This window comes from Phaseolus vulgaris, chromosome 10 (genome assembly GCF_051622355.1).
Source record: "Phaseolus vulgaris cultivar YP4 chromosome 10, ASM5162235v1, whole genome shotgun sequence".
In the NCBI taxonomy this organism is placed as follows: Eukaryota; Viridiplantae; Streptophyta; class Magnoliopsida; order Fabales; family Fabaceae; genus Phaseolus; species Phaseolus vulgaris.
The window spans coordinates 12,849,905-12,921,993 of NC_143507.1; the positions used below are offsets into that span (position 1 = coordinate 12,849,905).

General features: G+C 36.0%; 1 protein-coding gene across 14 annotated transcripts; it reads left to right on the forward strand.

Annotated features, from left to right (window-relative positions):
• Positions 1 to 1,258: 1,258 nt before the first annotated feature.
• LOC137819375 (solute carrier family 40 member 2) lies at positions 1,259 to 8,597 on the forward strand. 14 transcript variants are annotated; one of them, XM_068623201.2, is made up of 10 exons: positions 1,259 to 1,337; positions 3,740 to 3,951; positions 4,215 to 4,365; positions 4,949 to 5,145; positions 5,347 to 5,826; positions 6,600 to 6,771; positions 6,985 to 7,122; positions 7,258 to 7,368; positions 7,752 to 7,829; positions 8,218 to 8,597. In XM_068623201.2, the coding sequence occupies exons 2-10, from the start codon at positions 3,839 to 3,841 to the stop codon at positions 8,269 to 8,271; spliced, it is 1,494 nt and encodes a 497-aa protein (XP_068479302.1). In that variant the 5' UTR covers positions 1,259 to 1,337; positions 3,740 to 3,838; the 3' UTR covers positions 8,272 to 8,597. The 14 variants fall into 14 exon arrangements, 13 of the variants coding, with proteins under 13 accessions (XP_068479302.1, XP_068479307.1, XP_068479303.1 ...); XM_068623206.2 differs by having other exon boundaries at positions 3,740 to 3,944; XM_068623202.2 differs by having other exon boundaries at positions 3,749 to 3,951.
• Positions 8,598 to 72,089: the final 63,492 nt, after the last annotated feature.

Consider the following 72,089-nt stretch of genomic DNA (forward strand, 5'->3'; position numbering starts at 1 on the left):
AGTCACTATCGAGCATATATCCCGACAAGACAGCGAACGGGCAATGCGGTGTCTCGCCTTGCATCCACTTAGAAGCAAAGCCACTACCGAGCGTAGGAGAGGCCGAATGCCTGACCATCATCACTCGGACCAACTAACCACCTAACCATGACGAAAAGGTCACATGAGACACGTGACCGACCAACCCTTGGCAACGAGCCAAGGGTTGACTAAGTAAACAGGGTTAATCCATAGTTAAGAGTTGTTTAGTGCAACCCTAAACATGAACCAACTTCCTAATCTGGCCCACCAATGAAGGCCCATCAAGGTAATATAAATAGCACGCATTTCAAGGAGAAAGGTACGTCATTATCTACAGTACTTTGACACCCGAATGCTAACATCCCAACTGACTTGAGCGTTGGAGTGCCTTCTGCAGGTACCACCCCCGTCTGTGGAGTCAGACGATCGAAAGAAGGTAGGTGAAGCATTAGTGACTAATCGAAAGTAGAAGCAGGAACAATCTTTCTCTAGGCCCCAAACTCGTTCGAGAACAAAAACTAATTCCATTTATAACACAATAAGTATTAATGACTTTAATGAATTTTTATATATAATAAAAATTAAAAAAATGTATGTTAATCACATTGAATTGTCATTTATCTCCAAATAACTATAATATAAATAAGACAAACATTTGAAACAAAAGAACAAACTATTCACATATAATTTGTCACAATCGATTCGAAAGATAATCACACTGAAGTCGGCAAATTAATTTTTTTAATTGAAAAGTTTGGAGAGGCAACATATTATTCTCTACTAAATTAAAACTGTCCAAATATAAACACATGTCAGCATTGTACAAAATTTATCGTCCTTGCACATTATTTTTGCATTCTACTACATATTTATCTTTCTTTCTATTAAATTTGGCTTTCTTTTTCACTTGTCTACTCTTATCTTGCATTATGCAAAACAGGACCATTCTGGTTGTATTAAGAAGTAGAATGACGTGGTTGGATACCTTAGAAGAATATGCATTATAACAATAATTAATGACATATTAATCTAAAGTGACATCGAAACATTTTGGTTCTCTGTATATATTTTATTTCCAAACCTGGGACCATGAAATAGTTTATGTCTACATCTCTATTGCACCACCATCATCAAGAGCAACTCTGACAAGCTAACAAAAACTACTCTTCTGTTCACTTCATCAGCCAATTTACTACACAAATTGGGCTATAAATACTACACAAAAAAACAGATTCATAACCTGGAAATCATAAGAGAAGCATAAAAAATTCTAAAGGTTGGAGAGAGTTCGTGCATTTCACATCTGAAAAGAGATTGTAAGTTCCAATTTTATTCATTCTCAAATGAAGACCATTTGTTGATATATATCTACATATCTTTTTTTTTCCAAAGTAAATGTAACTTTTCCTTTAAATATTCTTTTTTTATTTTTATATATCACATGTATATTTTGTTGGAGGCAAGCATGCTCAAAAAATTTTTCATGAGTATTAAACACAATTGAATGTTCATGAATTTAAGAAATCCTTCATCTATTAATCTATAAAGTTAAAAGCATTTTCAAATATATTTTTTTATCAAGAGATTCTCTTACTTGCCAAAAAAAGATGTGGCATGAAAAGAAAAATAGAAAGAACAAATCAAAGAATAAAATAAAGGAGCATTCGGGTGAAAAGTAGTGCTATATTATATGAATGAGTGGAAATAAATAAGTGAGGTTGCTCGATAAAAGTGTATGAACTAGTTTATATCAAGTCAAACATTTTTGTTAATAAAATTTGGCAAAAAAGTCTTTTATATTAAATAGGTTGATCTGTTTACCTTAAAAATCCTCGTTGGACCTCTTTTAAAAAATATATATAATAGGTTAATCTGTTTAAATAAATTATAATTTCTCGAGTGTTGTCATACTAAATTTTATAATTTATTAAAATCATACATTTATTTATTTTTCAATATTGAATTGCATTTAGATTCAAGTTAAATAGGTTGATCTATTTAAATAAATTATAATTTCTTAAGAGTTATATTTTAAATTTTATAATTTATTAAAATCATAATTTATTTTTCAATATTGAAACAAATTGACCTGCATATAGATTCAAGTTAAAAAAATTTATTGAAATATAAATTTATCTCTTATTTTTAAGTCTTTCTATCATATAGAAATTTAAATAAATTACCAGTATATCTTAAAAATATGTTAATATCATATGAATAAATAAAGTACATTTGCTCCTGCATAATTTTATCCCTTCAATAATAATTACTTTAAATTTTATTATTTTCAATGTGTTTAATATAACTTTTTATTTCTTTATTTGCAAATAGGTTAAGTCTATTTTTAAACCTAAATATGGACCAAACTAAATTTTAGAAAGGTAAAGTTAGCCTAAAAATTAAATTAAGGTTATGAAAAAATACTGATTCTGAATATTTTAGGCAGATCAAGCAATTCTTCTCATCCCATTTTCATCCATGAATATTAATTTATTAATGCTTTTGCTATTAATTAGTTGGATAGAAAGTAGTTACATTGATACGTCCTCAAAAATTAAAAGATTTGATTAAACTTTTTACTAATAATAAAATAAATAAATAATAAGAATTAAAAGATAATGAAACCTAATTTACATCTATACTCTTAACAAAAAGATATACAATTTTGGTATACATGATTTTTTCTACGATTTTATCCTTCCACTAATTCTAAAACCTATGTCACAGTCACAACCTGTCATTATAAAAAAATTAAGCAATTTTTCAAACAGTCATTTATAATTAAATTTAACTCTAATTTTTAAATACATAAATAAGGGACTGAGTGCCCTTTTTCAAATATTTATTATAATGAAAATATTTCATTTTTGTGTAAATCCTCCCATACTTTAACTCAGTCCATTATATATATATATATGTGTGTGTGAAGAAGTAACAATAGATTCACAAGCAACATGTAGAGGTATGTGTGGAAAGAATATTACAAAAGCTTGAGAAGAATTTAAGAATTATTCAAAAAATTACTTAATTATATATAAAAAAAAGTAATTAGATTTCAAAACATTTTTTTAACTAAGCTTTTGAAGTTGTATTTGTTGTATAATTAAACATATCAAGACATTAACTTTTCTTAATGAGGGTTAGACGAAGAAAATCAGCTAAAAAACAAATACATTTAAAAGTCTATTGAAAAATAATAATTTATTAAGCTAATTAAAAATTGTCATATTGGTATAATTTAAAATGTGGAGACATTCATGCTGCTACTGTATAGACACGTGGACTTCTAGCTTGCCTAATCCTAGCTGAGATTCTAGCCGCAATTCAGTGAAACTGTTACTACATATAGATTTGACTTTGAATTTGTTTCATAATTTTCATTATTCTTAAAATATCTCTTTTAAAAGTTGAAAATGAACTAAAAATGGATACATCTTTAGGATTAATTTCTATAGACTGTAATCCAATAAAAAATCTTAATAAGTGGTTATTATCTATACATATGCAAGAGAGATGAAGTTATTTTTAAAGTAGTTTTAGTAAAGATATTTTTCATCTTCTCCATTCATTTTTAAAAATATCTTATGGTTAATATTAATTACTCTTATGGAAAGAAATATTATAAATAGACATTTATTGAATTTAATTGGGTTTTAAACAGTAAAGAATAACTTGGGGTAATTCGTGTAACCTCATTTAATACACAAGACTTTTGAAGTTGCAACAGAGGGATTGATATCTGCATGCAACTTACTTGATCAAGATAACAATTGTGATGGATGGTAATGGTCAAACGGAGTGAGGGTAAGAATCTGAAATGGAAGAAAGTGTGAAACTGAGGGTGCCTCCACTCACTGGACAACAAGAAAACCCATTAGCTCTCATCACTTATCTTTACATTGGCCACTTCTTAGCAAGATGGGGTACCAGGTTCTCCTTTTACTTCTCAACAATGACTTAACTTTTGGTTTCATTGTCACAAAAATTGGATAATGGGTTTAAACATTGTTATCATTTTAAAGGACTATGATATAAAAACTTTATCAGTGTGATGTGAACTATAGACTACCTAAGATACGATTTGTTTGGCTTGTGATATTCCAAATCGATGGTGCATCAGTAAATGTGTTGCACTATTTTGTTGTTTTGTTTTTTCTATAACAATCAAATTGACTGAGGATCTATGTTTGCAGAATGTGGGAATTCTCTGTTGCTTTATACATGATCAATATTTGGCCAGAGTCCTTGCTGTATGCAGCAATATATGGTGCCTCTGATTCTGCCTCCATTGCAGTGTTTGGTCCCATAATTGGAAGATGGGTTGATAAGTTGTCATGCCTTAAGGTGACAACAAGTATTGCTTATCCAAACTTAGTCAATTTTGTAATTTTGTGTCTGATGAAGCCATGTTCTCCTTTTGCAATTAGTGACCATATTCTACTATCTGGTAGAATACAAAGTAAATTTTGTAAAAGTTATAAAAGAGTATATAAATATCTTTAGACTACATGTGAAGGTTGTTGCTTCTTTCAAGGAAATTCACCGGAAAGATCTGACACCAGTATATAAGTCATAAGAAAACTCGTAAGAGATTACAAAATCACCACCAACCTAAAATATTAAGATAATGAGTTTGAGTTTTTCTTTTTTTTTGTATTGATTAACTTTTCAATTTTACTCAATATATGATTCAGCGCTTGGATTTTTAACATAGAATTTTTACTCAATATACTTTAATTAATTGTATGGAGTTTAAATCTTAAGACTGTAACTTTGTTAAATACTTAAAGAAAAGTTGTATCGTCCACAGTGGTTCTACCTTTTGTTAGAAAATATTGCTTTTAGTTGATGACGCCTATAGTATATACCAAAAAAAATGTGAAGATGCCTTTTGAGAAATAACTCTATCTGCTTTTTTTATTGGCAGGTTTTACAATTATGGTTGGTGACACAAAATCTCTCTTTTGTTATTGCTGGGGCCTCTGTAGTTACCTTACTCATCCACTCATCTTTAAAGTTTACACATTTCTCCATTTTCATGTTGCTCATGTTGCTAATCAATGTCTGTGGTGGCATTGGTGTGCTTTCAACTCTTGCCGGTACAATCATGATTGAAAGAGAATGGTAATATCTTTTAGTCTTTGCTGAGAAAATATAGATATATGATCAAGTATATAAAGTAAATTGTCAATTGCTTGAAACAAATATTAATGCTAAGGATTAAAGATTTAGCTCTCAGTTTTTCACCATAGTATCTTAGCAATTTCTCAAGCTTTCGGAAGTCAGATAAATTGTGTAAAAAATGCTTTAGTTTCCATTGTTCAGGTTGTTAGTTATATCTGAAGGTCAACCCCAAGAATTTCTTACAAGGATGAATTCAGTTACAAGACGAATTGATCTATGTTGCAAACTTCTTGCTCCTGTCGTAACAGGGTTCATAGTAAGCTTTGTATCACTAAAAGCATCTGCTATAACTTTGGCACTGTGGAATACTGTCTCTGTTTGGGTTGAGTATTGGCTTTTCACATCTGTATATCATGGGATTCCAGCTTTGGACCAAAGTAGCCAGAGAAGGATGGCAAGACTTTTACAGTGTGATCAGGAAATGAACACCTTAACTTCAGAGGAAGATAGCTTGCTTCCTGTTACTGGATGTAGCTCAGAATTGGCAGATAGAAAATGGAATAAAAAAATTTCTGAGAAGATTTCAGAGATTCCTTACATTGCTGCATGGAGAGTTTACTTACAGCAAGAAGTTGCTCTTCCAGGACTAGCTCTGGCTTCGCTATTTTTCACAGTACTAAGGTGAAAGCTTACAAACAACCATAGCATAGTACTTTGCACAAACTTTGTTTTTGAGGTCAGTGTACGGCTTGTACTGGCTGACTCTCATAATAATATTTCATTACTTTTCAAAAAAGAGTAACAAAAAACCACAGAAATTTAATATTACATGAAGAAAGAATCTGGTCTGAATGATCCTTTTTCCTCAAAATGTTTAAAATGTCCAATTTATATATGAATAAAGAAAGTGAGTCATGACACATTAATTTATGAGGGATTTTCCCTGATATTAACATTTTTAACTCTTCATAAGCTGTTTAGTACTATTCTATAAGATATAAGAATTGTTCAAATTAAAGAAAGGAATTAAAAACACTTCAAAATTGTAGATGTATCTTTGTCAAACACTTCTTAGTCCTATCTACTCTTATCATTTTTTACTTCTTTTAACTTTTAACCTTGATATTAATGCTGTATTCTTTTTATATGTTGTTTTATAATAATACCATCTCTTATATAACTGTTTTACTTCTATTATACTTGTGCTCCTTATTGTATTCATACTTTCTTAGTTTCAGCAACCTGAGCATTTGTTGCTGTTGTGCATCCATGTTTAGTGAAATTACTGTTTTATTCTTGATAAAAAAAAATATTCCTAGCTACCAATAGTTGCTGATTATATACTATAGTCATTAAGAAAATTCCATTCTAAGCACAGCTTAAGAAAGCTGTCTCAAATATCTTCTCAGTTGAGTATGAAAAGTCATTGATGGAACTCCAATTACTTGCCTCAGTTTTGGAACTTTGATGACAGCTACCTTAGAATGGAAAGGAATACCTACATATGTTATTGGACTAGGAAGAGGAATAAGTGCTGTGATTGGAATAGCTGCAACAGTTGCATACCCTGTGCTACAGTCTCGTATATCAACAATTAGAACTGGACTTTGGTCTATATGGTCTCAGGTATAAACATAGTAATAGACCTAAAATCTAAAGTGTTCTGTGTGAATAACATGTATGAATGGTAGTCAAATCTTCAATTTCCTTCCTTTCTAAACCAATATGCAAAGATGTGCTGCTGATAATATTCAGCATAAAGTTTGTTTTCTTTAAGGGTTACTTACTGTTATTCCTATTGATCATTGTTGCCCTTGTTTATGTATCTTGTGCATGCAGTGGACTTGCCTCCTTCCATGTATAGCTTCAATATGGATCCAAAGTGGCTTTCTATCATCGTATATTCTGATGGGAAGTGTAGCCATTTCTCGGCTTGGATTGTGGATGTTTGATTTGTCAGTACTTCAACACATGCAGGCAATAAATAGCCCTTATTGTCTGAAATTGTTTAATCTTTTCTGTGTCTAGCTTTTAGTGTCTTTGATGAATCTTTGGAGTTATTTTCTTTTCCAACTATCTTGGCTTGATTTCTCTTTACAACTTTTTAAATAGGATCTTGTCACTGAATCCGATCGTTTGATTGTTGGAGGTGTTCAAAATTCACTTCAGTCTTTGATGGAATTATTGGTCTATGTTATGGGAATCATAATATCTGATCCAAGGGTTAGTTTTAAAACTAATGCATTCATTTTTCACATTTTGAGTGCCCCTTACAGCATTCAAATCTTATTGAACTATTTAATGCATGTCTAGGTTTGGCAAGGCCAAAACAACCTATATCTACTAGTTCATTTGCAGCAACAATTTTGGTTACAAATGTACACCATAGAAATTTCCATTAGTCCTTACCTTTCAAACAAAAACCATCTACAAACAACAGTGCAACATCAACTTTATTCTACAGTTTATTTCATAACAGTACCTTCATAATTTGTGCTTACGAAAAATTTTCATCTGCTATCAAAAGAAGACTATTGCATTGAGTTGATGCTTAACAAAATGAAAATTGTGTTAAACCTGTTGTTTACTGTTATCTTTTTGTTCAGGATTTCTGGAAGTTGGCTGTAATATCTTTTGAAGCAGTCACATTAGCTGCGTTCCTCTTCTGTATCCATGCATACCATGTAAGAAAGCACCTCTTCCACTTTGACAGGGTGTTATGGGGTAAATTTTTTGTAAGAGCATCTTAAGTTGTGAAGATATCTGGGAACAAGTTTTGTATTCTCTTTTCATACCATTAGAAAGATTTTTTATAATCAGAAAATATTCAGGCTTTTATTTGAAAAGTAATTAATTGTCTTTCTAATTAGGTGAACCAACTTTTGAGACAAAAGTGATACTTTTAGACTTCACATGAGGAACGAAACAATCTTAGTTAACAACAAAACATGTTACGCATGTGTAACTTTATTCTCAGGGTTATTTCTTTTATTTGTATTTAATTAACATATATACTATAACCAATATAAATGTTTCATCTATTTTAATTATCTTTTTCGAGTTGACCACCAGCGTCTGGGCCGAGCTCACGACCCGTCTTTTGGGCTCATACTCGTGCAAAACTGAGCTGACCATATGTAACACTTGGATAGAGTTCCCAAGCACTCCTGGCCAATACATACATATATATATATATATGTAGATTTTTTTTCCGATTTAAAGTCTGTTGATATAGTATTACTAGGGTCAATCATCGCATCCGAATTATTGTCTACTTTGGAGGTGTATATAAAATGTCCTTAGTCCTCAATGGGAGGCTTAGGAGTCGAGGTCAAAGACAATTTATATACATTTTTCTATCTTAACCCACCAAGATGTCTTTTGAGGAAAAAATTGTGAAAGAGCTTCAAATTCCAAAATGGACAATACAAAATAAGGTGATTGATCCTCATGATGCATCTCAACATACTTGACTTGAAGTCAAAACTTTTTTCTTATAAATTTTATGTCTTGAATCCCATTACTATTATTTTTACTAGCGGGAACACAAACGCTCTCACTTGTGTATCTGGATTTATCATTTTTATCATTTTTATCATTTTTATCATTTATATATATATATATATATATATATTTATTTTTAATATTAAAATTTGAATAAAGAATATTATTATTTGCACACTTATATTAACCATATAAATTTATAATACATTTTAATAAATATAAATATACATGAGAAGACACACAAATTATCTAAGTGTACCTACTGATATATTGTGAAGGAAACATAGCCAACATAATAGTTATGTATGGTAAATTTACAAATATCTTTAATTTTAAAAATAGAAAAGAAAATTAATTTAAAACAGAAAAGTAGTTTCCATAACAAACGGGTCAAAACTCAAAATCAAATTGTTTCGTGATTAATTTGAACCAAATTGAAAAACGTAAAGCCAATAACAAATTTCATAAATTCAGACCAACATAGTAATTGAAAAAGATGAGTCTAAAACAGTAGCGTACCAATTTCTCCACTCTTTCAAAATAAAGTGGTCCACATGTAGTAACCTTTAAATGACAATAAATAAAATAATTTTTAAAACTAAAAAACTGATTTGTTAACTACTGAAATTACAAAATGACAAAATAACCAAAATAAATTAATAAAATAAAATATTAATAAAGATAAAATATGAAGAAAAAAAATTGTGTACACCAAAAACAGTTATAATAGGTAATCTCCTTTATATATAGGTATAGATTATAACCATAATTATACACTATTTTATTTGAAATTTTTTCTTTCCTATTTAAATCTCATTGTACATCCACATAGGAACTACCATAATTACATTTTTTTTTCAAAAGTTTTGTTTGTTCCGTTAGTTATTGTCAAAATCATGTAGTACGAAGAAACTTCTAAAAAATTTCTCAAGTAGAAGACAAACTTACAATTGTTTTATATTTGTTACTTATAATAAAACCATTTTGATTAAATTTTAAATAAGAATTTGTTCCTTCCGGTTGACTCCCTTCGTCGATTGACTGAAACAACAGCTTTGGCCCTTCAATCTTGCCTGAGAATCGTACCTTCTCGATCAAGAAACCTCTCTTTCTTCAAAGACAAAGGGGCACCCTAGCGGCCGTTTGCACTCCGACGCTCAAGTCAGTATTAGGGCAAAGAAACACCAAGAGTGTGTACTAGCTTCAGTCTTAGAAACTGCGTACCTTACTAGGGCTTTGGCACCCTTTATATAGGCTGAAACTAGGGTTTCCCTTTGCGTTGTTACCCTCGACTAGGGTTCCTTGGAGAATGTCCTTGTGCCGCTATTCATAGAATCTTAGCGTATCTGGAACATGAACTTCCTTTAACTGGAGTGCAACGAATGACAGAGTGGCCGCTTGGGTACCAACTAGTGCACCTAATCTCTAATGGCATTTGCTTCGTGGGTGCCCTAAGTATTCACGTGTTATGCATGTAGCTATCCCTGGAGACCCTAACCCTAATGGGCCTTAACGCCTCCTAGGAATATCCACACGTGTTGCGCCTTCATGCGTCATACACACCACATGCATGGATCCCTCGTGACTTAGGCTTCCCACATATCTCTTGTCTTTAACTGTTATTTTAACCAAACTATAGGGCCCACCTTACGTGGCCCTTTACAACATTCTGACGACCGATGTTCGATCTTCTCCCTCTACTGGTGAGGTTCGATATCGATCTCCATCATCGGGCTTAGAATACCAATGTCCAAAGACTAACCAATCTCTGGTGGGTGCGTCTGAGGTCCACCTCATGGCCCCCCTTCCATCACCAAGCATCGGTGCGCGATGTCTGAGGTCAGTCTCTGGGTCGATGATCGAGGACTGGTCGGGACACAAGCCCCAGTCTCGAACTGTAACTTGTTCTAGTGAAGAGGCTAAGTGATCGTGCTGGGTGACCTACGTGGCACTGGGTAACGGGTGTGAACAGTACACCGACGCGACATCTCATCATTTTTCGTTAATCAACGTACGCGTGTCAAGATCGATGGCTGGGACTTGTTGGCGCTCAAACTTCTTCGTGCACTGTTCAAACACTTTAACCCTTACGCTCCCACCACTGTTTCATTACTTTCACTTACGCGAACCTTCACTTAGCATTCTGCGAAAAAAAACGCTCTCTTCTCTTTCTTCCAAAACTCAAACCCTCGAACCTCAATACTCAAAAGGTATGATTTTTATTCACCGACGACTTTGCAATTCATGATTTCGTTGCTCATAACATGCTTTTAACTGCCTGGGACTGCTTATAATTTTTGCATTTCCCTACACATTCATTTCTACTGTTCATGCTTCGAGTCTCTGTTTTCTGGGCTTCTCTGGTTCTGTCGAGTTAAGCCACTTTCCACCTCTAAAGTTTCTATTTTTCTTCTCCTTTTTAGCTTTCTCCTTCAGACTCCAATTCCACTTCGACTTCATCCCCTGTTCCAACCTCTTCACCGGTTCCCCCTCCTCTAGCCTCATTCTACAAGTCCCTGTATCGCTGGGCACCGGTAGAAGAAACGTCCACCTTCACATCCCTTAAAAGCATAGCGACCTATAGGAAAAAGCAAAACTGCCATCCTTCGCGCGTTTTTGGCAAAGACCATGATAAGTTCGTGCGGATCATGGCTTATCGTGAGGGCGAACCGGTATGTTTTGATGAAGCTTCTGATCCGGAGGGCCCCTTCTGCTTCATTTATTCCACTATTTTCGAAGACTGGGGCTTCGTTTACCCTTTACTCCCTTCGAATGTACACTTCTGACCGAGGTGAACGTAGCCCCTGCCCAACTACATCCCAACAGTTGGGCATTCGTAAGAGCTTTCGCCATCCTCTGCTACCGCCTCGACCTTACGCTGTCTATAGACACCTTTCTTTTCTTCTTCGAAGTTAAGGACCCTGGGAAGAAATTGTGGGTCAGCTTCAATGGGGTGGCTGGGAGAGTTCTCTTAACGCTCTTCCAACAATCATATAAGGGGTTCAAGAAGAACTTCTTCAAAATTAGGAGCAATCGGAGGGACCCTTCTCTCCTCGATGGGTTTCCCTTGTATTGGACGGAGAAACCCATCCTTCAAAGACCCCGAAGTCTTGAGGACCTAGCCCCTTAAGAGCGGGGGGTATGCGAGTTCCTCTCTGGATTCCCTGCTCCCTTCAGCACTTTGGAGCTGCTCAAACATGAGTTTAGCCCAAAAAGTCTTAAGACATATATTGGTATTTCCTGGTTCCCATACTCCTTCTTTCATCTTACTTTCACTTGCAGTCTCTCCTCGTTGTTTATTCCCTATGTTAACTTGTTGTCTATGTGTAGATATGGGCTTTAACAATGACAAGAAAAAGAAACTGGCTAATTTGCTGACCAAGCGAAGGACAGTTGCGGCCAGTGAGGGCACGCCAACTCCCGTAGCCCCCTCGACCTCGGCCACGTCTGCTCCCCAACCCATCAATCCAGTCCCTGCCGTTGTTGAGCTAAGAGGGGTGGTGGCTGTTGAGTTTGATGACGAAGACACATGCACCGATATCGTCTTCAAACGACCAAGGGTGGGCGAGACCGCGACGCCTTCTGTTTCTGTCTCCGGGGGGACCCCGGCCTTCGTAGACCATCCCTCGAGCGCCTTCTCCCCACTCCAAGTTGTTTCTCATGAGGGTGGAGGAGAGAGTGCCCCCGAAGGCCAAGAGACGCCCTCCACCTCCCAGCTTCCCCTGCTGCTCCAACAGCTTTTCAACCATTTCCAAGACAAGAAGGTGGTGGAAAGCTTAAGCGGCAACTTCACTTAGGATCGTGTGTTTGACGGTCTAGGGGACCTCTTGGTCACATCCAACCTTGTGCTTAATAGGGCCCAAGAGGCCGAAGATCTCAAGGCTGGGATGGCGAAGATTGAGGAAGAGAACCAATGAGGAACTGTGCAGAACCAATGAGGAACTACGCAGAAGTTTGCAGAATGTAGGAGAACGCACAGTGGATGAGCGAGCCCCACCTATGCCGGTTAGGGCTCGCCCCATGTCGTTCTCTCAAGCGATCATGGACACTGTGATACCAGCCACCTTCATGGGTCCAAAGATCACCTTCACGGGTGTGGAGGAACGAAAGGCTCATATCACCGCGTTCTATACCTAAATGATGCATTCGGGAGGCACTGACGCCATGCACTGTAAGTTGTTCATGAGTACACTTTTAGGCACATCATTGGATTGGTTCGTCAGTCTTCCTCCAGTCTCTTACGATCTCTTTGACGTAAGGCAATACCAGGAAGAGTCGTTGAAAGATTTCCTAAACCGGTTAGGGGCACAGGTGGTGAAGTTGCACACCAAGGATGAAGACATGACGGTGCATTCCTTCAGGAAGGGGATGCTGCCAGGACCCTTCAGTGATTCTGATCAGATGCCGCCCCAAGACCTTCTGCGAGATCAGACGTCGAGTTTTGGCCCACATCATCGCGAAAGGAGAGGTCACCAAAAAGCGTGGTAGCGTCGGCCCTATCCGACCTCGGGGAACTGGTCGTCCTTAGCCTATGAGGGTACGAGGTACCCATTCATGTAGAAATCAACACCATCGCCGGAGGATTCTCGGAAGGAGGGTGCACCGCCTCCCAGCGTAAGAAGTACGCCAAAGGAGTGATGACAATAGAAGTATAGAAGTTGAACCAGACACCCAAGCTCGACCTTGTCTTCACCAAGACCGACTTGCAGGATGTGGTCTCACACGACAATGACCCAGTAGTGATCTCAGTGATCACAGTGGGTAGAAAGGTACATCGCGTCCTTGTCGATCAGGGAAGCTCGTCCGACGTGATGTTCTGGTCGACCTTCAACAAACTACAATTGTCTCCTGACCAGCTAAGGCCTTACACTGGTTGTTTGTATGGTTTCGCGGGAGACCAAGTAGAAGTGCAGGGGCACATAGAGTTGAGGACAACCGGCAAGAACAGTGATGACAAAAAAAATCAGAAAACCAGATTGGAAGTAACTTTTCCATAAAACATGAGGAGATGATAATATATTTTAGTCATTGTTATGTATGATTTTATTTAAATCCATAAAATTGTTCCCAACAAACGCTAATGATCAAGGACTTTCATCATGTAACATTTGCCTCTTCTTGTCGAGTCCTTATTATTCCTTTAGTCACATGTTTCAATCACAATTTCATAAGAAAAATGTCAAATTAGTGTTTCACAAATTGAAATGCACATAAAGAGAATTATCGATTTTTGTGATGGTGCCCACAACTTCTATTTTTAAGTCTTTTCCCTCTATCTAGTCACAAACTTCAATTACAATTTTATAGGACAAAGGTCAAATTAAGGTTTCACAAAGATTAATCAAAACATAGAAAGAGAAAGAGAAGTGAGAATCAAAGTATGCTTTTACATGAAAGATGAAAGGAAAGAGAATGGGAAATAGGGTTCAAAAACGAAAGTGGGGAGTAGGGTCACCCATTTTTCAAGTATGACTTTTAAGAAAGATAAAAATATGGGAAAACAAAATGTTTCATGTCGTACAAAACGTTTAATAAACTGCTCCACATTCAAAATTTAAAATTGGTAACTGCTTTTTATAAAATGATAGAACATTAGTTTTAAAAAGAATAAAGAAAAACACTTTCTAATTAATTATAAGAATATTTAGTTATTTATTAAATACTTAAAAAATAATGAAATGACTGAAATGTCCAAAATAAAACAATAAAATAAATATTAATATAAAAATAAAATTGATAAACACCAAAAAAGCAGTTAGGGAATCTTATTTATATATAGGTATTGATATTTCATTCAAAAACTACTCAACAAATAATATTAGAGTCATTCCTTCATCTTAAAACTATGACAATATGAGTGTGGGTTGTGGGTTACAAATCTGTGATCCATGACTCAAAAGTGAACATGCAAAATATTGCGAATTAAATTAAATTGAATTATTCTTTTATTAGATTAAACAAGTTTGATTAAAAAATAATTATTTTGTTTTATACTCTGAAAGTTGTAAGGATCGAGAAAAATAGTCTTAGAGTAGAAGTGGTACAATTAAAATGACACCTGAATATTTTATTATTAAATTTTAAAGAGCATATAAATAGAAATTCAGTTATTTAGGTTTCATTTTACAAAGAACCACCATCTCTCTAGAAGTTTCCTTTTCCTTTCCTATCTCTTCTCTCTAAGATTCTAACCTCCTCTCTCATCAGTTCGACGATCGCAGTCCGTCATCAGACTCTTGGCAGTGAATACTACAAAACTGCACGATCAGAATCTCTGATAGAGTAAGTTCATTTTTTCTCTTCTCTATGAGTCAAATTTTGAACTTGTTAGGTTGTTTCTGTCTCTTCTTTGCATGTGACCCTTTTAGCTTCAGGGTTAATCTTTATTAGCTCAAGGTCCTAGTGATATAGTTAGATTTTTAATTAGGACTCTATGGTGAAGGTTAAGGACACCTTCGCCTACTTGAGAAGAATGCTCATCTGAAATGAGAGTCGTTGCAGTGGAGCGATTTGAGCATCATTGCTCGGTGTCACGGATTCCCCATGGTTGGCTTCCGGCTTTGAGCTCTTGGTGAATATATGTTAAATTTTAGGTAAGGGAAGCTAGCTTTAATTTCCAATAGAACACTAGGCTAGAAGATCTGGATGTGGGGGTGACGTGGTCACCAGTCTCAAACTTTCTTGCGAGATTGTCTGTTTTAACTATATTAGAAGTTGATTGAGATTTGAATGTGAAATTATGTAAAATTATATTGTTTTTTTAATAAATAAATGAATGTATTTAAATAGTTTGATGAATCACTTAAAGGATAATATTGTTGAGTATTGATTGTTTGATGTTGATTTAGAGTAATTATTCAACTATAGTAGGGACATTGTTATTTTGGTGCACACTGGTGTATTTTAGTTTACACTAAATTTTTTTGTTCAAGCCAAAAGTTTTGGATGCACTCTGGTTTATTTTAGCTCACTAATTTTTTTTTAGCTCAAGCCAATTAATATATATATATATATATATATATAGTTTACTATTATTATTTTAGCATAGTTTATTTTGGATTATTATTGTTAATTGACTTTTTGGATATATTTGGATTGTTTAGAAAGTTTAAAATATATTTGGTGATTGAATGATGTATTGATGTGTTAAATTAAGTGTGCAATGATATGAAAGTGTGATCAAAACATAGTATTTTCAGGAAAGGAAATACCTTGTTGAGATTGTTGTTAGGGTGTATTGATCTATCAGGTCTTGATCCAGTGAGACGATTCTGACTCTACTTATATAATGGAATCACATAGATGAAGTTATTCAGTTGGTGAGAGACGATGGAGGTTCATATGACTTTGTCTGCGGTTTGAAATATAATCTAGTCTTTCAGATTATATGAATTTACCCTATCATAGAGATGATGAAATAATAAGATATTGAGATGTTTATGCGCATGACTGTGTGGATTCACAAAGAGTAGTATGACATGTGCAGGTCTTAGGATCTAATTTCAATACACGAGTCTTTCGGAAGTAAAGTCAAGTGTCTAGGTGTTGTCAATCAGTAGAATTCTGACATGAGAAATATGAATATAGAATTTCTATAGACACTTGATGGTTATGTGAAATGCATGAGAATTGATGGCTTTATGTGGATGTTTAAAGTTATGTTTATATTATCAATTTTACAAGTACCTAGCTTACTCCTTTTATTTATTTTGTGGTTGTTTTCTTTGTGATGATCGTGTATTTACACGAGAGCAAATAATGTTACAGGTGATATAGCTCCGTAGTGAGAAGCTGGATGATGAAAATATTTTATTTCCTTTTGAATATTTGTTTTAATTTTATGTAAATATTTAAAGTATTATGAAGAAAGATATGTTTTGAAATATTTTAAGAAAGAGTCGTAGACATATTTGTATTATGTTTATATTTTTATTTTAATATTTTATATAGATTATAGTTATTAGATGTGGGAAAATATAGGAATGATACAAAAGTTAAATTAATAAATCTTTTTTAAAAATTAAGATTATATTTTACTAAAACATATATTATAATTTATATATAATTGTTATGTATAAAATTTAAATTTAATTTTATTAATAGTACTGAAATTTTAAAATATATTTTAGTAAGCATACGGTAGAATGCAATAAATAGATATAAACTTTATATTCATTTTTATTAACTTATTCTAGCTAATATAGTTCATACTACTCCCTAATTCTAACTACTAGTTAATTTGGTTTTTCTTTAAAAAAAAACTATATAAAAAAGTAAATTTTAGTTCTAGAGTTTGATAACTATTTAGATTCTGAAATTAGCACGACCAGTCAATTCGATTCCTAATGCTACAAATCAACTATTATCAATTTAATTCTTGTATTTGACAGTCGTCAATTCATTCAGTTGGATTAGAGGTTGTGGGTGAGTGAAAAGTTGAGGTTGTGGGTGAGTGGAAAGTTGAAGGTGTGGGTGAGTGGAAGTGTGAAGAAAGTGCGGAGAAAGTTGAGGGTATTTGGATTGAGAGATGTTAGAGTGGATGTGTGAAGAAAGTTTATTGAAAAGTGTGAATGATGTGATAGTTGTGAGAAGTTGAGGGTGTGGGTGAGTGGAAGTGTGAAAAAAGTGTGGAGAAAATTGAGGGTGTTTGGATTGGGAGATGTTAGAGTGGATGTGTGAAGAAAGTTTATTGAAAAGTGTGAATGATATGATAGTTGTGAGAGTATTTTAATATATTTTGAATAGTGTAAATTGTAAGATTACAAATTTACCCTTGTATATAAATAAATAGGAAAATGAAATCTTAATTAGTTTAAAGATATTTCAGTTAATTAAAATAATTAGTATTATATTATTTAATTTCTATTACATTATATATAATAATAAAGTATACTTTTGTCCATGTGTTAAAAAATAATAAAGAAATGATTATTATTTTCGTGCATAATTTTCATAATTAAAATAATTGTAAGTTTGAATTATAACTTAAAAAATAATATAAAATTGAAATGAATTAAAAAAATAGAATATAGAAATGAAATATGAATTCTTCGTTTATAATTTTATTAATTAAAAATATTTGTATTAGTAAAAATTTTGTTTGTAGATAATTATAATATTATTAATGATTATTTAATAAATGTTATGTTATATAAATGTATAAATATAAAATTATTATTAATTATGATTTTGATTACTATTAATAATAACATGAATATAATTTAAGAAAAGATGTCATGAACATTAATTAGTTGCAAAAAATATAAAGTCATTACATTTGATGTAGAGAGAGATAAATACATGTTAATTTGAAATTATAGAAAACTTAAAAACATAATAATGTTAAGTATAAAAATAAATGACATCCCAGTAATAACATTTTAACCCTTCTTGTGGAAACCTTCAAACGTGTTTCTAGAAGACATATCTTATTTCGTTGTCTGATAATGATTGCATCTTTGTCATCGGCAACGTCTTCATTGTACCATTTAAAAAAATTACAGCCTAGAACAATGCCACTTGTAATCTGTTTTGAGAAAAGAATAAAATTCAACAATGAAAAAATTTAAATCACCAAAGTTAAGTTTGCATGAAACTGAATTGAATTAAATTTACCTTGTACTTGGGACAACCCCAAAATCGTTTTTCGGCATTTTTTTTTCAGTTGTTGTTCTCAAAACAACAAAGTGTCCACAATCACAAATGGGAGCAACGAACGCACTTGTGCTCCCAGCAGCATGGGTAAAAGTACCACGTGATTTTGCACCACAACCAGTGCAACTAGAGGATGATGTCATGCGCAGACATTGAAGGCTACGTAATGAATGTTATTAATTTTCCAATTTAGATAATGGACCCGAAAGATTTACTTTAATCATAATAGAATTCAAATCTTAAAGAACTTGCATTTAAAATAAAATGAAGCTTAATGTTAAATATGAATTTCTCAATGTTCAAGGTGAAAACTAACAAAAACAACAAAAATAGCAATAATAATGTTCAACCCGAAAAATAGAAATAAAATAAAAGACAATAACATAATGCAAATAGACAAGCAATGGCCTTGTTGACGATGAATCTGATTCAGAGTATCCTCCAATCTGTCCATCCTTTGATCATTCCGCTCCATCCTTTCATCAAGCCTGTCAAAACGAATGTTAACGTTCCTCATGCTTTCTCTCATGTCTTGCATCCCCGTCCAAATTTGGGTTAACATTTCAGTTTGACTGGGATTGTTGGTTGAGATTGACCACCTTCAACATCTTGTGCTGGCAATTCATCCTCTTCATCATCTTCTTCGTGTGCATGGTGAGGTCTACCAAGTTGCCATACGCCATTAACCTGGAATATATTTAATTTTGTCATACTTTTTTTGCCAAAGTAATGATTCTAGCCTAGCATTATTGGTTGCTCATTCGACAAGTCGAAGCCATACACCTGCAAGATCCTCGTGATCAAATTTGCATATGGGAGAGGCATCTTGTTATCCCGACATTTGATGATGTGTTGCATGATGTAATGAGGCCAATTAATGCGTACATTATTTTTGATTAACCACAATATGAAAATATCTTCATTCAGCAGTTGTGCAAAGTTGCTTTCACGAGGGCACAAGATATGCACCCATGTGTAATGCAACAATCGGTCATTCAATTTCAGACTACCGACATTTTTGAGATTTTCACCTTCAACATCTTCACGAATCATGGACGATAATGCTAGTGCTCGATCAAAATTTAGATCCTCAGGGATCGTCCCAGGGATTAACTTAAGACCGTCATACTGTAGATGAGCAATGGTCATCCAATCCATTTCTTTAATGTGTATCATTCTTCCGCAAATCTCAATGGCAAGGTGACCAACAGGTGTGATATTTACATTTGTATAAAATACTCTTACCAAATCCTCATAATACGAAAGATTAATTCCAAGGAAAGGTTGTAAACCTTGCCAATTCAGAAGATTTTGGAATTCAAATAATGGAGCAGCAAACAATGGAGTATGCATCACTTTTGGTGGTAATACTGGTCTTAAGTGAAACTTTTCAAACACCACCATTTGATGCCTAGTACTAAAGTATCTTGAATAATAAAAAACTTGTTGAATCCTCGTTGCTGGAGGAGGAACGACAACATCTTCTGCTGGAGATTTACCCTTATGGGTTCTGTTACGTTTCTGGGATGATGATGTCATGTATAATGCAATTACTACAATAAATAACTAAACAGAAGTTAACATAATATCATAAACATAATGGTAGGTCTTTTCAAACACAATAGTGCAAGTTCACAAAGCAAAATATTACATGGCTAATGAAAGTAAAAGTTCACAAAGCAAAATATTACATGGCCAATGAAAGTAGAAGTTTACAAAGCAAAATATTACATGTCCACTTGGTGAACTCTCGATAAGAACCTGATGAATTTGAAGCAACATTTTTCCCACGATCCATCTAATTAACTTAAATAAAGTTAGGATGACAAACATTGAAAAATAGGACAAAATATATTAGTTCATGAAATTAATTGTTTACATAATCTTGCCACATTTCGTTTGCTATAGTGTCCCTAATATGACACCCTAGCCTATAGTCATGTTCATGAGCATGGGTGGTGCTTGGTTGGACATCTTCTTGTAACAATTCATTATCTACTTCTTCAAGCAGAGACTCATCATTGTCGACCCCGCGTAGAAAGTTATGCAGAATACAACAAGCTAAAACAATTTTTGTCATAGTATCCACATCATAATGTGGCTCAATCCCACTGGCTATAATTGGAAAACGTTTTTTAAGCACCCCAAAAGTTCTCTCAATTACATTTCTAAGTGATGAATGTTGATGATTAAACAACTCTTTTGCATTTTGTGGCCCTCTTTGCGAATATTCTTTCAAATGGTATCTCACCCCACGATAAGGTGTTATTATATTTCATTTTAACATAAAACCTGCATCACCAAGATAGTATTTTCCTACAAAGATTGTGGAAAGCTGGGTTAGTATATACTACTTTAACCTTTTAATTCTTCTGCACACCCAATACTCTATAACTAACCTTCTGGAATAACCAAAGGATCGTCTCGTACCAAAGCATCTTTCAATATCCTTGAATCGGAGGCAGTTCCTTCCCAACCGGCTAGGACATATGTGAACTTCATGTCAAAGTCACAAGCTGCAAATATGTTTTGGGTTGGCCAATCCTTTCTCCCTCGAAAACGAGGTGCATCAGCACATGCAACCTTAACACGTACATGACTCCCATCTATGGCCCCTAAACAATCCTAATGTAAACAAAATTTCATAACTTTAATTGAACACAAAATAAAAAATACATTATACATAAATTTAAGTAATGTTATCACCAACAAACCTTAAAGAACGGGAAAAATCGACTGTTGTTAAGGATGTGTGGTTCTACAACCGTTCCATTGGTTGAATTAAGAATCCCCCCTCTAACCTTAAAATTGCAGTCAAAACATTATGAAAGTGACGAGAAAGTGTTTCTCCAAACTGATGGAAAAAGAATGACACACTTTGATTCTTCACATTATGCCCAATAATGTGCAGAAATTTCGCTACTTGTTCTTCCACGGTTGTTCGATATGTATCTTTAACAATTCCAGTTGCCCGTATTCGTTCACATAATTTAATAAAAAGCTTCCGGTCCCATGTGAATAATATCACGAGATTGTTCAGTGTGAACCAAGTACTCCATCAATTCTTGTCTGCGACGCTCTTTTTGTGGTTGGGACTCACTCATACAGTTACTTCTAGTAGGCACCGTGCGTATAAAATTCAATCCAAAAGCAATCATACAAAGGATCATGACTGATGCACCTTCATTATTATTTTTTATTTGTTCTTCGATTTGTGAAATTAAATTCATGTTCGCCGCAACAAGATCGTCATAAATTGCAACTGTTTCATCAAAGTGTACCATCTCTGCCTCGTCATAATGTCTTTCCAAATTCATACCGAATGCGGTTACCGTTTCGGTGTAAAAGTACACCAATACAATGACTCTAAAACATATTTTTAATTAATTTTAATGAATATTTTATTATAAATTACTATATCATTTAATTTCTCTAATATAACAAAAATTTTATAAATATATACATAAAGTAAATTTTTCAATCACATAATTTAATCAAACAAAATATAAACAAACAAAATAAACAATAACATAAAATTAATGAACTATCATAAGAAATAAAACTATACAAATATTCAAATTTCAGATATTAATCTCAAATGTATAAAAAACAACCTAATTTTTTTTAAATTCTATTTCATTTATGTCTAAATTTTTACTATTTATTTTAATTACCATATCATTTTGTATAATGTTTTTAATTATAACATTAAAAATTTATGTCAAATAAAATTAAAAAACCCTAAACATTAGAAATTATTTTTTCCATTCTGTCATAATTTTATTTATAAATAAAAAATTCATTTTTTTAAAACAATTCAAATTTAAATCAATAAAAGTAAAAATCATATTTCTACTCTAATAACTGCTTTTTTTAATTACTACAACATTTTTATAATGTTTTTATTGAAAACCCTAAACATTATAAATTTTGAATTTCAATCTGTCAAAAAGTTTCTACATTTATTATTAAAATATCAGATTTCTTCTCAAAAGTTTTACTGTTTTTTTTAATTAATACAAAATTTTTTATAAAGTTTTAAATTATAACATTAACAATTTATGTCATATAAAAAAAACCTACAAATTACAAATTTTTATTTTCACTTCTAAAAATATTCATTTTAAAAAAATATTTTTTTTCCTTATAAACAATTAAATCTTATAACAAAAATTACTAAAACATTTTTTTTTTAATGTTTTTAATGATAACATTAATAATTTATGTCAAATCTAAAAAAATATCCTTATCAAATTTTATTTCCATTCTGTAAAAATATTATTTACAAATAAATAACTATTTCTTATAAACAATTTAATTTTTAAAAACTAATAACTATCTACATTTATTATTAAAAATTCAAATTTATTCTCAATTCTGTAAAAAATGTTTCTGCCTTTTTCAATTCTAACATCAATAATTTATGTAAAATAAAAAATAGCCCTACAGAATACAAATATTCATTTTAAATAAATAAATCTATTCTCTTATAAACAATTAAATGTAAAAAAAAAACTATGTACATTTATTATTAAAAATATAAACAATATTTATCTAAACTTTTTCAGTTTTCTTTTAATTACTACAACATTTTTTTAATTGTTTTAATTATAACATTAATAATTTATGTTAAATATAAAAAAATCCTAAACTTTACAAATTTCTATTTCCATTATGTAAATCATTAATTTTATACAAATAAATATTTTTCTTAAATGTTAAAAAAATAATAACTATCAACAATAATTAAAATAAACAAATCAAATAAAGGAATTATAAACAACATTAATTTACTAACTAATTAACTAAACTAAACCCTAAACAAATTATATTACAAAACAATAATCATCCAAACATAAATATAAAACAAAAATGAAAAACAAAAACTTAACATCAAAAAATAAAAAACCTAAAGAACAGTAGTGAAGAATAGCACACTAGGAAGCACAATGTGGATGAAGAACACACTAGGAGAGTACCTGAAAATTAAGAAAATTAAAAGCAACCCAGAAAAAGAAGCATAATCGATTACCAAAAAGCCATAATCGATTATCACCATTTATTAACGCTTGGGATAATCGATTATGTCTTGCATTCTTAACACATAATCAATTATGTGGCCAGTGCATTTTCACCCATAATCAATTATGCACCATTGCAGCAAAGCTGATGAGAATCAAATAAATGAGGCTTTTATTAATGGAGGAAGAGTGATGGCATTTCATGAAGGTCTTCTTGAATCATGTAAGAAAAAGTGGTGCGGAAGCTATGAAGGTGTGTGAGCAAGATCCTCCTAAGAGTGGTGTTGATCTTGAAGGTGCATGATATGTATGAAGCTAGGGAGGTTCGGCCAACCCAAGGAGAGGTGAAGGAGATGAAGTTTAGAGCCTAGAATTCTAGGGATAAGCAAAGCTTGGCACAAAATGGCAGCATAACTTTACTCACAATAAACTTGAAAATACAAGGTGTAGGCTCCTCCTTTTATAGGCTAATGAGGACCATAATGCAACCATAATGCTAGCCAAATGAAATGTAAATGTGAAGCACATGGGTGCACATGGCACATGGGTGCACAAATGAGCACATGGGGAGGGGTGTGTCTAGTTTTTATGCTCACCCCCTCCATGGGCTTTCTAGATCGGCCTTGGTAAATTTAGAGGTTTTTTTAGAAACTCTAAGTTTACCTAGGTTGGTGTTTTAGGTGCCAAAATTAATTCTAAGAAAATTACAAATAAAGTTCCTATGCTAATTTTGACAAGAAATTAAAGTCTACTCTACACTAGAGTTTATGGCATTTGAACATGTAAAAGAACGTCTTCTTGGATCCTCTTGGCCATAACTCTATGGTTGGCCCAAATCTACCCTTTGGTGGGCTTGCATGTGGGCTTGTGCTTGGGCCTCTTCCATCATCCCCTCCCTCTTGAAAAGGATTTGTCCTCAAATCCATTGCTTCTTCTTCTTCATGGCTAGGGGAATGGATGTGGCTGGATGGTGTCCATCATCTCCTTCTCCTTGAGAAGATCTATCCTTAGATCTAGAGATTTGATCTCGGATAGCAGCCTCTTGCTTCTTCAACTATGCTTGCCCTCCCGGATCAAACGTCCACCTAGGGGAATTATCAAATAAAGCAAATGAGTTAGTTGAAGGAGTTATATACAAATCAATTTTATGAAGTTGCCATTTTTGTTTTTCTTTTGTTTTTGGCAACTTTTTACAATATTTCTCTTTTGATGGTTGCATGTGTTCTCTAATCCCCTCATGCTTTGTAAAATTTTCAATAGTGGTTACTTGTTCCTTAGGCATAATTCCTTTAGGAAGTGGTAACAACGCAAAAAGAGAAAGAGGACTATGTTCACATACAACTTCAAATGTAGAAATATTAGTAGTCTTGTGGACTACTCTATTGTATGCATGCTCAATAGAAAAGGATACTCATCCCAAGAATTGTGGTTGTCTTTCATGATTTCTCTAGGCATAGTAACAAGAGCTATGTTTTCAATTTTATTTTGACCATTCTTTTGAGGATGATAAGAATTTGAAAAGGACAACTTAGTTGCAAGTTTTTCCAAGAGAATCCTCAAATGATGGTTTTCAAATTTTGGAGCTCTATCCAACACTAAGTTTGAAGAGAAATCATGAAGACTTGTCACTTCTTTAAGGAAGAGTTTATCCATGTCCATGAAAATGGAATCAAAACCTTTTGTTGTCCTAGGAAGATCTAATATGAAATTTAGGCTTATGTCTTCCCAAGGATCATTTGCAAAAGGTGAAGGAGTATAGAGTTCATGAGACATCGCCTTAGATGTATTTTTAAAACACGGAATGTATCTAGGGTAATGTCTTTGAACATCTTTTCTCATGGGTGACAATAATTTTCCTTTTAAAAGCTCTAGAGTTTTATCAACTCTAATTTGACCCATGAGTTCTCCTTCATGAAGAATTTCTCTTTTATGTGTGAAGGTAGTCTCGTTGATACAACCTTTGTTCATGGAAATTTCAGTTCTTTGCAAAGGTTGTCTCAATAAGACATGACAAGTTTCTTTAGGCACTACTTCACATAAAAAATTGTCTTTGTAGATGCCTACAGATGACTTGACCTTCACTTGGTGATATCTTGGCATGTATGTAAAATAATCTACTATATTTTTATCTATGCAAGCCTTTTTTTAAGGATTCTTCTTTTTTTTCTAGGCTTGCAAGTGTTCCTTTACAAAAGGTAAGGCTAGGTTGTTCAACAAGAGGTATATTTTCAAATGTATTTTCAACTTTTCCTTCTTGTTGAATGACCTTGTGGGAAGGAACACTCTTCTCCCACGCCTTTTGTTTCCCAAGGGTTTTCTCTTGCTTTTCTATTTTTACATTTTCTTCACTCTCACTAGCTTCTTTTTCTTGGCTACTATTCTCATCTTTGTCCCTTAAGATCATAGATCTTTCATTGAAACATTGAGATGCTAATTGATCATTGCCAAGGTATTCCAAACATGGAATTTCTCTAGCTTGAGTGTGAGAGATATGCTTGGTTAGGTTTTCTTGTCTCTCTTTCCTAGCTCTCCTAGGGAGTTGTTGATGATATTCATTTTTCCTAAGACTTTCTTCCCCAAGATAATCATGATGTTTAGAGCTAGATGCATGAGAATGTAATTTTTTTGAAAATTGAGACTTCTCATTCTTTGCTTTAGTCAATTCATTAGTTTTGATCTCATTCTCCAATTGTTTAGATGAAATTGATTGAATATCCTTAGTAAGTTGTTTCAAAAGAGATTTCAAGGATTTCACCTCACTTTTAAGAGATTTAGAGGAGTGAGAAGACATGACTAAAGCTTTGTGTGTAGAAGTATTTTACCTTGAGAAAAATTTAGGGAAGTCAAAGAAGGTAGTCTTCCAGGTAAGGGAGGTGAGTCACAATGGACTACTTAAATACCAAGCCTTTGCCTTAGCCAAAAACTATCCCTCAATGTCTTCACACAAAGCTTTCTCTTAGTAAACCACTTGAAACACAATTGAGTTGAGAAATCAAAACTTTTTTTTTTCAATGCAAGAAAAACAATGTATGCTAACTAATTAACAAAGCTAGACGGTTTTAACAAAGCTTAAAAACAACCACACATACAAAGCGTTACTAATTAAGCAATAGAGAAACAACTAAAAACAATTAACAATTGCTAATTAAGAATTCTATACTAGTCGGCCCTAGGTGAGGCTTCTTGGACACTTTGAGCCCTTGAAGACACACTCACCGTCTAAATCGTAATTAAGAGGTAATTAACACAAATTAAGTTGCAAGGAAATTAAGAAAACTCCCTTTGTTGATCCTCTTTTTGCTAAATGCACTTCCTTGTTGTCTTTGCTTGTTGGCCCTCCAAGTGTTTGTAGTGTTTTTCAAGAAAGCTTGTTTCGGCCTTGGCTTTGTTTCCCCTTAGAATGAAGGTTTTAATTCTCCAATTCCAGCACCTATCAAAAGACTAGACCTTACCCAAGTCAAGTTTCCATTCAATTAAGCACCAAAGGAGAAATAAATTCCAGCACCAAATTAGAGGTCAAAGAACAAAAGCAAGAAACAATTTAATTGAATAAAACAGTACCACCAAAAGGAGTTAGATTATGACAACTAGAAAGAGGTCCAAAAAATATTAAGCAAGCAAATAAAAGGTACCAAAATAAAGGTAGGCACACAAAAGAATCCTAAGAATAGCACTAGAATTAGATGACCAAATAAAAAAACAGCACCACTGGAAAATGTTGTGAGCCAGAAACGTGTTTTTCCCCAATTTATGCTGAGCTGTGTTTTTAAGATATGATTCTGAAATTTGATATGCAAGATATTCAAGATCTTAGATAAAATCTGGCTTTGGAATCACTCAAAACGCATGCACCAATTTGTTTTAATAAATTTTGCAATTTTGGTGTTCAGTTACGCCAGCTGTAGCGCCTCAGATTTGCACACTGATTTTAAAAGATTTATCATTTTTTTTCTGTTGATTCTTTTGGACTAATTCTTTTTTTGTCCTTTCTATAACACTTCAAAATTGCATATTCCAGAAAATCAAAATTTTCCTATCAGTAAAAATATTTTTCTGGAACAAAACAGCCAACACAGAAAATCTGAAACAGGGGATTCTGGAAACTGGAAACAAAAACAGCAAGATACCAAAATTTAAACACAATGGAAATTTGTGAAATAGAATTGTGTAGGATCTAAACACAATATGAACTCAAACTAAAATTAAAAAGGCACCAAAGATCAAAGAACAGCAGATTCAAGCAATTAAAGAGACCCAAAATCAAGAAACAATCAAGCCAAATAAAAGGACTACTATGAATTGTTGACAATATGGATGAACATGACTTGACAAAACATATAAGATTCAGAAAATTAAAGACTCAAAGCATAATATGAACCAAATAATGAAAGCAATAAAGACTCAAAAGCCTAAAAGAAAATAGCAACTCAAAGGTGTATGGAATCCTATCACAAATTGCACAAGAACTTGTTCAAGATCAATTGAACAAGAGTGCTTCGGTTGGATCTTCCACAAAGCACACCAAACAAATTAAAATGTAAAAAACAGCAAGACAATTATGGAAAATAAGATGAACAACATGAAAGTAAAGAAGAAATAAAAATGAAAGACCAAAAGCAACTCATCTTGAAGAACCATAGCTCTGATACCAAATGATGGCATTTCATGAAGGTCTTCTTGAATCATGTAAGAAAAAGTGGTGCGGAAGCTATGAAGGTGTGTGAGAAAGATCCTCCTAAGAGTGGTGTTGATCTTGAAGGTGCATGATATGTATGAAGCTAGGGAGGTTCGGCCAACCCAAGGAGAGGTGAAGGAGATGAAGTTTAGAGCCTAGAATTCTAGGGATAAGCAAAGCTTGGCACAAAATGGCAGCATAACTTTACTCACAATAAACTTGAAAATACAAGGTGTAGGCTCCTCCTTTTATAGGCTAAGGAGGACCATAATGCAACCCTAATGCTAGCCAAATGAAATGTAAATGTGAAGCACATGGGTGCACATGGCACATGGGTGCACAAATGAGCACATGGGGAGGGGTGTGTCTAGTTTTTATGCTCACCCCCTCCATGGGCTTTCTAGACCGGCCTTGGTAAATTTAGAGGTTTTTTTAGAAACTCTAAGTTTACCTAGGTTGGTGTTTTAGGTGCCAAAATTAATTCTAAGAAAATTACAAATAAAGTTCCTATGCTAATTTTGACAAGAAATTAAAGTCTACTCTACACTAGAGTTTATGGCATTTGAACATGTAAAAGAACGTCTTCTTGGATCCTCTTGGCCATAACTCTATGGTTGGCCCAAATCTATCCTTTGGTGGGCTTGCATGTGGGCTTGTGCTTGGGCCTCTTCCATCAAAGAGGACATCCACCCTCACATTTGAAGTTCTTCCTTCTAGTCTTCTCAAAATTAAAAGAAGACATAAAATAAAGATGAGGCCCAAGCCCAAAGCCCAAGCCCAAGAAGGCCAAAGCCCAAAGAGCCCAAGTCCATCCCATGAGGGGCAAGGCCAAGCTTTGAAATACTCTTGTATAGTTTTAGGAGGTGTGGTTATTAAATAAAGGAGTGTGAAAATGTAAAATAAAGTCACATTGTCCATGTGACTTAGGAGAGTGGTGTAGGTGTAGTTTTTAGGAGGTGTCATAGTAGAAAAAGGTCACACCTCCCATATGACTTGTTTTTTGTGGGAATTTCAAATGAGTTTATTTGAATTTTCCCACCTATTTTTCAGCACCTCTAGGCTATAAATAAAGGTGCTTAGCTTGTACAATTCATATTTGAATTTAGACTAAAGAAACTATACTCAATTTTTGAGAGAGCATTGGAGAGCTTTGAGCATTCTTCTCTAGTCTCATCTTGATGGTTCCATGGTTACCTCAAGTGGCGGCTTGCACACTCATCTAGGAGCATCCATCCTTCTAGTGGCGTGATCATCCAACCATACATCCATCTTCATGAGCTTTCTCCTCTCCTTCCTTTCTTCTATTTTGTTGTTCATGTTTTGAGTTTGTGTTCTTGAGTTTTTGGTTCGGCTTTTAGCTTTTCCAGCAGTTGTTCTTCTCCTTCTTTGTGTTTGGTTCAGTGCATTTTATTTTCTAGCACTCTTATTCAGTTTTCTTGCCTTTTAATTCATTTATGTTCGGTTCATTGTTGTTCTTTTTCAATTCTATACGGTGCAATTGCTTCTTCTTCCAATTTAATCGGTTCAATTTGACTATAATTGGAACTTCCATAAGAGTTTGGATTTGGTGCTAGTTTTGGTGAGTTCTTGACTTAGAACATTGATCCAATTCTAAGAAAAAGTGCCTAACTATTGTCCAACTCAAGTTGATTCCTAAGAAGGTCAAGAATCATTCTCTTCTTTGCTATTGGAATCACATCAAAAGCCATACGCTCACCTGAGATCAACCAAGCACCTGAGATGAACCAAACACAATGTTAGTGAACCCCTACCACACACTTTGATGCCTTACTAATCTCTCCAACCCCACTACAACTCAATACTTATCAGGACAAGCTTCGGTTTCAGTTTCTTTGGTTTCTTTGATTTCTAAAAGTGCCATGCATGGTTTTATATACTCAACAACCAACTTAATGCACACTTACTCCACCCACTGCATTCACAGCCTTCACAGAGGCCTTCAATGGTCAAACGATTCCTGACTTGGCTCAGGAATCTCACTGTTTCATGTGGCATGCATGCGGGGCAATGGTTTGTCCTGGAATGGACAACAGAAAAGCAAGGGCACAGAGGTAACTTCCAAGGTTTGACGTGGCACTCCCTCTCATGACCCCTACTTTCTCTCAATCTTGGAGAAGAGCCCAAATTCACTCAACTTTCTCCGCCATTCCCTCCTCACCCGCATTGAAAGCTGGAAGCAAACGGGGTGGTATTGAGACTTCCTTCGTCGACAACAGTACCACCCCCAGAAGCAAACAGGGCCTAAGGGATTAAATTGACTAATAAATAATAAAATTAGGGACTAAATTTACTGGCTCGCACTAGCTTTTTCCATAGCAAAATAAATTATAATTAATTAAATCAAGGATCAAATTAAAAAATCTTTTGCAGAGACTAGAATAATCAACAGTCAATAATTAATTTCAGGAATTATTTTTTTTAATAATTTTAAAGACTAATTAAAATAAATGATTATTTTAATTTATAAACTCTTAGGAAAATGTCATAGAGAATCTTTATCTATGGTAGTATAAACAACGTTGATGAATTTGTTCAATCAGTGGAGAGTAGTAACATCATTTAATTGCCTCAAATTTTTAACTACCTTACTTTCTATTATTTTCGGTTGACTTACTCGCCTCGTCGATTGACTTTGATGACAAGCTCTAACTTCGTCTGTTTCTTCACGAGTCTGCCTATCTCTTTTCGCTTTGGAATGTTGCTCCGTTAAAACAGAGGAGGCCCTACTTGTTGACTGCACTCCGACGATCAAGTCAATACAAGGCTTATAAGAATTTAAGAAGTAGTAAGTTTCAGTCTTAGAAACAACGTACGTTAACCTGGGGTCTCAAGCCCCTTTTATAGCTTACCTCTTGCAACAACTTTCTATCACTAGAATCTAATCTCAAATGAAAGCATACTCAACTGCAAAATATTTTGTTCAAAGATACACTTTCACGATGCTACAACAGAATGAAATCTTTCCTCTAGGTGAATGCATAAAATAATAACAGAATAACCACCAGGGTACCAAATCATGTACCAGCATCAGGGGTCCAGTCTGTTTATGTAGGCAACATCAACGTGGCGTTACGCTCCTTCTCATCATACATACAACCTAACCCTTACACGCCCTAACATACATGGGCTTAGGTATAAAAGAAAGTATTTACTAAAGCTAGACCCCATGCGCACTAAGCGCACCCCTAGGCCCATAATTACCCCTCGCCAGCCGCCTAGGCCTTATGCATGAAGGATTACCTTAATTATACAAAAAATAGACTTATACATAAATATGGGGCCCAATTACATGGCCCGCTATTCTGGCCCAAAAGTTGATCTGACCTGTCTGTGATAGGTGTAGAGGTCCGACCATCGAGTGCTGAGCTGTGAGCTCTCTGGTCCAGCACACAAGCCTCAGCAAAAGGACTACTTGCACGCCCTTGGCGGCTTACGTGTCCTTCTCGTAGTGGCAAGTGTGGTGTGACGCATGAAACGTCTCTTAGATGACGTCTCACCATACTCCATCGTGAGCGTACATGTGGCTTTTTATCAACGGTTAAATGGAAATGTCGCTTGCCCTTCTCACCATCACTTTAATTAACGTTCGATAAACCTTAGCGCTTCTCACTGTTTCATTTCTCCTTTATGAACCTTTTGCTCCTCTCTCATACTCTCTACACCTCCTTCCTCAACCTGGGAAACCTCCTCGTCTCAACTCGCTCTCTGAAAACAGGTACCTCCTTCCAGTCAACTCATGACTGTTGAGTCTATTAATGTCTAAGTTCAAGAGGGGAGGGGTGAATTGAACATATAAAATTTTCGCAAACCCAAACTGTTTTCAATATATCAGACGTAAAAGAACAGATTGATTTTAGAATGAACAGACTGATTCTTCAAAACAGTCTAACACAAACAGAACTACACCAGATTGGGATTAAGATCAGATAATGAAAGATAGCTAAATCAGATTGGTTCACTTTTCACAGTTTTGAAGAATACACACTATACCAAAAGAACAATCAAATTTATTCAACACAAAGCTTTAAAGACAATGAATCTTTAACATGAATTTTATGAAGAAAATTGTTGGTTCTTAATTCAATTACAAACTTATATTCAAGAGCTTTGTTTATGATTAGAGAACTTTTCCAGATTAAGAAGAACAGTTTTTATTAAGCCCAGAATTAACAGATTTGATTTTAAATGAACAGATTTCGTTCTTGACAGAATTAAGCAAAAACAGAAACAAGTGCAGGGATGAGAAGAGAAACACAAGAGAGTTTTTATACTGGTTCACTCATCAAGAGATACGTCTAGTTCACCTTACTCCAAGGTGGAATTCACTAAAACAGATACAATCAATTATAGCATACACAGCAGCTCTTGAACCCTTCAAGAACTTCAACAAACACTGCTGAAAAACACTATTCCAGCACACCTTGCACTCCAAGAAGCCCTATCAAGAGTGACTAACACTTATACCTATTACAAGAATGAATAAGGGAAAGATTACACCTGAAATTGTGTTGCAAGAACATAAACCAGTTGTTCTATTTGCTCCAAGACAGTACCAACACCTTCATCCAGCACAAGGTTCTTTAAGAACAAGCACACATATATTTTCTATTGAAAAACCTTTGCAAAACCTTTCCAATTCTCTTCCTTACACAAGATATGTTTTATCTCTGTTAAAATTGTGATTGCTCAGCATTCTTTTATGTGAGAAAGGCATTTTATTTTATAGAGAACAGTTCTTAACCACTTTTCAAAAAACAGTTTCGGAGCAGTTATAATAACAACAGATTAATTCTAAAAACAACAGGTTAAATGTTAACAAAACTGCCAGCTCAACTTAACTGAAATAACAGACTGAGCTTTACCTTTGGTGCCCTAACAGAATTTCGAAAAGCTTTTTAACAGAGCAGAAATAAACCTATTGTTTCTCAAGAAAACATATTTATTTTTGTACTGAATCAAACCTTTTAAGAAAACTTTAAAAACTTTTCCAAAACCATTTAACCTCATTATGTGCTTGATCTTACTACCTTGATTTGACATCTAGGATGGGTCATGCAGCAAAAGGCAACCTTAAATACACACAAACCTAAAATACAGGATCATCTAAGACACATTGCAACCATCAAAGCAAACTAGCCAAAGACTACATCAAACACACCAATGCAAAGTAGAGATGAGCTTCATCCATCTCCAACAATCTCCCCCTGTTTGATGGAGACAAAAACCCCTTTGCTTTGCATACTTGATGATCAAAACTGCACTGTACTAGCTTCCAAGAAAACTGCACAACAACATTTAGAGATAAAACCAAAATATAACAGTATATGAGTTTTGTGCTACCTCCCTGCAGCTTGAACTAAATCATCAACTTATGTGAGCAATCCTTCATCTGTCCTTCTCCCCCTTTGGGTTCATCAAACATAGTAGAATGAAACCAGTTTATAGGTCCATTACAAACTAAAACATAATGAAACCAGTGCAGAAAAAAAAAACAAAACAGGAAACCCAATTGTTCAACAAGACATAAAGGATAAAAACTTTGAAAAGATCACTTGTTATAGTGGTAGAGCTCGGCTAGCTGCTCCTGAACTCCTTCAATTTGGTCATCCAAGTGTTGAAACCTGGCTTGAGTCATTTCATAGTATTCCTTTTGGTCGTATGTGAGTGTATCCAGCCTGCTTAGAACTTGCCTTTCGAACATGGATAGAGGTTCACCTCTATGCACAGGTTCCTAATATGCAGCCAATGCATTATGGCTTGTAGCAGCAGCATCCTCATTTACGAAAGAGTGAAATGGTGACTCATCCATGTGCTGCACACCATCAACATTTTCTTATTCTTCATCTCCTGGATTAGCTGCTTCATTCTCAGCTCTATTTGCAGCATTCCTTCTAAAAATCCAGTTGTCTTCCTCCTTTTGAAACCCCATTTTCAAGAGAGTGGAGTTGTCTATTTCACTTGCTGCCTTAATGGTGTCATTTCTCTCATTTGCAGTATCAACTTCAAAATAGTCAATTAGTTTTGATACAAAAATTGCATATGGAAAGCGATAATCGGGAAGCCTTGTGGATTTGAGCATATGCTCTACCATTGTACTTACCCAATTTACCTTGAGTTGATTCATTATGCAGTATAGCAGAATCAAATCCTTTTCATGAAGAGTAGCATGATTGCTTTCTCTAGGAGTAAGTTGCCAAGCAATTATGTAGGCTAGGAGTCTTGGAATTAAGGTCAGATTACCAGCATGAAATCTAGCTACTGGTTCAGTAGGATTTCTAACACAACTCCTATAAAACTACATCTTGTTGAATCCTTGAATTCCAGCAGTATTCCCTTTGCTAACTTTCATTCCTGAATACTTGATTCCTCCCACATTGCTCCATATTTCCCTTGTAATTTTTAGCTTCACTCCTTTCACATGGGAAACAAGGTTCTTGCCATCTTGAATGAGGTTGCTGTAGAACACCTTCACTAGGCCTGGATAGACATTTCCAGTCATTTCCAAGAAGCTTTTCAGTTTTTGATGCTTGAGCAGAGTTTTTGCTTCAGTCAGATTTTCTTCCCGCAACCATGAGAGTTCCAGCACCTTGGGCACATTGACTTGCTTTCTGCTTGTCTCATGTATGAACCTTGTCATAGCTTCAGAATCTCCAGCAAACCAATTTTCCAGAATGCTTTGGCTGTTGTTAGGTTGCACTTTGAGTTTCTTCTTTCTATGTGATGAGGATGCCATGCTTGATCTATTGTTACCTGCACCTATTCACCAAAAAACAATCCCAACTAGAAAGAGGATTAGTAACAGTTCACATGATCATTTGAAGATAGAAATTAAAACAGTAAATTGTTTGAACCTGGACAGCTTGTAGTAGGAATGAGAAGGTGTGAAAAAATAATTGATTAATACCAGATTTATATAGGGCTTAAATTAGATTTCAAAAATCACAAGTTTTTAAAGAAATCAATTCAATCAGATCTTCTACAGATTTTATTCTTGTGTGATACAGCAGGTGCAGGTGTTGATTGACGCAAGAATATATTGGAACCAGATTTCAGTTTAGCAAATCAAATTTGTTGCACCTACAAGATATCCAATCAGTTAGAATATCCACATATGACTGTCATAGACCTACTGGTTAATAACCGTAAAAGCAGTCAAAGATCAGGGAGAGAGAGAAAAGTAAATATTTCTCTTTCCTAGTCACAGTTGTGATTCTGAAACAGAGAGAACACGATAAAATATAAAATAACAGGTTGAAATTTTTACTACAGAGAACAATTTAAGCTAATGATACCCAATTCATTTTGAAGAAAATAAAATCTATCTTTAGCAAGAGGTTTAGTAAAAAGATCAGCCAATTGAAATTCAGTGCCAATGAATTTGATATCACAAGTTCCATTAGCTATATGTTCTCTTAGAAAGTGATGTCTAATTTCAAGATGTTTAGTTCTTGAATGCATGACAGGATTCTTAGACAGATTTATAGCACTAGTGTTATCACAATTTATAGGTGTCTTGTTTAATAGAATCCCAAAGTCACTTAGCTGCTGCCTTAGCCATAAGGTTTGAGCACAACAACTTCCAGCAACTATGTATTCTGCCTCTACTGTAGGGAGAGAAACACAAGCCTGTTTCTTGCAATGCCAAGAGATTAGACTTGATCCAAGCATGTGACAAGTCCCACTTGTGCTTTTCCTATCAACCTTGCAACCTGCAAAGTCAGAATCTGAAAAACTAGTTAAGTTTAAAGATACATTGTTAGGATACCATAATCCAACATCCTTAGACCCTTGCAAGTATTTCAGAATTCTCTTTGCTGCATTGTAGTGTGATTCCTTTGGATCAGATTGATATCTAGCACATAAGCACACAGCAAACATAATGTCAGGCCTGCTAGCAGTTAAGTATAATAAAGAACCAATTAAACCCATGTACTTAGATTGATCCACTGATTTTCCTGCACAATCTTGTTCCAGCTGGCAGCTTGTTAAAGTAGGAGTGTTGATTGCTTTGCATTGATCCATATCAAACCTCTTAAGCAGCTCCTTGCAGTACTTTTCTTGACTTATGAAAATTCCATCCTTGAGTTGTTTCACTTGTAGTCCAAGGAAGAAATTCATTTCCTCTAACATTGATATCTCAAACTCACTCTTCATTGTTTTCACAAAGTCTTCACACATCTCTTCATTTGTGGATCCAAAGATAATATCATCCACATAGACTTGCACAAGTATAATGTCTTCTCTTTTCTTCTTTATGAATAGAGTTTTATCAGAATTGCCACGGTTATATCCTTGACAGAGTAGAAACTCACTTAGCCTCTCATACCATTGCCTAGGTGCCTGCTTCAATCCATATAAAGCCTTCTTGAGCATGTACACATGCTCTGGATTTTTATGATCTTCGAACCCTGGAGGCTGAGATACAAACACCTCTTCATTAATGTAACCATTTAAGAATGCACTCTTGACATCCATTTGAAACATCTTGAAACCTTGTATGCTGGAAAATGCAAGGAGTAATCTGACAGCTTCAAGACGTGCTATTGGTGCATAGGTTTCACCAAAATCTATTCCCTCTTCTTGGTTATAGCCTTTAGCAACCAGCCTTGCTTTATTTCTAGTGATAGCCCCATGTTCATCCATCTTGTTCCTGTACACCCATTTGGTTCCTATGATATTCATCTCATGTCTTCTTGGAACCAAAGTCCACTCTTCATTGTATTCAAACTGGTTCAGTTCTTCCTGCATTGCTGTTATCCAATTGCTGTCTTGTAGTGCTTCTTCCAGACTTTTAGGCTCAATCTGTGAAACAAAGGCCACTGTTCTGCAGAAATTATTAAGTGAATTCCTTGTTGAGACCCCTTTCTCAATTTTACCAATTACATTGTCAAGTGTGAGATCCCTTGGAGTCTTCCATTTTTTAGGCAGTCATGCATTCACAGTAGATTCTTTGACAGTATTTGGATTAGTTTCATCAAGCTCACTAGATTTACTCTTTTGCAAAATGGTTCTTAAATCATCCACACCAGGTTCATCCAGAACAGGTTTAGGCACAGTACAATCTGTTTCATCAAATACAACATGTATAGATTCTTCTACTGCAAGCAATCTTTTGTTATACACTCTATAAGCATGTCCATTTATAGCATAACCAATATGTATTCCTTCATCTGATTTAGGATCAAATTTCCCCAGATTGTCTTTACCATTATTTAGAACAAAGCATTTGCAGCGAAAAACCCTAAGATGACTAATGCTAGGCTTCCTACCTTTATACAATTCATAGGGAGTTTTCTTAAGAATGGGTCTAATCAAGGTTCTGTTAAGCACATAAGAAGCAGTGTATACTGCATCTGCCCAAAAATATTTAGGTAAACCAGATTCATTTAACATGGTCCTAGCTAACTCCTCTAATGACTTATTCTTCCTTTCAACTACACCATTTTGTTGGGGTGTCCTAGGAGCAGAATAGCTATGTGTGATCCCATGTTTTTTACAATACCTATCAAATTTTGCATTTTGAAACTCTCCCTCATGATCAGTACGAATCTGTTTTATTCTATTTTCATTTCCATTATGCAGAACCTTAACTGGTTTCTTAAAGGCTTTATATGCATCAATTTTAGAAGAAAGAAACAAAGTCCATGTATATCTGAAAAGTCATCAACAATCACCAAAGCATAGTAATTTCCAGCTAAGCTAGCAGTCCTAGATAGTCCAAACAAGTCCATATGTAAAACATCCAAGGCTTTATTTGTAGAAACCACATCTTTAGATTTAAATGAAGTTCTTATCTGTTTTCCCTTTACACAAGCATCACACAATCTGTTATTTTGATATTTTATGTTTGGTAAACCAGAAACAAGTTCCTCAGACTTCAGCTTATTCAAATGATTTGTATGGATATGAGCTAGCCTCCTATGCCATAGCCAGGACTCATCACTTTTAGACAACAAACACTCATTTTCAGAACAGCTATTCATAATATCTAAGAGATAGATGTTGTTTACCCTTTTTCCTGTGAAAAGCATCTTACCATAAATTTCATTTGAGATTGTACATGTGTTGGTTTCAAAATTGACCTTGTAGCCCTTGTCACACAGTTGGCAAATGCTTAGGAGACTATGCTTTAGTCCCTCCACATATAGGACATTCTTAATTGTGGTTGACTCTGCAGTACCAACATCTCCTCTTCCAAGAATTCTTCCTCTATTATTATCTCCATACGTGACGTGTCCTTCAGCTTTAAGTTTCAGATTTGTGAATTGAGTAACATCACCAGTCATGTGCTTTGAGCACCCGCTATCCAAGTACCACTGATTTTTCCTGTTGTTTTTCTGCAAAACAAAACAAATTTAACACATATGGTACCCGTTTCTAGTTTAGGGTCCAACATGATTAATACCCTTCCTTAGGAAGCCATTTGGCTAACCCTTTGGGAACAAGGTACCTTCTAGCTTTACATGTTCTAGAGATATGTCCTTTTTTCATATAGTAAAAGCAAGATGCAGTATGCATAGTATTTGAACTGCTAAAAGAAGAAAAACTTGTTTTGGAAGGAACAAAAAAACTGGATAGCTTTTTAACATTGTTCTTCATTCCAGGATTGTATCCTAGACCATTCTTATTAAAAACAGCATTTTGTGAACCCAACAGTGTTTCAAGATTTTCTCTTCCTTTGGTGAAACTTGATAGTGTTTTTAGCAGATATTCAACCTGTTTTTCCAGTTTCTTACAATTTTCACAAGTTTTTATTGATGCATGCAGACATGTTAATTCAAGGCTAACCAAGTCAGTTTTAGCTTTGTGTAATTCTTCTTCAAGAGCCTTAACTTTAGGTTCCAATACCCTATTTACTTTATTCAATTTGTTACATATGACAGCCAATCTCTTTGCTTCATCATGTGTTTCCTTAAAGGCAATTAATAGCTGATCATAATTTTCAGAATCAGTTGAATAGTCACTTACTGAATCAGATGTTGATCCTTCATCATTCACCATGAAGCACAAATTTGCTTCTTCACTTCCAGTTGAAGAGTCACTTGTTGAGGATACATCATTCTCTTCCCAAGAGATATAAGCTCTCTTTCCTTTGCCTCTTTCACTCTTCTTGCTTGCTGATTTTTCTTTGTTTTGATTGTTTGGGCAATCAACCTTTATATGACCTGGTTTGCCACAACCAAAGCAAGTATAACTAGAAGAATTTGAGTCATTGGATTTAGAATACCTTTTTCTTTGTTGAGTTTTGTCTCGGTTCTTTCTTTTAAGAAACCTGCTGAATTTTCTGGTGAGCAGACTCAAGGTCTCATCATGTTCAGGATTCTCTTCTTCTTCACTTGTATCATGTTCCATGGTAGTTTTCAAGGCAATTCCTTTGGCTCTCTTCTCCACAGTTTCTTGTTCTTTCAATCTTTTCAGCTCTAGTTCATGCTCCATCAACTTTCCAAAAAGTGCAACAGTAGACATCTAGGATAAATCTCTGGATTCTGAGATTGTTGTTACCTTAGGCTGCCAGCTTCTATCAAGGAATCTCAGCACCTTTATGTTGAGCTCTTCCTTGTCAAAGACTTTACCAAGGCCAGTGAGGTGATTTACAATATATGTAAATCGTTTATGCACATCTGCAATACTCTCTTCTGATTGCATTCTGAACAGTTCGTATTCCTGAATGAGTGAATGCTTCCTTGCTCGTTTCACATCATCTGTCCCTTCATGAGTTACCTATAGTACCTCCCACATCTCCTTAGCTGAGTTACATTGAGAAACTCTAAAGAATTCTTCCATATTCAATGCAAATGTGATGATGTTTTTGGCTAGAGAGTCATATTGAGCCTTCTTCCTTTCACTTTCACTCCATTCAGACCAAGGCTTCTTTATTGTTTCTTCTTTGACAACCTGCATAGGTATAAAAGGTCCATTGACCACTGCATCCCAAATACCCATATCAATAGACTCCATAAAAATTTTCATCCTAATTTTCCAGAAAGCATAGTTAACACCACCAAACATAGGAAGTCTATTAATAGATGCACCTTCAGCAAAAGGCATTTTAAACTCAGACATCATGCATACACTTGAGCAAAATACAAGCCTTAGCTCTTGATACCAATTGTTGGGTCTATTAATGTCTAAGTTCAAGAGGGGAGGGGTGAATTGAACATATAAAATTTTCGCAAACACAAACTGTTTTCAATATATCAGAGGTAAAAGAATAGATTGATTTTAGAATGAACAAATTGATTCTTCAAAATAGTCTAACACAAACAGAACTACACCAGATTGGGTTTAAGATCAGATAGTGAAAGATAGCTAAATCAGATTGGTTCACTTTTCACAGTTTTGAAGAACACACACTATACCAAAAGAACAATCAAATTTATTCAACATAAAGCTTTAAAGACAATGAATCTTTAACATGAATTTTATGAAGAAAATTGTTGGTTCTTAATTCAATTACAAACTTCTATTCAAGAGCTTTGCTTATGATTAGAGAACTTTTCCAGATTAAGAAGAACAATTTTTATTAAGCCCAGAATTAACAGATTTGATTTCAAATGAACAGATTTAGTTCTTGACATAATTAAGCAAAAACAGAAACAAGTGCAGGGATGAGAAGAGAAACACAAGAGAGTTTTTATACTGGTTCACTCATCAAGAGCTACGTCCAGTTCACCTTACTCTAAGGTGGAATTCACTAAAACAGATACAATCAATTACAGCATACACATCAGCTCTTGAACCCTTCAAGAACTTCAACAAACACTGTTGAAAAACACTATTCCAGCACACCTTGCACTCCAAGAAACCCTATCAAGAGTGACTAACACTTATACCTATTACAAAAATGAAGAAGGGAAAGATTACACCTGAAATTGTGTTGCAAGAACATAAACCAGTTGTTCTATTTGCTCCAAGACAGTACCAACACCTTCATCCAGCACAAGGTTCTTTAAGAACAAGCACACATCTATTTTCTATTGAAAAACCTTTGCAAAACCTTTCCAATTCTCTTCCTCACACAAGAAATGTTTTATCTCTGTTAAAACTGTGATTGCTCAGCATTCTTTTATGTGAGAAAGAAAATTTATTTTATAGAGAACAGTTCTTAACCACTTTTCAAAAAACAGTTTCAGAGCAGTTATAATAACAACAGATTGATTCTAAAAACAATAGGTTAAATGTTAACAAAACTGCCAGCTCAACTTAACTGAAATAACAGACTGAGCTTTACCTTTGGTGCCCTAACAGAATTTCGAAAAGCCTTTTAACAGAGCAGAAATAAACCTATTGTTTCTCAAGAAAACAGATTTATTTTTGTACTGAATCAAACCTTTTAAGAAAACTTTAAAAACTTTTCCAAAACCATTTAACCTCATTATGTGCTTGATCTTACTACTTTGATTTGGCATCTAGGATGGGTCATGCAGCAAAAGGAAACCTTGAATACGCACAAACCTAAAAGACAGGATCATCTAAGACACATTGCAACCTTCAAAGCAAACTAGCTAAAGACTACATCAAACACACCAATACAAGGTAGAGATGAGCTTCATCCATCTCCAACTATGACTATGTTCTGGAATCATTTTCTGATTGAAATTTTCATTACCATCATACCGTCTGGGCTGGGACTGCTCTGTACTCATTCTTTTCTAATTATGCTGATTGTTATTCCTGCTAGCTTCATTTTTTTACTTGAATATGAAATGCATGTTGTTTTCTTTGTCGGAATGTGTTTATGCATTTGCTTGTTGTTTTCTGTTATAGATACTTTGTATGATGGATTACCAAGCCATGTACCCTTGGGAAACTGAGAACCTTTTGAAGGAAACCTCCATATACACTACCCACGACCAAATAGTAGCCCTTAGGAAAGAAAACTGCCAGCTAAAATATCGTTTTGGTAGGGAGAGTGATATAGACTTTAGAATAATCCCTTGTAGAGAGGACGAGCCAGTCTGTTGCGATGAGTCATCGGACCCTGATGGTCCATTTTGTTATTTTTATACCATTGTGTTTAAGAAAGTTCTTCTTCGCTTACCCTTGTATAATTTTGAAAGAGAGTTTCTTACCGAAATGAACATCGCCCCAGCCCAGCTTCATCCAAACAGCTGGGCATTTGTTCGGGGTTTTTCCATTCTTTGCACACACTTTGGCCTTTTGCCATCTTTGGAGGTCTTCTTATATTTTTTTGAACTATGGGTTTCATTCAATGGAGTGGCTAGGAGAGAATTGTTATCGCTCTTCCAACAGTCGTATAAAAGGCTTCAAGGGCAAGTTTCTAAAGGTGTGTTGCAACAAGAGGAACCAACTCTTCTAAATGGTTTCCCTTTATACTGGACCTAGAAACCGAGCTTCCAGGGTGCTTGATGCCTGGAAAGCATGCCACAGTGGGACCAAAAAGTGTGCCTTTTCTTCTCCAATATGAAGGTGGTTTTTTACACAGCCACCCTCATAAGCCAAGAGTTCTCCCCAGGGGGACTAAAAACTTACATTGGTATCCTTCCTTCCTTTACTCTTACTGATGTTGACTTGCTTATTTGTTTGCTGAACTCCCCTTATTTTTCTTGGAGATTATGTTGGGTAAGCTCAACAAGAAAGACTTGACAGCCAGAGCCAAAAAGATGAAGGCAGATATCCAAGCACTCCCCACTGAAGACCTTAAGCTGAAAACCGTTGTTGAAGCCGCCCCTGCTCCTACTGACAATGAGGAGACCTATTCTAGACCGGTCTTCAGAAAGAGACTAAAGGTCACCACTGAACCTTCTGAGCTCTTTGTCTTAGATGGGCGTGCTCCTTCACAACAAGCTCCTCCACCAAGCCCACCTCCTCCTCGTGACATGGTGGTGGTGCAGGAAGGTGAGGGCACAAGCACTCAGGAGGAAGGGTTATGGGATCCTAACTTGGATGCCCCTTCTTTCCTGTAGAAGACCATATTGCCTATTAACATTAAAGAAAAATTGGACGACCACGAGGAGGATTACTTGGTGGAGCAGGTTGTGAGGCAATTGGGGCAGGCCCTAGCCACAAACTTCCTAGATATCTCTAAGCTAGGGGAGTGGAAAGGGTAAGCCAAGAAGAAATCCCACGAGGTCACCGAGCTCTTGCAGCAGGTTGTTTAAGCAAGAAACGTCAAAGCTTCATGAAGAACTCCAACGGTCACAACAAGAAGCTAAGGCTCTCCTGACTGAGAAGTCCAAGGAAGCCTTAGAATTATCTGACCAAATTGCAAGGCTCCAAACTAAGGTGGAGCTGGTGAAGAAGGATGAGGAGCTGATTCAGAAGGGCGAGGAGCTGGTGAAAGAAAGGGAAGCCCTTACCGATGATGTTGCTAATTCATACATGGCCGGCTTTGAAGACGTCGTTGCTCAAGCTTCAGGAATCTATCCTGAGATGGACTTCTCTCAACTTGGTTTGGGCAAGATGGTGGTGGACTGGCAGCTTGTAGATGAGTAGCCTCTCTTTGTAACCAGCCGTCCTTCGTGGCCTTCTGAACAGTTTTAAATTTTCTAATATCTCTCATGTATTAGCACATTAATTTACTTATTTAACTCCTTTAGTTTCAGCACACCTCAATTAGTATATTAACAATACATGCCTCGATGAAAAACGACTAATATAAGTTTAACATCTGGTGGTAATATAACTAACTACCTTAACAGCGTAATGCACCAAGTATGGGAGATCACCATGGTCTGGTAGAGCTAACTTGTGGATGACTCATACCCCCTGGCCACAAAGAACGTCTTACTTGTTCAAGCGTTAATTGATCACGTGAGCAAGGATCAAGCCTCTCGATCTGGTTGAACAAGACCCGCATGCTTAGAAAGACCACCCGCTTTCTAAGAGCAAGTTTCCCCAGCATTGAGGATGACTTGAGTGTTTGACTCAGGTGCTAATCTCCACACCAAGTTTACTTTTAAGTAATCGCCTTTCTTTGCCTAGAGTATCTGACTTGGGTGTTGCCTTACATACCAAGTTTACTCTTCACACCTTTGTGGTGCACTGCTGCCCCGCAGGGTTAGCCTTAGCTTTTCCTACAGAGCACCCGAACTCGGGTGGTTTCACCAACTCCGAGGTGGGTCAAATTACCTGATTATAGATAAACACTTTCCTCAGGGTGCCTACTAAGGTATTTTGACCGAGTGAGGTCACCTCACCTGTCTTTAGCTACACATTCTTAATTATAGCTAATCGTGGCTTAGTACTTCTCGACTCAAAATCTTACTGAGAGGAGAGCGCAATGTTATGATATATGGCCTCAAACAAGAGGGGGGAGTGAATTGTTTATAAAAGATTTTCGCAAACTTTGAATGTATAATGAAATTCAATGCTGAATTACAGAGAAAAGAATCGAGGAAACAAAGACCCAAAATTGTTTTAAGATGATATCAGAAAAACAATCAGTTGTTTCTTTGAAACAATCGGGTTGTTTATACCAGTTAGAACTTAAACAGCTTAAAAACAGAATTTAAAGAGTTAAGGGTAAAAGATGAACACACAAGCAATTTATACTGGTTCACTCTTACACCAAGAGCTACATCCAGTCCCCAGAAACCACTGGGTAAACCACTATGCAATCAAAACTAGATTACAAACACCACACACCAAAGTAGTGACCTTGAACCCCTCAAGAAACACACTACCTTTGGCAAACCACACCAAGAATTTTGATCTTGAACACCTCAAGAACACCCAACATTCCTTGGCACAACAAATACAGAAATACAGTAATTAAGGAAGAAGGGAATAGAATACACTTGGGTATTACAAAGCTTAAAGTTCATAATTACAACCCAATCCTATTCCACACACTTAAGAATGATCCAAAACTCTTTCAAATCTTGGAAAAACTGTTTTGATAAAACTCTTTGTCTTACTCCAAGATTAGGAGCGTAAAACTACCTTTATATAGACCAACCAAGTGGTCAAAAACATTTAATAAAGGAGCCAAGGTAGTTAGGATCATTTAAAACATATTAAAACCACTTAACAGGTTTTTGTTAAGGTTTTCATAAAAACAATCGATTGTTTTGTCGAAACAATCAGTTGAATTGACTTGACAGCAAAGTCAAGCTTTTCAAAACCTTTTCAAAAACTGCTAAGGTAAAACAACCTGTTGTTTCAAAATTTCAACCTGTTGAAATTTCAATAGCATTTTAGAAAACCCATCTTTTCAAAAGGTTAAAGATTCAAATGAACTTGGATCATCTTAAGGAGTGAATTAACAAGTTCCAAACAACTAGACAACACACACACCCAGCTACAAGGTCTTCAAGCTTTCCTCTTGGATTTGGAGACATCAAAGCATCTTGTTCAACACGCACTACCTCGTGGTGGATACTTAGGGTGCCCGAGCTCGGAGTCTTACCGAGACAAGTCATCTTCCTCAACTTAAGCCGAACAGTCTTAGTTACGGCAAGAAAAAATTTGGAAAACCTGAACTCAAAATCTTACTGAGACAAGGTCTTCTTAACTCATAGTACATGCTCGGGACACCCGAACTCAGAGTCTTACCGAGGCAGGTCGACTTCCTGATTTAAGCCAACAATCTTAGTTATGGCTAGACATGATTCAAGGCACCTGAACTCAGAATCTTACCAAGAAAAGGTCGAATTACCTGAAAACAATCTGCAGAGAAAGCCTGCTCGGGTATTCTACCAAGGCAGGCCGCTTTACCTAGCTTTAAACAATCACAACTTCAGAGTATCTGAACTCGAAATCTTACCAAGCTAACTTTTCATTGAGAGCATTTGCCTCGGGTGTTGGCTTGCTCACCCAGTTAACTCTTCAATACTGGGGAAGGTCGGCCTTCCCACCCTCAGCTCTCAAACAGTCTTCAACCAATTCTGGATGCCTAAAATCAGAGTCTTACTAAGAAAAGGTTATCCCATCTGAATTATACGGCCTTCGAGACACCTAACCTTGGGATCTTTCCAAGGACACAATTTCTTTCACTTTCAGAGTTTCTGACTTGGGTGTTGGATTACACACAGTCAACTCTTTGATGTTGAGGTAGGTTGGCTTACCTATCCTCAACAAAATAGCCTTAAGCCAATTTTGGGTGCCTGGGTTCAGAATCTTATTGAGTAGGGGCTTCCCCATCTGAATTGTGCGAACATCGAGACACCTAAACTTGGAATCTTACCAAGGAAATAGGCTGCCTCGTTTAATATTCTCGTGACTAGGTATACACACATGGCACTTACTCAGATAATTCGCCGGCCAAGTCGCCTTATCGTGTGCCAGCAAATCATTCTAGTAACTCATTTTCAAGAACAGTTCTTTTATTGGGCAACCTCATTAAAAAACCCTCGTAAGGGAAAAAGAGTGTCTCCTTAATTATTCGAATTGTTCATAAAACATTGACAAGATACACCAACTGAAATAAAACTTGAGGATAGCCCCATTCCACGTCCGATGTATAGCTCCACCCTCTAGAGTCTCTAGCCTATAGGCTTCATTTCCAAGCACTTCCACCACGCAGAATGGGTCAGTCCATTTGGGAGACAACTTATCTCCAGTTGGTAAGGATGAGCCTTTCACATAACTAAGTCAGCACCGCTACCTTGTTGATTAGAGGATCCGTGCACGGACAACATCCACTGAAAGTCTCCACCGTCTATCTGGGTGGTTGCTGAAGATAGCTCTACCACGAAGTCTGTATATACTTGGCCCTTGATAGGCCTTGATGGAAGAGGCCCCAACACCCAAAAGAGCGTCTAGGACCAACCTTGCATGAAAGGCAACCAAGAGAGCGTCTAGGACCAACCTTGCATAGAGGGCACCCACAAGAAGCGTCTAGGCCACACAAGAAGCGTCTAAGAGAGTTGACGCCCAAGAAGGGTGACGCCCAAGAAGGCCCAACAAAGTGTAGCTTAGTCTTATTTGTGGTGTAAATAGCATAGCCTTATGAACCTTTGTTTAGATTCTGCAAATTAGGATTAAGGAGGAGTTAACCTAGATTAGCTACGGTTTCTAGAAGTTCTCCACTAATCTAGGACGTCCATCTGCAAGTTAGGAGGCCATGTGCACCCATGTGCCATGTGCCATGTGCCTCCATGTGCTACTCTTTTGCATTTCATTTGGCTTGCATTTGCTCATCATTAGGTCATCATTTCAGGTCCTCCTTAGCCTATAAAAGGAGGAGCCAACCTCATGTATTTCAATATTAAATTGAGTATTGTTATGCTGCCAAACTTGAGCCATACTTTACTCCCTTGCCTAAGATTTAGGTCTTAATCTTCAATCCTTTCACCTACCAAACGGGGCTGGCCGAACCTCCCTCAATTTCCCTACTCTCATGCACCTCCAAGGCAGTCACACCTCCTAGGAGGGCCTTGATCCATCAACAAACCACTAAGCTTCCGCAAACCACCCAAAAATCACAAAAGAAAATAGCTCAATGCCATCAGGCCCCCTAGGCTCGTACTGCACATCGAACTCAGATAACTCGGCTGCCCAGCGCACCATCTGACATGTCACATCAGGCTTATGGAGAACCTTGCGGATAGGAATATCGGTCATTACAATCATAGTGAAACTCTAAAAATAGTGACGGAGGCGTCGAGCTGCAAATACCACTGCCAAGGCTACCTTTTTGATGGCCTAATATCGTACCTCTGGTCCTTGTAGTACCTTGCTCACGAAGTATATGGGCCTCTGAGCCTGATCCTGCTCTTGCACAATGGCCGAGTTGATTGCCCGATCTGTAACAGCAAAATAGAGACGAAGGGGAGTACCTGGTAGTGGCTTACAAAGGATAGGCAGGTTGGCCAGGTACTCCTTCATTTTGAGGAACGCCTCTTCAAACTCGGGAGTCCATGTGAAGCGGTTGTTTTCTTTTAAACACTAGAAGTAAGGGTACCCCTTATCTTCTCCTACTGATAGGAACCTGGACAGGGCGGTCATCCGCCTAGTCAGTTGTTGCACTTTCTTCACAGTGGCAGGGCTCCTCATCCCTATGATTGTTGCACACTTGTCTGGGTTCGCTTTTATCCCCCGTTCAGTGAGCAGGAACCCAGTAACTTCCCTGCTTCTACCCCAAACACACACTTCTCTAGGTTCAACTTTAGATCATACTTAGCAATCGTAGTGAATAGCTCTTCCAGATCAACGACGTGTTGATCCCTTTCTTCCGAGGTGACGACCATGTCGTCCACATATGCTTGTACATTTTGTCCAATCATGGGGGAGAGAATTCTATCCATCAACCTCTGATAGGTGGCGTCGGCGTTCTTCAACCCAAAAGGCACGACTTTATAACAATAGCTGGAAAGTTCCGTCATGAACGCGATTTTTCACTCATCATGAAGGTGCATGCGGATTTGGTTGTACTCCGATAATGTGTCTATGAAGCTGAGGAGTCGGCAACCTGAAGCGCTGCCCACCAAGGAATTAATCTTGGGCAGTGGATACGAATCCTTAGGACAGGCCTTATTCAGGTCTGTAAAGTTGAAACACATTCTCCACCTTCCTTTTGCCTTTTTCTCCAATACCACGTTTTCCAACAACTCAGGGTACTAGATCTCCCTTTTGTGGCCAACATTCAAGAGCTTATGGGTTTCCTCTTTGATGACTAGTCGTCTCTCCCCATTAAACTTCCTCCTCCTCTGTATCACTAGCCTGACCTTCTCATCCATAGTGAGTCTATGACACAAGAAGTCAAGATCTATGTTGGGCATGTCTGCAGAAGACCATGCGAAAGCATTTATGTGCCTCGCTATCACTTCAGCGATTTGATCTTGCATCTCTTGGCCTAGCGAGGATCCAAGCTTGAACTTCTTCCCTTCAATCTCCTTTTCTTGAACCTCACCAGCAGGCCCAGGTTGCCTCTCGTTGGTGGCTTCTACTTGGGTGGCGAGCATACACTCTCCCCTTCTGTTTTTTAGACTATTCTCATAGCACTTTCTCGCCGCCTTCTAGTCAGACTTGATGATGATCACCCATCCCTCGAGGGAGGGCAACTTCATCTTCACGTGCCTCATTGAGGCCACTGCGCCTAACCTGTTCAAGGAGGGCCTGTCCAAAAGAAAATTATAGGCCAAAACAGCATTGACCACTAAATACTTGATACTGATCATGAAGGATAAGACGTCGTTGAGGTCGTCCTTAGCTCCACGGGCCCCCGCACCTCCACCTGGTCTCCAGCGAAGCCAAACAAACAGCCGTCATACGGTCTCAGCTGGTCAGGTGACAACTACAGGTTATTAAACATTACCCAAAACATTGCATCAAATGAGCTCCCCTGGTCGATGAGAACTCGATGTACTGTTCTTCCCACAATAACAACATAGATTACCACTAGGTCATGCTCGTGCGGCACCTCATGCCCCTAGTTCGCTAAAGGGACCTCTTCCTTCAACCCCTCCGGGGTGCCTTCCATGTAATCCTTCAGAAATCCATCTTTTATCAAACCCGCTAACTGGTAGCCTAGAGCTATAAAGTGCTCCACATCATGCCTGAAACCTTTATGGAACTTGCACCAGATCTCCTTGCGCAACCCCAAGTTCCTATCCGATTTCGGGGGGAATCTCAACTTATTCGTCATTCTGGGCATACCCAACAGCTCCTTGTAAGTCATATAGAACTTTGGCCGGAAGGGCAGCTCATCCTTCGCCTTTGTCCTGGATTGGTTCTTCCTGGGCGCGTAAAGTGCTCGTCGGGCGTCTAACCACTTCTCGGTCACGACTTCATGAACCCTTAGAGGCTGAGCTCAACTACCCTCTTTGGACTTGGCTGGCGTTGGGTGCATGTTGTTGCGCTTTACTGATATGACCTCTTTTGTGGCGATGTGGGCGAAAACTTGTCGTTGTATCTCCCTAAACGTTCTTGCTTGATTTCTGATCAATGAGTCGCTGAACAGCCCTGACATGACCCCTACCCAAAGGTGTGGACCATCAAGGCCTCATCTTGGCTCTGGAGTTTCATTGTGAACGCCCCAAATCTGTTCAGAAAATCCTTCCACGACTCTCCCTGTCTTTGCTTTATGCCAAAAAGATCAAAAGAGACTAGCGTCTGGGGTGAGCCCTTAATTGAGTAGTCGAGCCTTGCTCTCCAGCGGAACGTTCGTCAATCTATTGTAGACTCCTACACAATTCCTCATTGGTCCTATGTAACTCATCATTGCTTGCTCGAGACGTGTTTATTTCCTCCATCAGCTGGTCTTGCCCAAGCAGCTGTTCAGCTCGGACTTCCGCCATGAGTCTCTGCTGCTCAACCTTGGATGTCGCCATTGCCTCCTGGAGAGCACTCACAATTTCCATAAGTTGTGTATGGTGGGGTTGTCATTCCCTTCATATCCTAATGGACCTTGCCTTGTATTCCTCATCATGTCTAGGAACTCGAGCATGACTGCGGGTGGGATCTAGTTTTATCCGGCCCCATGGTGGGCGTCAAATGTTCTTGCCAGTTGACTTGCTCACCGGTTGACTTTGATGACAAGCTCTAGCTCCGTCTGTTTCTTCACGAGTCCGCCCTATCTCTTGCCACTCTGGAACGTTGCTCCGTTGAAAAAGAGGGGGCCCTACCAGTTGATTGCACTCCAACGATCAAGTCAGTATAGGGCTTATAAGAATTTAAGAAGTAATAAGTTTTAGTCTTAGAAACAGCGTACCTTAACTTTGGTTCTCAAGCCCCCTTTATAGCTTACCTCTTGCAACAACTTTCTATCACGAGAATTTAATCTCAACTGAAAGCATACTCAATTGGAAAATATTTTGTTCAATGGCACACTTTCACGGTGCTACAACAGAACAAAATCTTTCCTTTAAAGAGTGCATAAAATAATAACAGAATAACCACCAGGGTACCAACTCATGTATCAACATCATGGGTCCATGCTACGCTCTTTCTCATCCGACCACTGAGTGCTAAGCTTTGAGCGCTCTGGTGCAACAGACTTTCTTTTTAAATGCACTATGAGTTAAGCAATACTATGCGAGATGAAACCAAACTAAATTGCAAGTACATGTTGCTTGTTAGTTTTTTTTATTTATAGTAATTGTAGTATTTATTTACATGGAAAATACGAAGCTTTTATTATTGATAGAGAATAATTATTGATTGAGAATATTTATTGAATAAAGCAAGTACTAGTATATGGTATGAGAATTCTCCTTTTAACATGATTTATCATTTTATTCTTAACTTCAACTACTTGGTTAAGAGAAATAATATTAATAATGAAGAATATCATATGCATTTAATTTACTTAATTTACTTAATTTACTATGAATAAAGTTGTATCATTTTGAAAAAAAAAATCATCTTTCGAAGTCATGTATTATTACATTAGACATTTCTAGTTTATTATGTTTCATCTTCATTCAAAAGCTATTAAAATATTTTTAATTTTTTTAAAAGAGTAAAAAAAATATGTTAAATTTATATTTAAATCATGATTGGAGTATTCAGTGGTTGGCGACAAGGTTCTGTCCTCCTACGATTCTTGGAGGTGGGTAATTGGCAACTGACGGCTAGGGTTATAATCAACATGTATTGGGTTTCTCGTTGGAGTATGGATTGCAGTGTTGGTTCTCTAATCAACATCTCGTGTGTCACTGTTCTTATTGGTCGAAGGTTAGCATTTTTTTCCTTACGGTTTTAAAATTTTTTAGGGGTGTCTCAAGGGCCAAGGTTTCTTTTTAAAATCCAAATCATCTTATGTGTCTCAAGCACTAAAGAAGACTTTTTGCACAAGTCTTGAATAACGCTAGGGATATCCCTCTTTCAAAGTTGTATTCTCCTTTCATTAAAGGAGATTTGATACCTATTCAGATTGATAAAGATGTGTATCTCATGGGTCTTGAAGATTGTAAAAATCACCAACATGGAAAATAGTACCATCCGAAAGTGACAAACCTCTTACTCATATGGATGTGTGCAAAAGGTTGAATCTAGCCTGGGATCTTGGAAAGTTATTTCTCTAGGAAAAGGGTTTTATGAATTTGTTTTTCCTTCCCTTGAAGACATGAGAAGAGTCCTGACAGTGGGGTCTTGGAATCTCAATCCTAGATCTTGAGAGTCTTTGCTTAGACAAAAGACTTTGTGTCATTGATAAAGGCCATAATTTAGTAATATTTCATACAAAAAGATAGGCACTTTTGGACTTTATTTGATTAAATAGTTAAAATTTAACCTTTAATTTAGAAATTTAACCTTTAATTTAGAAATTTTAACCTTTTTACATATTTTTGGATTATAAGATGAATATGAACAATTTATTTCCAAATTTATGTTAATTTTAGGAAACTAGGGGAAAATAGAGGTAAAAGGGCTAAAGGAGAATGGACGAGTGAAAGACAAGATGAAAAGACAAATTTGGAACATTGATAATTTTCCCAAACTCGCTTAAGTAAGATCACTCCAGAGGAACTCATCCAAAACTCGTCCAAGGCTCGCTTAAGTGAGTTCTCTCTAGTGAAGTTGGGCTTTTTATGGTAAAACTCGCTTAAGCAAGCAATATCTCGCTTAAGGGAGATGTCACTTAGACCAAGCCTCATTAGGTTAAATAAAAGGTGTGAGGCATAACCCTATACATCATTGGGAGGAATCAAAGGAAGGAAACCCTAAAAGAGACAGTCGTTAAGGAGAAACGCTCCAAATCTTCTTTTCTTTGTTGTCCATGCTTGTAATAGCCACCATGAGTGGCTAATTCTTTTCTTTGGAATTGGGAATAATCTATTCAAACTCGTTTACATTGAGGTGATATTTATCTTTAATATTTATGATGATTTCTATTATCGCTTTAATCTCAAAGCCTAAAACTATTCATGATTTTAATCCTTAGATTTGACTGTAAAGTGTTTCTAAGCATCTGGCCTAAATGATAATGCTTAACATATTTGAATGTTAGGAATATATTTGAAATGTTAAATTTTTTATAACATCTGTTCATAATGATAAGGATTTTTATAAATGTGCGAAGAAACGATATTTAGAAGATTCTCTTAATAATTTTGTATGTGAGGAATCAATATGAATGATTTTTATATGTGCATTAATTTCAATCAAGATGGAATGTTACACACGAGTGAGAAGGATTAATCACATTCCCAATTTATTTAATTGAATTATTTTACTCATTTACTTTGCTTTTATTTATTTTTTATGCAAACTTATGTAAATATATTTCAAATCAAATTATTGTACATATTATTATACTTAGTGAATTCTGTTATTAGGATTTTCCATAATTGTTCCTTGTGAATTCGATATCCGTTCTTAGGGACAAATTATTATGTATAACTCGATACACTTATTGTTAAAGAGTCACCAAGTTTTTTGCGTCGTTGTTGGAAAACAGTTTTGTTTAAAATTTGAAAGTATAATTTGCTTAATTTTGTGAATATTTTTAAATTTTATGTTTTTTTAGATGTGAATATTTATTAAAGTTTTTTTTTATTATTTTTTTAATTTTGGTTAGTATATATTTTTTTAGTGTATTTATTTTAATTTTGTTTAGTGTATTTATTTTATTTAGTTTTTGTTTTTATATATCATTACTCTTTTACTAATCATCAAATATACATGCAAGGGTGGGTTAATTTAATTTAAAACATCAAACATGTAATACATATATACACTTCATAACTTAACATGTTCATCAACATATAATGTTAGTTACATTAGCACATTTTGACCAAGTTGAAGGAATTCCTCATAACATTTCTAATAAATAATATAAATTGAAATACTGAAAAAACATTCAGTCACATCTCCAATATGAAGTTTAACTATCATATGATGTATTTCGAAAAACTCACAAGTATTAAACATGATCTATTAGAGACTAATACTAATCATCCAAATATGATAGTTTATACACTAACTCCAAGCCTAATCAATAAACCTTATTCGGCTTCTCACAACCTAATGCCTTATTTTATGTTATCATATGACTAGTGAAGTCAAAATATCTCTTTTAGTTAATGAACTAACATGCTTAATATTGCCACCTAAAGTATGATACTAGATGGTCGTATGTCATAAAGATATCATATTGTGTGTGTATCACGTCATACATATATGCTACACATCACAAAGGATCACATACTCACAACGAGTAACCCACACAACTGAGCATAGACTTCCTCCCTTAAGTGATATTACACCACTTAAGTGAGATACCTAGAATTAAATTTGTTTCTTCCCCGCTTATGCGTTCGTTTCCATGTTTGAGCAATACATATATGTTGCACTCCATCACTTGAACATCAATGTTTTCCCAATACACATCGCTTGAGCATTGCTTCGGTGGTGAACCACTACTAGCAACATCAAACCCAAAAGCACCCATTTTAGCCACCAAAAAAGAAATCAATGAAACTATTGCCCAGCTATGCTTCAAAACTGATTTGAAACATCATTTACACCAAAATAAACTCTGAATAGCAACTAGAATGATACATAATTCAACTTAGTCCTAAATCATACTAAATTATATAAATATATATATATATATATATATATATATATATTCATTTCAATGTACATATAACAATAAAAAAATAATATTTTTAACCCATCTAAACAATCAATACATCTATTCAATGTAAATATTAACTCTTTTTTTACCTGGATGTAACATGCTTACTACCCCAAAGTTTTCTCTCACATTTTGAGAAAATCCAAGAAAACTCGTAAGTAATCCACAAATTGACTATAATATCTTACTCATTATTAACAATTTGACAGTACAAAGAGTCAAATCTTTTTCAAGCATAAAGAGTTCAAAGAATCTAAATATAAAAATAAAAAATCTAAATAAAACAAAAAAAATATAAACAAACATTTTACTTATAAATTTTTTTATTTTTTATTTTTATTTACTTAAAATTTATCTTTAGATAAAGCCTAGATCTTAGATACTAACATAAGATAATTTTATTTGTTTAAAGTTTAATCGAATACCGGGTGTTATTTTCTATGATTAAAATTATCATTTTAAGTAAATATTTTTTTTTAATTAAAAATCATCACAAAATATTTATACCATTTGAAAATATTATAGAAATACGATGAAAGAATAAACCTGAAATATTTGGTTACAGATAATGTGTCAAAAGTAGCAAATTAATAACAAAAATAAAAAATTATATAAAAAAAGAATAATTAAGTAAAAAAATTATTAATACTAATAGAAGCACACGCAATATATTCAATTTTTTTATTATACTCTCTTCTAATTATATATATTATTTATATGATTTATTTTATTATATAAAAATAAAATAGTTAAATATTATTTATTGTATTGAAGTTCTATTATAATAAAAAATTTAATTATACTTAAAATATGAATATTTTTTAAAACTTTTACCAAAGAGACCCTTTCTATTATTAGTTAAATTTTTCTTATTCTTTTTTGTTTTAATATATTTTATTTATTTTTATTTCTGGATACAAATTATAATATAAAACATTGCACATTTGAGTTCTCATTCGTCGTCTTAGGACGTGTTTGCCTTCGTTTATTTAAATTGTCCATTTAAACAAAATCTATTTCCCTGTGATTTTAAAAGTTCAATGGGCCTCTTCCATGGACTCACTAGGCCAAAATCAAGAGAAAAACCAATCTCTCTCAATCAAATTTTTATCCACCTCCATACCTTCCCCTCATCTCCATATTTATTATTATGAAAAATTAATTTTAATCTTTTTAAAAAATTTAAATAACTATAAATAAAAGTATAATATTCTCTTTATAAATAACCCCATTCACACTCACGCAATTCCATACCCAGTCGCAACACTTTTATCATTCTTTAGTTGCATCTTTTGAGAGAGTAACTTTATGATTTGAGTGTGGGTAAGAGTGTTGACGAGAAGATTTGTTGTATAAAATGTTTTTAAATTGGGAAATAATTTTTTTTACTTTTGTACTCCATTATTGCACCTAGTTGATTTGTTTTTCTGGGTTTTGTGGCTTCTTAAAGAATGACTAAAATTTTTTAAAAAAAAAATGTTGTTTTCGCTTAAACTAATAATTAAAATAAACATATTTTTTAATTATATTTTTTTATTTGATTCTATTTTTTGTCATTATTGAAAGAAAATAATTTAATCATTGTTAACTTATATTTTTATGACACAAATTATCTTAAATAACCTAATATTCTTATTTAATTTTTTTAATATTTAAAAATAAACAACATCAAACATATTTTTAAAAAAATTATAGAGATGGAGAAGAATATATAGAGGTAAAGAGAGAACTTGCCTTTTTTTTTATTCCATCTACGTTTTGGAAAATTGTGAAACTCAACATTTTCTTAAGTAAATTAGCCGAAGATTCAAGGAAATTTTGGTGGATCTTCTTACGTTACTTTGAATTGGAAGTTTCATCTTATTAATTAACGTGATAAAAGCTTATGTAAAAGTTTGTGTTTAGAAATAAAGAAGATTGTATGCGTGTTTTTATAAAAATAAAAACTGAGAAAAAAATATATAAGAAAAATTAAAAGTAGTTTCTTTATAAACTAAAACTAAAATGAAAAAACTCTTTAATGTTTTAGAAGTTCATAATACAAAAAATATACTTTTTTTTCTTAGAAATTCACTACAAAGTATTTTATTTCAATAGTTCATAGTGCAACACACTTTAATTTAGATTATCCTGATATAGTACCCTAATGTTGACTTTGTTTAATCTACAATTCTATAGTATGTCTCCATGTGTGACTCCATTTAATGCACATGTTTTTCCTACCAAAGTGCAAGTATCTTTTTATTAAATATTTTTGGAATTATTTGTTATGATTTAACACATATTGATATTATTGAATTCTATTTAAATAAATTATTTTGCATCTTCCTAATAACGTCGAAATTTTAAATATTTATCTTTTCTAATTCATACACACTTCAATTTAATTAATATATTATATGATAAAATATTTTACATCATTTTTAAATTATATTTTTTTATCATTGAAATAATTATATCTTTTTGAATTCTTTTCCATGTATTGATTTATACTCCATCTATCACACAATAACGGCAATTTCAATCATCTAAAAATATTAAAGCTAATTAGTGTTGTTGCATTTCGATGAAACTTTTTTTCTCCCAAATCTATCTTCAAACTAATTAATATTGTCTCTCTATCTCAGTCTAATAGGTTTATTGAAACAATGAGATTATTTCATTAAAATTGTTTTAAAAAAGGAATATATTTGTTAATATTTTGAATATATGTGAAAGAACCTTATTAAAACAAGCGAAAACGATAGAGTAGAAATAAAAAGAATGGGTAAATAATATAGTTGAATCTATTTTTATATTTTAACATTCGTAATTTTTAATTTTAATTTAGATTTCATATTTTTTAAATTTATAAAAAAATTATATTATTAGTTTAAAATTTATATTTATCAAACAATATTGGGTTTATTTATTGATAATTATTGAATTTTGTACAAATAAATAATTTGTATTCAATAAATATATTTTAATTATATTATCCCCAACGTTATATCTATCATACTAGCAGGATAAACATAGAATAAAATACTTCATACGTAATGTATAAAATACCTATATACATGAGTCAAGATTTTAAAGTCCTAAAAATAGACATAGGTAATTCAACAAATTTTTAAAGCTATTATATAATTATTTTTAATGTAGAAATTAACTGAAACGAGGTCAAGTCCATCGAAGTCAAGTTCATCAGTCAAGTCCATTGAATGATTAAATATTTCATTAATATTATTATTATTATTCAAATTATATATCTCAAGAAAATAATTGTTTCGGTTTTAGATATTCACAAACATGAGTATTTGAGTAATGTTGATGAGAGATTCAATCATATGGTTACATATGTCATAGATCCATCTATAAAGCCTAAAATAACATAAGTTTATCTTCAATTTTACTTTTAAAAAAAACATGGTTTTTTTATAATTTCATTTAAAAAATCTAATTACCTCATTATAAATCATATTAAATGTTACTCAAATTTTTATATTCTTAAAATAAATATTTAATTTTCATAATCTTTAATAACATTTATATATTTTTAATATTTTAAATAAATTTATAATTTTTTATTTAAATAAATGAGGTTACATTTTTATATCTTTTTAATAAAGTAATACTTAATTATCTTATTTTATTTAACAATAAGCCTTGGTTATATATTAACTTAAATATAATTATATTAATATTTTATTATTTATTTAAATATATTATAAGGTCCACAATAAAGTAATAATTACAATTAAATAATTATATATTATATATTATGATGTTAATAACAAACTTCAGTGCATATTTTTGTAAAGCAACATTGATAAACCTAATTTCAAAGAGAATAATTGCACTTTTCTCATAATAAGCCTAAATACTAACATCTTATTCAGATCTTAACTTGAGATATTTGGAGATATATCTTCTTTCAACATATGTGGAGATAATTACCTACAATTTGAACAATACAAGATAATTGGTTTAGTTATAACTAACTAAATTATAAATTTCAAACTTATTTTTGCATATTTTAACCAATTATAACTGAAAGCTTACAAATAGAAATTGATTCCTTATCCTCTATATTTATGCATTTATACATAATAACAAACTTTGTACTTAATCATTTATATTTTATAATTATATTTATTTTTAGAAAGAGATAAAATATAATAACTAGTATAAGTCTATATCATTTATAAAGTATGAAGAAAAAGAAGAACATAATCAAATGAAAAGAAAAGAAAAGATAAAAAAAAATTGTTGACTGATGAATTATGTACTTTTAATTATTTATTCTATAATTTCATGAATTCTGATTATATGTTTCATTTTCACTTTAACACATTAGTTGTATAATTTCTTAAATTGTAGATGTATTGGTCAGTACCAAACGAGTTAGTCACTCGGTCTCGATGACCGACCAACCGTGTCAAAACACATTTAAAACACTCTAAATGACAGCAATGACATTTATTTTGTATGTTGTTTATGAATACTTGAGATTGAAATTGAATATTTATTTTGTATGCTCTCATTGACTTGATCATCAAAGTGTGATCAATAGGTATAACCCCCTTTGTCCCAGTGGAGCAGCATATCGGAGCACCAATTGGAGACAAGTCAAAAGTGGAGCTCGCCCATTTAATCTGTTTGTGGTCAACCGGAGAGAACATTTGGCGCCCACTATGGGGCTCGATAAAACCTGATCCCATCCATATTCGCGATTGAGCCTTCCAATGTGCTGAGAAACACAAGGCAAGGATCGTTGGGATCTGAAGGAAGCGATGCCCCCGCCTTACAACAACTCATGGATGCCATGAGGGCCCTCTAAGAGGCCAACGAGGAGCATAGACGAGAGCAAGAACGGATCCAAGAAGAAGTCAGGGCTTAGTAGAAAAGGCTACGAGCGGAAGCCCGAGCTGAGCAAAAGCTTCTACAGGATTGCCTGATGGCAGAAATTGAGGCCTCCCGAGTAGGTATGTTGGAGCACGCGCAAACCAGTGAGGAGTTGCGCAAAACCAATGAGGAATTACAGAGAAACTTGCAACGACGTGACCCACGTTCCACCAGGGAACGATCTCTGAACTTACCATCGATGGATTGTCCCAAGCCATTCTCGCAGAAGATTATGGATGAGCCTGTGCCACCTCATTATATCACACCCAAGATCGCCTTTTTCACGGGGATAGAAGACCCTGAAAATCATCTTATGGCATTCAACGCTCAGATGATTATCTCTGGAGGAACGGATGCCATCTGATGTAAGATGTTCATAGGCACTTTTACAGGTACAATCCTACAGTGGTTCAGTGGGATCTTGGATGGTCACATCACCTATTTCTCTTAGTTCTGCAGGATGTTTAGAGAATAGTTCTCGGTCAAGAAGGTCAAACCCCCGAGGTTGTACGACCTTTTCAGCGTGAGGTAAAGGGAGGGAGAGTCGCTGAAAGATTATCTAAACAGGTTTTGCACGGTTACGGTAAGACTTCAAACGCATGATGAAGAGATGATGATCGCCACTTTTGAAAGGGGGATTACGGTGGAACCATTCAGGGATTCGTTAATTAGGAATCCACTGGAGACCTTTTTCGAGGTACGTGAGCGAGTTGTCGCCCACATTGAAGCGGAAGAGGTCGTGCTCAGGAAGAACAACAACTCTCAAGGCAACCTAAGCCTAAGGAGAGCAGCCAAGCTCGGCCCCTGTGGGTCAACGAAACCTCCACCGAGAAGAGAACGGGCTCGAGGTATGTACCATACTTAGTCAGGAAAGATGAGCCCAATATGAAGGCCAGGGAAGAGTCAAAAGCATGGCCCAAGTTCCGAGTATCCTATAAAGAATTCTTGTGTATGCCAGGGGTAGCAGACAAGCTAAAGTTTCCCCAGAAGACGGATCAGAACTTGGGATCGTGGACAGATGCCTGGTGCGAGTTCCACAAAGCATTTAGGCACAACGTTGAAGGATGCATAGCCTTGGGTCACCAACTGGATAGCTGTGAAGGAAGGGTTCCTAAAGGAGTATCTCGAGGCTAACCAGGAAGAGCCAAAAGGAGAGATTGTTGTCAGGGACCAAGCACATGAGACACTAGTCCATGGAGAGTTGAACACCATCTCGGGAGGATTTTCCGGAGGAGAAAGCTCTGCCTCCAAACGTAAACAATATGTGCGAGCGATGGTGTCCTTGGATACGAGGAGACCTGATCACCCTCTGAAGCCCACTCTTTGCTTCACGATTTCCGACCTGGAGAACGTGGTTCCTCACGAGGATGATCTGGTGGTGATATTTGTCGTGTAGGAAGGAAGGTGCACAGAGTCTTGATCGATCAAGGGAGCTTGGTTGACGTAATATTTTGTGGAATGTTCACAATTTGCAGTTGTCCCCCAACCAGTTGAGGCCATACGAGAGGTGTTTGGTCGATTTTACGGGAGATCAAGTAGAAGTACGAGGGTATCTTAAGCTTAGGACGACCTTCTATGACAACATCGCAGCCAGGACGATTACCGTAAGGTACATCGTTGTTAACGCGTCATCTGCTTACAATTTGCTTTTAGGGCAACCTTCCCTGAACAGGTTGGGTGCGATAGCCTCAACGGCCCATACGAAGATGAAGTTGCATTCTCCTGAGGGAGCAGTGGTTACCATAAAGTCTGATCAGAAGACAGTGCAAAAAATACTACGAGAGTAGCTTGAAGAATAGAAGAGAGACTTACACAATCACTGTTACGGAAGGAGAGCCATAATGGCTTGTGGAGGTGGAAGTTGTCAATGAGAGGTGACCTGGACCTGTTAGAGAGGTTCAGGAAAGGGAGATAAAAGGGAAGAAATTTAAGCTTGGCACCTCATTGGGAAAAAAGCTCAAAAATAAGATATACAATGTGATATCAGAGAACATGGATGCTTTCGCATGGTCATCCGCGGACATGCCTGGGATAGACCCAGACTTTGATGGCATTCTCAAGGAGCTCTTCTTGGATGTTTGGTAATATGGTGTGGAAGCTTATGGATGAAATGGGCAAGGTCCTCCTAGGAGTTGTGGTGACCTTGAAGGTGCATGAAGAGTATGGAAAGAAGGGAGGTTCGGCCAGCCCTTTGATAGATGGTGAAGGAAGATTAAAACCTAGAAACTAGGTAAGGAGCAAGTATGTTACAAAATGGGCAGCATAACATTACTCAATTTAATCTTGCTAATACAAGTGATAGGCATCTCCTTTTATAGGCTAAGGAGGCCGTAAATGTTAAGCTAAGAGAAGATGAAATGCTAGCTAAATGTAATGTAAATGTGAAGCACATGGGCCACATGGAGCACATGGGTGCACATGGTCCTCCAACCTTCACATGGCCGAACTTGATTAGTGAAGGCTTCTAGAAACCTTTAGCTAATCAAGGTTAATGCTTCCTTAATTCTAATGTGCAGAAAAATAAACATTTGTCCACATGGCTATGCTATTTACACCCCAATTAAAGCTAAACTACACTTGATGGGCCTTCACGGAATATGTGCTAGTATGCCACTTCTCCCATTCATAGCTTGATCCAAGTCTTCTTGTCCTAGACGCTCCTAGCTTGTCTTAGACGCTCCTAGCTTGGTCTTAGACGCTCTTGACTTGGCTCTTACCTTTCATGGAAGGTTTTGCTTGGCCCTCTTCCATCATCCCCTCCCTCTTGAAAAGGATTTGTCCTCAAATCCAATGCTTTTGCTTCTTAGGGGGATGGTTGTGGCTGGATGGTGTCCATCATCTCCTCCTTCTTGAGAAGATCTATCCTCAGATTTTCAGACTTGATCTCGGATAACAGCCTCTTGCTTCGTCAAGGTGTGTCCTCCCGGATCAAATGTCAATCTATGGGAATCTTGAAACAAAGCAAATGAGTTAGTGTGAGCATTTGGAGAAAATTTAATTGTGTGAAGTTGCCATTTTTGTTTTTCTTTTGTTTTTGGCAACTTCTCACAATATCTCCCTTTTGATGGTTGTATGTGTCCTCTAATCCTCTTATGTTTTCTAAAATTTCCAATAGTAGTTACTTTTCCCTTGGGCATAATTCCTTTAGGAGGTGGTAACAACTTTAAAAGGGCAAGAGGACCATGTTCACATACAACTTCAAATGGAGAACTATGAGTAATCTTGTGGACTACTCCATTATGTGCATGCTCAATAGGAAAAGGATTCTTATCCCAAGAATTGTGGGTGTCCCTCATGATTTCGTGAAGCATAGAAGGAAGAGCTATGTTTTCAAATTTTGGAGCTCTATCCATCACTATTGTTGAAGATAAATCATGGAGGCTTGTCACTTTTCTTAGGAAGAGTTTATCCACATCCATGAAGAAGGAATCAAAACCTTTTGTTGTCCTAGGAAGCTCTAATTTGAAATGTGTGTCTTCCCAAGGATCATTTACAAAAGGTGAAGGAGTATAGAGTTCTTGAGACTTTGCCTTAGGTGTAGTTTGAAAACAAGAATTGTACCTAAAGTAATGTGTTTGAACCTCTTTTCTCATGGGTGACAAAAGTTTTCCTTTTAAAAGCTCTAGAATTTTATCAACTCTAATTTGGCCCATGAGTTCTCCTTCATGTAGACTTTTTCTCTTATGTGTAAAGATAGTCTCGTTGTTACAACCATTGTTTATGGAAATTTGTACACTTTGCAATGGTTGTATCAATAAGACATGACAAGTTGCTCTAGGCACTACTTCACAAAAAAAAAAAATTTTGTAGATGCTTATAGATAACTTGACATTCTCTTGGTGTATCCTAGCACATATGAGAAATAGTCTTTATCTATGCAAGCTTCTTTTAAAGACTCTTCTTTTTTGCTTATTCTTGCAAGTGTTCCTTTACAAGAGGTAAGGCTAGGTTGTTCAACAAGAAGCATGTTTTCAAGGGTATTTTCAATGTGCTTGTCTTGTTGAATGACCTTGTGGGAAGGAACACTCTTCTCCCATGCCTTTTGTTTCCCAAAAGTTTTCTCTTTTTCTATTTTCTCTTCATCCCTCTTATGTTTCATTTGTATTTGGTCTTTTACCACTTGGGAATGTGGTAAAGGGCTAAGTACAAACTTTTTGTGCTTGTGAATGAAGGAAATCTCGTTAGTTAGACCATCATGCAAGGTTTTCTAATCAAATTGCCATGATCTACCTAATAAGATGTGGCAAGCTTCCATAGGTACTACATCACATAAAACATTGTCTTTGTAGTTACCTATAGAAAACTTGATTTCCACTTGTTTGTCTACACGTAGTTCTCCATTCTCATTGATCCATTGTAAATTGTAAGGTTTTGGATGAGGAACTACTTGTAGATTTAGTTTCTCAATCAATCTAGTGCTACAACAATTGCAGCATGATCCACCATCCACAATAAGAGAGCATATATTTTCTAAAACATTGCATCTAGTATGAAAGATGTTCTCTCGTTGTGTCTCGATGGATGCACTAGGTTGATTATGGAGGATTCTTTGAATCATCAATAAGTCCCCCTCCAAAGGATTTATCCTCTCTCCTTCCCCCTTTTCTTTTGTACTAGGTTCATCCTCACCACTAGTGTACTCATCTTTTCCTTTTAAGAACAAAGCCCTTTGGTTTGGACATTGCGCTTGCACATGCCCTCTTCCAAAACATTTAGAACACATGGTGTCCCTAGCACGGATGGATGAGGTGGAGGCATCTTTCACTAAAGGTTTGGTAGTTTCTTTGGGTTCGTCTCTAGATGTGCTACCCTCCCTTTTAAAATCTTTCTTGGGATAAAAGTTGGAGTAAGAACCCACCCTTTGACTTGAAGTTTTGCGCAAATTTTGTTGTTCAACTTTAATGCAAAGTTGAACCAAGTCATTCAAGTCTTGGTAGGGTAGAAGTTCTACTCTATCCCTTATCTCAAGGTTGAGCCCACTTAGAAACCTAGATATGGTGGTGATTTCTTCCTCTCTAATGAATGCTCTCATCATGTAGAGCTCCATTTTCTGCCTATACTCTTCCACACTCATGTTCTTTTGTTGGAGTCTTTGGAGCTTGTCCATTAACTCCCTATGGTAGTAGGAAGGTATGTGGCGACGTCTTAGGGCTCCCCTAAGGTCGTTCCAATATTCTATGGGAGGCTCCCTATGAAGACGTCGGTCTCTCTCTAGAGAGGTCCATAAATACATGGCATTGCTTTGGAAACTAAGGATTGCTAAGGGTACCTTCCTTTCTTCACTCACCCTATGACAAGCAAAGAGTTGCTCTACTTTCATCTCCCAATCTAGGTATACCTCTACATCTTCCTTACCATAGAAATGGGGTAGGTCTACCCTTCCTTCCCTTGGGCTCTCTTCCTCCCTTTGCCTATTTCTTCTAGGGGGTGGTTGGTAATAGTCATTGATTCTAAGGCTACCCTCCCCTAGAGACTCATTACTTTTAGAACGGGATGTATGAGTATGAATTTTTTTTTTATTTTTGAGACTTCTCTTCCTTGGCTTTAGTCAACTCATTGATTTTAGTCTCATTCTCCAATTGTCTAATTGAAATCAATTGCACAGCTTGTGAAACTTCTTTCAAAAGAGTTTTTAAAGATTTTACTTCACTTTCAATAGACTTTGCAGAATGAGAAGAAGCAGACATGACTAGAGCTTTGTGTGTAGAAGTATTTTACTTTGAGAAAATTTAGGGAAGTCAAAGAAGGTAGTCTTCCAGGTAAGGGAGGTGAGTCACAGTAGACTACTTAAATACCAAGCCTTGTCTTAGCCAAAGACTATCCCTTAATGCCTTCACACAAAGTTTTCTCTTGGTAAACCACTTAAAACACAATTAAGTTGGAGAAATCAAAATTTTAATGCAAGAAAACAATGCAAACTAACTAATTAACCAAGCAAAAATTAACAAAGCTTTAAGCAATTCAAGACAATTAAAAACGTAACTATCTAAAGCAAAGAGATACAATTAAAACAATTAACAATTGCTAAACTAGATAGTTTTGCACTAGTCGACCCTAGGTGAGGCTTCTTGGACACTTGGAGCTCTTAAAGACACACTCACCGTCTAATTACGTAATTAAACAAGTAATTAACAAAAGTTAAGTTGCAAAGAAAATAAAGAAAACTCCCTTTGTTGATCTTTTTTTCTTTTTGCTATTGGCACTTCCTTGGTTGTCTTTTCTTTGTTGGGCCTTCCAATGTTTGTGGTGTTTTTGGTAGGGATTTGTTTTCTGCCCTTGCCTTTGTTCCTCTTAGAATTAGGGAATTAATTCTCCAATCCAGCACCTATGAAGCAAACTAGACCTCACTCAAGTCAAATTTCCACTCAAATAAGCACCAATTGAGAATCAATCCACCACCAAATTTAGAGGCCAAAGAATTAAAGCAAGAAACAAATTAATTGGAAAAACAGTACCACACAAATGGAATTAAAATGTGACAACTAGAAAGAGTTCCAAAGAAATATTAGACAAGCAAATAAAGGTACTCAAAGAAAGGTAGGCACACAAAATGGATCCTAAGAATAGCACTAGAATTGATTTCAAAATAAAAAACAGCACCACTGAAAAAAATTGTTGTGGGCCAGAGAGCGTGATTTTCCCGATTTATGCTGAGTTGTCCTTTTAATATTTGCTTTTGAAAATTTATATGCCAATAATTCAAGATCTCAAATAAATTCTGGCGTTGGTTTCACTCCAAACGCATGAACCATTTTATTTTAATAAATTTTCTAAAATCAGTGTTCAGTTACGCCAGTTGTAGCGCCAGATTTGCACACTGTTTTTGTAATATTTATCATTTTTTTTCTAATGACTTTTTAGAACTGATTCTTTTTTTGTCTTTTCTGTAACACCTCAATCTTGCAAAATCCAGAGGATCAGAAATTTCCTATGTGGGAAAATAATTTTCTTAAGCAAAACAGCCAGCACAGAGTTATGCAAAACAGGGGATTCTGTAAATCTGGAAAGAAAACAGCAAGATATAGCAAAAGAAAAACACAATGGAATTGGTGAAAAGGAATTTGTGTAGATCTAAACACAAATATGAACTCAAGCTAAAAATAAAAGGCACCAAAGGATAAAAAACACAGCAGATTCAAATCAAACATTTATACCGAAATCAATAAACAAATAAACCAAACAAAGTACTACTATGATTTGATGACATTTTGGAAGAACATGACTAAACAAAACACATATAGATTCAAAAATTAAAAGACTCAAAGAGCATAAAATGAACCAAATAAAATTGAAATAAGGACTCAAATACCTAAAATAAAAAAACAGCAACACAAAGTGTATAGAATCCTACCAAAAATTGCACAAGGATTGCTCAAGATCAATTGAACAAGATGCACCGATTGGAATTTCCAAACAGCACACCAATTCAAAGCAAAAATTAAAAAACAGCACGACAATATGGAATGTAAAGAACAACACGGATTAAAGAAGAACTCAAAAGGAAAATGACCAAGAAATACTCATCTTTGAAGAACCTTTGCTCATGATACCAAATGATGGCATTCTCATGGAGCTCTTCTTGGATGTTTGGTAATATGGTGCGGAAGATTATGGATGAAATGGGCAAGGTCCTCCTAGGAATTGTGGTGACCTTGAAGGTGCATGAAGAGTATGGAAAGAAGGGAGGTTCGGTCAGCCCTTTGATAGTTGGTGAAGGAAGATTAAAACCTAGAAACTAGGTAAGGAGCAAGTATGGCACAAAATGGGCAGCATAACATTACTCAATTTAATCTTGCTAATACAAGTGATAGGCATCTCCTTTTATAGGCTAAGGAGGCCATAAATGTTAAGCTAAGAGAAGATGAAATGCTAGCTAAATGTAATGTAAATGTGAAGCACATGGGCCACATGGAGCACATGGGTGCACATGGTCCTCCAACCTTCACATGGCCGAACTTGATTAGTGAAGGCTTCTAGAAACCTTTAGCTAATCAAGGTTAATGCTTCCTTAATTCTAATGTGCAGAAAAATAAACATTTGTTCACATGGCTATGTTATTTACACCCCAATTAAAGCTAAGCTACACTTGATGGGCCTTCACGGAATATGTGCTAGTATGCCACTTCTCCCATTCATAGCTTGATCCAAGTCCTCTTGTCCTAGACGCTCCTAGCTTGGCCTTCTTGTCCTAGACGCTCCTAGCTTGTCTTAGACGCTCCTAGCTTGGTCTTAGACGCTCTTGACTTGGCTCTTGCCTTTCATGGAAGGTTGTGCTTGGCCCTCTTCCATCAGACTTTATATGTCATCGGCTTACCATGGATGAAAGGGTAAAGCCTATGGTCTAGAGAAGGAGAAGGTTCAATGAGGATAAGTGCCTTGTCATCTAAGAAGAAACTCGAAAGTTGTTAGTTGCTGACTGAAAGGGGTATAGATGCGAACCTCGACAAATGCGCTGCAATCATAGGAATTAGGAGCCTAGCCAATGTGAAAGAGGTCCAATAGTTAACTAGGTGCATGACTGTCCTATCTCGTTTCTTGTCTGCTAATAGCGATAAGGGGTATCCTTATTTCCAATGTCTTAAGAAGAACAACTGTTTTGTATGGACAAATGAATGCAGGGAAGGCTTCACCGAGTTGGAAGAGTACTTGGCCAGTCCCCCTGTTCTTGGTAAGCCAGTCCCAGGTACCTCTATTCGTCTTTATTTTGCGATTACAGACCGGGCGATCAACTCGGTCATTTTGTAAGATCAAGATAAGGTCCAGAAGTCAGTCTACTTTGTGAGTAAGGTACTGGAGGGACCGAAACTCGGTATCAGACTATCGAGAAAGCCGCCTTAGTTGTGGTGTTTACAGCTCGGCGACTTCGCCACTACTTTCAGAGCTTCACCGTGATCGTGATGATCGATCTTCCCATTTCCAAGGTCCTTCAAAAGCCCGATATAGCAAGTCAGATGGTTCGTTGGGCTGTGGAGTTATCCAAGTTTGACATACAGTATGAACCATGAGGACCGATTAAGGTTCACGTATACACTGACTTCATGGTAGAACTTTCATCTAAGGATACCCAACCCGATCCTAATGACTTCCAGTGGGTTCTTTTGTAGATGGATCCTCCAACCAAAAAGGGAGTGGGGTCGGGGTCATTTTAGAGGGACCAAACAGGCTGTTAATCGAGCAAGCCCTGAGGTTTGCGTTTAAGGCGAGCAACAATAAAGCTAAGTATGAGGCCTTGATAACAGGGATGTTGCTAGCCAAGGAGTTGGGAGCTCGAAATTTGTAGGTGAAGAGTGACTCGTTGCTTGTCACTAGGCAAGTCACGGGCGAGTATCAGGCCAAGGATCCACAACTAGCCTCATATCTCATGAATGTAACGATCTTGAAAACAACTTTCTTTACGTTCGACCTCATTCACGTTCGTAGAGAGCAGAACTCTCGAGCATACCTGCTGTCTAAATAGGATAGTTCGGGGAAGGGAGGTCGACAGAGGTCAGTAATCCAAGAGACATTAAAGTCGCCCAGGACAACTGAAGGAGGACCGATCGAGGTCAGCCACGTGGAGGTCTTAGGGATCAACTCAGGAAAGGGGAAAAGGCATCGGTCGAAGACTCAAGAAACCCTGAAAGTCCCAAGGATAACCACCTACGGGTTATTTGGGGATGAGTTTCTTGGATAACACCTTACAAGCGTTACTTAGTTGATGAATTACTTCCTGTCGAGCCTATAGAGGCCAAATTGGTTAAGAGGAATGCATGACAATCTTTTCCGTCATGGTTATACCCATCCAATCCTCATATGTATAAGCGAAGATCAGTGCATGGGCATAATGATCGAGCTCCATGAAGGCATTTGCGATAGTCAGATAGGAGGACGACCTCTCTCGTTGAAGGTCATCCGAGTTAGGTATTACTGACCGACCATGAAGGAGGATTGCGCAAAATATGTACAACGCTATGAGCAATGTCTGAAGCACGCTGATTGGTGCGACGCGCCAGCCGAGGAATTGCGGTCAATATATAGCCCATGGCCCTTCCATACATGGGGAACAAACATTTTAGGTCATTTTCCTTTGGCGATGCGACAGATGAAATATCTCATTCTGACCATTGAATACTTCACCAAGTGGGTTGAAGCTGAGCCAATGCCACAGATAACTGCTCACAAGGTGCAACACTTTGTGTGGAAGAACATTGTGTGCCATTTTGGGATTCCGAGGCACCTAGTGTTCGACAATGGAACCCAATTTGCTAGTCAACAATTGGCCAAACTATGCTCGGAGCTTGGGATAAAGAAGATATTTGCCTTAATAGAACACCCTCAGACGAATGGTCAGGTTGAATAAGCTAACAGAGTCCTATTGAGAGGGTTGAAGAGGAGGCTACAAAAGGCAAAGGGAACTTGGTCAGAAGAAATTCCCATAATTTTGTGGGCCTATCACACCATCCCTCAGTCAACAACTACAGAGACGCCCTTCAGTTTGGTATATGGGTCGGACACCATGATACCAATAGAAATAAAAGAGAACTCTCCTCGATTCCAAAGTTTCGTTGTTTAGGAATCTAACGAAGGAAGGAAGGTGAACCTGAACTTGTTAGATGAGGCGCGTGAACATGCTTGTATTAACTCAAAGGCTTTAAAGAGAAGGGTGGAGCTGAGGAAAAAGACCAAGACGAGACCTCAACAGTTCAAGGTTGCTAACTTGGTTATGCAAAAGGTTCATCCCTACCATTTAGAAAACAAGTTATCTCCGAAGTGGACTGGTCCGTTTCGCGTAGTCGAGGTGCTAGGGAATAAAGCGTATAGGCTGGAAACCCTGGAGGGAGGAGCCATTCCTCGAACGTGGAACAAGGCAAACCTCAAGTTTTACTTTAGTTAAGATATTTTGTTTTGATGCTTTTTTTTTAACAATGTGATGATTAAGGTGATGCTTTTTTTCTTGAAAGGGTTTTTTAACAAGGTCATCTGGTGATAAATTTGTTCTTGAAAGATGGTGCATTAGTTTTGTTGATTTATTTGAGTTAGCATACGATAAGTCGACCTAGCTCAGTATCAGTACGGATATCTGAGCATAGGTGCCCTGTGAGACTAGTTTGTCTGGTGATTCCCTTTATCTAAGTGTCAGATAAGACGACCTAGCTTGGTGTCAGTACGACTACCCGAGTATAGGAGCCCTGCGTGTAAATTGGTTATCTAGTGTCAGGTAAGACGACCTAAATCGGTGTTAGTACGACTACCCGAGTATAGGCGCCATGCGCGTAAATTGATTATCTAGTGTCAGATAAGACGACCTAGCTCGATGTTAGTACGACTACCCGAGTGTAGGCGCCTTATGCATAAAATTGATGTAAATGAAGCATTTGGCAAGGTAAGACGCTCCTTGTCGGTGTAAGAATGACTACCTGAGTATAGGCGCTCTACAGATTGATTTGTTATGACTAAGTTGTTTGATCCGGTGCAAGGTAAGACGACCAAACTTGGCGTAAGAGCGATCACCTGAGTTTAGGCGCTTTGTGAAATGATCAAATGATGCGTAGTGGAATCCTTCGATTATATATGTGGTAAGTTGGGTTAGCTCGATGCACGAGTAGTTATCCAAGTTTAGGTGCCCTAAGAGATGAATGAATCATTCTTGGCACGGGAAAAGAAGATTGAGCTCGGAGCAAGTACGATTATCCGAGTAAGCGCTTTCCGAAGTAAGGCTCAGAGAAGTCATGACATGCGACCTTTGGTCAAGTTTGTAAAACAAAGCTACGCAAGTCAAGATTGAGTATAGGCTCGCTTTAGCTCTGGGTTTATGGTTCATCGAAAGGTTAGTTCTCTGTTAAGTGGGACTTCCATGGTTTTTCATGCTTAGCCTCGCCTAAGTTAGATTTTTTGTTATACTTATTACTTCATGCTCAAGGTGTAGAGATGAATTAGTATGAGTAATAAGGTATTCGCGTTTGTATTGATAGTAGTTATGTAAAGGCATTTGCAATAAGGCAAGAAAGTTATGTTCTCACCGGTTGACTCGCTCGTCGGTTGACTCGAATGGAAATCTCTGGCTCGCCTGTCTTCGCCTGAGAATCACACTTCCTTGGTTGAAGAATCTCTCACCTACAAAGACAAAGGACGCCTTGACGGCCGTTTGCACTCCGACGCTCAAGTCAGTACTAGGGCAAAGAAACAATAAGTGTATAAAGTAGTTTCAGTATTAGAAACAGTGTACCTTGTTAGGGTTCTTAGTGCCCTTTATATAGGTTGACACTAGGGTTTACCTATGTTATGTTACCCGTGTCTAGGGTTCATTGGGGAATGTCCCTGCGCCGCTATTACACAATCTTAGCATAATCAAGCACATGGGACTTCCCTTAACTGGAGTGCAACGACTAACAGATTGGTCGCAAAGGTACCAACTCATGTACCAATGTTGCGAGGCCATCTGTTATGTGGGTGCCCTAAGTATTCACGTGTCATGCATGCAGGCTACCCTTAGAAACCCTAACCCTAATGGGCCTTAGCGCCTCGAAGGGTTCTTTACTTGTGTCGCGCCCGAATGCGCCACACACCCCACATGCATGGATCCCTCGTGACTTAGGCTTTCTTATATCTGAGTGTTTCAACTGGTAATTAGTATAATTTTGGGGCCCACCTTACGTGACCGAATATGGTTGTTCAGACCACCGACGTCCGATCTCTCCCTCTGTTGGCGAGGTCC

Bases quoted from the DNA above. Each gene is read 5' to 3' on its own strand.
- LOC137819375 (XM_068623199.2), top strand. From the start codon at position 3,839: ATGGAAGAAAGTGTGAAACTGAGGGTGCCTCCACTCACTGGACAACAA. The intron at 5,146-5,346 runs GTAATATCTTTT...TCCATTGTTCAG, and splicing joins ATCATGATTGAAAGAGAATG to GTTGTTAGTTATATCTGAAG. The intron at 7,369-7,751 runs GTTAGTTTTAAA...CTTTTTGTTCAG, and splicing joins TCATAATATCTGATCCAAGG to GATTTCTGGAAGTTGGCTGT.